Source organism: Nicotiana tabacum, chromosome 9 (assembly GCF_000715075.1).
Source record: "Nicotiana tabacum cultivar K326 chromosome 9, ASM71507v2, whole genome shotgun sequence".
NCBI lineage: Eukaryota > Viridiplantae > Streptophyta > Magnoliopsida > Solanales > Solanaceae > Nicotiana > Nicotiana tabacum.
The window spans coordinates 115,923,078-115,995,166 of NC_134088.1; the positions used below are offsets into that span (position 1 = coordinate 115,923,078).

The 72,089-nt window shown below is 39.4% G+C and overlaps 2 protein-coding genes across 3 annotated transcripts; both read left to right on the forward strand.

The window, feature by feature from the left end:
* Positions 1–33,022: 33,022 nt before the first annotated feature.
* On the forward strand, positions 33,023–34,767 carry LOC107779651 (transcription factor MYB48). Its single transcript, XM_016600108.2, has 3 exons — positions 33,023–33,226; positions 33,370–33,499; positions 33,913–34,767. Exons 1-3 carry the CDS (start codon positions 33,112–33,114, stop codon positions 34,331–34,333), a joined length of 666 nt encoding a protein of 221 aa, XP_016455594.1. The 5' UTR covers positions 33,023–33,111; the 3' UTR covers positions 34,334–34,767.
* Positions 34,768–38,965: 4,198 nt separating this feature from the next.
* On the forward strand, positions 38,966–42,841 carry LOC107779652 (uncharacterized). 2 transcript variants are annotated; one of them, XM_075222093.1, is made up of 9 exons: positions 38,966–39,149; positions 39,254–39,339; positions 39,434–39,481; positions 39,570–39,658; positions 40,084–40,137; positions 41,276–41,343; positions 41,443–41,492; positions 41,620–41,708; positions 42,333–42,476. In XM_075222093.1, exons 1-9 carry the CDS (start codon positions 39,091–39,093, stop codon positions 42,342–42,344), a joined length of 555 nt encoding a protein of 184 aa, XP_075078194.1. In that variant the 5' UTR covers positions 38,966–39,090; the 3' UTR covers positions 42,345–42,476. The 2 variants fall into 2 exon arrangements, with proteins under 2 accessions (XP_075078194.1, XP_075078193.1); XM_075222092.1 differs by lacking the exon at positions 42,333–42,476 and adding an exon at positions 42,622–42,841 and having other exon boundaries at positions 38,968–39,149.
* The last annotated feature ends 29,248 nt before the right edge of the window (positions 42,842–72,089 follow it).

Here is a 72,089-nt window from a genome sequence, read left to right on the forward strand (position 1 = left end):
ACACCTTTCTGGGTCAGTCTGGTCAATGGGCTTGCTATAGATGAAAACCCTTCCACGAACCGACGATAATAACCTACTAAACCCAGGAAACTCCGGATCTCTGTAACTGAAGTAGGTCTAGGCCAATTCTGAACAGCCTCAATCTTCTTAGGATCCACCTTTATGCCTTCTGCTGATACAACATGCCCCCAAAAGGCAACCGAGTCTAACCAAAACTCACATTTTAAAAACTTGGCATATATCTGATTATTCTTCAAAGTGTGAAGCACACTTCGAAGATGGTGCTCATGCTCTTCTCGACTACTGGAGTAAATCAAGATATCATCAATGAATACAACCACAAAAGAATCCAAATAGGGCTTGAACACCCGATTCATCAAATCCATAAATGCTGCTGTGGCATTTGTCAACCCAAATTACATCACTAGGAATTCGTAATGCCCATACCGAGTCCGAAAAACTGTCTTAGGGACATCAGATGCCCTAATATTCAACTGATGGTAACCAAACATCAAATCAATCTTCAAAAATACTTTGGCACCTTGAAGGTGATCAAATAAGTCATCAATTCTTGGCAGCGGATATTTGTTTTTGATAGTGGCCTTGTTCAACTGCCGATAGTCTATACACATCCGCATAGAGCCATCTTTCTTCTTTACAAATAATACTGGTGCACCCTAGGGCGAGACACTGGGTCTAATGAATCCCTGATCAAGCAAGTCTTGTAACTGCTCTTTCAATTCTTTCAACTCTAGCTCAGGCTGGACATGTTCAGCACTCTGGCTCAGGCTGGACTATTTCCGATAGCTCCCGCTACATCTCAGGCCGGGGGAGGTGTACAGACTCCTGCAGCCCGCACTCCTGAGCAGAGGGTCTAGGTTTATCAAGCCCCAGAGTATATTCCTATGCCCCTAGTGGCTACGGTTCAGTATGAGACCAAGTAGCTGCTTCTGAGGTAGAGCAGCTCAGACTTGAGAGGTACAAGAAGTACCACCCACCTACTTTCATCGGACTAGCTTCAGATGATGCTTTGGGTTTTCTTGAGGAGTGTCATCGTATTATCCGCACTATGGGCATTGTGGAGATGAGTGGGGTTTCTTTCACCGCTTTCCAGCTGAGGGGATCAGCATATCAGTGGTGGCGTGCCTATGAGCTGAGTAGTCCAGACGAGGCAGCCTCTTTCACTTGGACTCAGTTTTCAGAGATGTTCTTGAGTGAGTATGTTCCTCAGAGCCTCAGGGATGCTTAGCGCGTAGAGTTTGAGCAGCTGCGTTAGGGTGCTATGACTGTGTCGGAGTATGCAGTCCGTTTCAGTGAGTTAGCTCGCCATGCACCGACTCTGGTTGCTACTATCAGAGAGAGGGTTCATCGTTTCATTGAGGGACTCCACCTCAGTATTCAGACCAGTATGTCCAGGGAGTTGGAGATGGACATCACTTATCAGCAGGCAGTGAGCATTGCCAGGAGAGTGGAGGGCATGTTTGCCCGGGACAGAGAGGAGAGAGAGGCCAAGAGGTCTCGAGAGACTGGTCATAATTCAGGAGCTCGTGCACCAGCAGCATGCTATGGTAGGGGTTTTGTGAGTCGCCCTGTTCATTCAGCTCTTCCAGTAGCTAACGGTGTTCCAGCTCCTCCTAGACCTCAGGAACCCTATTATGCACCGCCAGTATCCAGTATGCCTCCTACTCGAGGTGCTCTTACCGGCCAGTCCAGTAGGCCAAGTCCGAGTCTGTCTTAGCCATCGCGTCCTCCGATTGGTTATTTTGAGTATGGTGACACTCGTCACATGGTTAGAGATTGCCCCAGAGCCAGGAGGAGTGCACCTTCACAGACTTATCAGTCTCCACGTGCTCCACCGGGTCCTCCGGCCATTCTTCCAGCCCCAGCTGCCACCCCACCTCCTCAGCCAGCTCAAGGTGGAGGTCGGGGAGGTCGAGGTCACCTTAGAGGGGGAGGCCAGGCCAGGTACTATGCCCTTCCAGACCGTTCAGAGGCCGTTGCTTCAGATTCAGTCATCACAAGTATTGTCCCTGTCTGTCATAAGGATGCATCAATATTCTTTGACCTAGGCTCTACGTATTCATATGTGTCTTCTTATTTTGCTCCACATTTGGGGATACTCGGGATTCTTTGAGTTCCCTTGTTTATGTATCTACTCCCATGGGAGATTCTCTCGTTGTGGACTGTGTATATCGATCATGTTTGATTTCTCTTAGTGGTTTTGAGACCAGAGCTGATTTGTTATTACTCAGTATGGTAGATTTTGATGTTATCTTGGGCATGGACTGGTTATCACCCCATTATGCTATTCTTGATTGTCACGCTAAGTCTGTGACGCTGGCTATGCCAGGCTTGCCGAGATTAGAGTGGAGAGGTACCTTAGAGTATACTCGCCGCAAGGTCATTTCATTTCTTAAAGCTCAGCGAATGGTTGAGAAGGGGTGTGATGCGTATTTGGCCTATGTGAGAGATGTCAGTATTGATACCCCTACAGTTGAGTCAGTTCCAGTAGTGAGGGACTTTCCAGATGTGTTTCCAGCTGATCTTCCGGGCATGCCGCCCGATAGAGATATTGATTTCGGCATTGATTTGTTACCGGGCACTCAACCCATATCTATTCCTCCTTACCGTATGTCTCCTCCTGAGCTGAAAGAGTTGAAGGAGCAGTTGTAGGAGTTGCTTGATAAGGGTTTCATCAGGCCCAGTGTATCACCTTGGGGTGCTCCGTTCTTATTTGTGAAGAAGAAGGATGGTTCTATGCGTATGTGTATTGATTATCGGCAGTTGAACAAGGTTATAGTGAAGAACAGGTATCCTTTGCCTCGCATCAATGATTTATTTGATCAATTACAAGGTGTCAGTGTGTTTTCCAAGATTGACTTGCGTTCTGGCTATTATCAGTTAAAGATTCAGGAGCCGGACATCCCGAAGACTGCTTTCAGGACCAGATATGGTCACTATGAGTTTCTTGTTATGTCATTTGGGCTGACCAATGCCCCAGCAGCCTTTATGCATTTGATGCACAGTGTGTTCCGGCCTTATCTTGATTCCTTTATCGGAAAGATCATGAACAGAACCTGAGGACCGTGCTTCAGACTTTGAGAGAGAAGAAATTGTATGCAAAATTTTCTAAGTGTGAATTCTGGCTTGATTCAGTGGCATTCTTGGGCCACATAGTGTCTTGTGATGGGATCAAGGTAGATCCGAAGAAGGTGAAGGCAGTGTAGATTTGGCCTAGACCGTCATCAGCTACGAAGATCCGCAGTTTTCTTTGTTTGGCAGGGTATTACCGTCGCTTTGTGGAGGGATTTTCTTCCATTGCAGCACCTATGACCAGGCTGACCCAGAAGGGTGCTCCGTTTAGGTGGACCGAGGAGTATGAGGAGAGCTTTCAGAAGCTCAAGATAGCTTTGACTACAACCCCAATATTAGTATTGCCTATAGGTTCAGGGTCCTATACTGTCTATTGTGATGCCTCGAGGATTGGCCTTGGAGCGGTATTGATGCAGAACGGTAGGGTGATTGCCTACACGTCTAGACAGTTGAAGGTGCATGAGAAGAATTATCCGGTTCATGATCTCGAGTTAGCAGCTACTGTTCACGCCCTGAAGATCTGGCATCATTATTTGTACAGTGTTCTTTGTGAGATCTACACTGATCACCGGAGTTTGCAATACTTGTTCAGGCAGAGGGACCTAAATTTGCGTCAGCAGAGGTGGTTGAAGCTACTTAAAGACTATGATATCACTATATTGTACCACCCGGGGAAGGCCAATGTAGTGGCCGATGCCTTGAGTCGTCGGGTAGAGAGTTTGGGGAGTTTGGCATACCTTTCGACAGCTGAGAGGCCCTTAGCCTTGGATGTTCAGGCCTTATCCACCCAGTTCGTGAGATTGGATATTTCAGAGCCTAGCCGGGTATTAGCTTGTGTGGTTTCTCGGTCTTCTCTTTATGACCGTATCAGGGAGCACCAGTATGATGATCTTCATCTTCTAGTTCTTTAGGACAGGGTTCAGCGAGGTGATGCCAGAGATGTGACTATTGGTGATGACGGTGTGATGAGGATGCAGGGACGGATCTGTGTGTCCAATGTAGATGGGCTTCGGTAGTTGATTCTCAAGGAGCCCACAGCTCGCGGTACTCCATTCATCCTGGTGCCGCAAAGATGTACCAGGATTTGAGACAACACTACTGGTGGAGAAGGATGAAGAAGGATATAGTTGGGTTTGTGGTCAAGTGTCTCAACTATCAGCAGGTCAATTATGAGCACCAGAGGCCGGGTGGATTACTTCAGAGGTTAGAGATCCCAGAGTGGAAGTGGGAGCGGATCACCATGGACTTTGTAGTTGGACTTCCACGGACTTTGAGAAAGTTCGATGCTATTTGGGTGATTGTGGGTCGGCTGACCAAGTCAGCTCATTTTATTCCAGTGTTCACCACTTATTCTTCTGAGAGGTTGGCTGAGATTTATATCAGAGAGATTGTCAGCCTTCATGGTATCCCAGTATCCATCATTTTAGACAGAGGTACACAGTTCACATCACGATTTTGGAGAGCCGTATAGCAGGAGTTAGGTACTAGGGTGGAGCTGAGCACAGCCTTTCACCCTCAGATGAACGGGCAGTCCAAGCGTACGATTCAGATTCTTGAGGATATGCTCCGTGCCTGTGTGATGGAGTTCGGGGGGTCATGGGACCAATAATTACCACTTGCAGAGTTTGCCTATAACAACAGTTACCAGTCCAACATTCAGATGGCACCGTATGAGGCCGGTCCTCAATGTGATGGTTTGAGTTGGGCAAATGCCCGATTGTTAGGTACTTATTTGGTCCAGGATGCCCTGGATAAAGTGAAGGTGATTCAGGAGAGACTTCGCACAACCCAGTATAGGCAGAAGAGTTATGCAGACCGTAAGGTTCGTGATTTGGCATTTATGGTTGGTGAGCAGGTCTTGCTTCGGGTATCGCCTATGAAGGGCGTCGTGAGGTTCGGGAAGAAGGGCAAGCTGAGCCCGAGGTTCATTGGTCCTTTTGAGATATTGAGGCAAGTTAGGGAGGTTACTTATGAGCTTGCCTTGCCTCCCGGCCTAGCAGGAGTTCACCCGGTATTCCACGTGTCTATGATCCGGAAGTATCACGGTGATCCGACTCATGTGTTGGATTTCAGCTCAGTCCAGTTGGACAAGGATCTATCTTATGTTAAGGAGCTAGTAGCCATTTTGGACAGACAGGTCAGAAAGCTCAGGTCAAAGAATATTGCTTCAGTAAAGGTCCAGTGGAGGGGTCAACCGGTCGAGGAGGCGACTTGGGAGACCGAGCAGGATATGCACAGTCAGTACCCTCATCTTTTCACAGTTTCAGGTATGTCTTTATACTCATTTGAGGACGAACGATTGTTTTAAGAGGGGGAGGATGTAACGACCCGGCCAGTCGTTTTGAGAATTTGAGCCCTGATCCCCTAATAACTGTTTTGCCCACGTTTGTTTCCGCTATTGGGACTTGCCGGAGTGATTGGTTATGGAATTCAGAGAGTTTTGGGACATTTAGTCCCTAGTTGTGAGTTTAAGCATTAGAGTTTGGACCGTAGTCAGAACTGTGTGAAGACGTATCCGGAATGGAATTCCATCAACTCCGTTAGCTCTGTTGAGTGATTTTGGGATTAGGAGTGCATCCGAAATGTGTTTTGGAGGTCTGTAGTAGATTTAGGCTTGAATTGGCGAAAGTTAGTTTTTCGGCGATTTCGGCCGATAGTGGAAATTTTTATATCGAGCTCGGAATGGAATTCCGAAAGTGGTTGTAGGTTCGTAGTGTCATTTGTGACCTGTGTGTAAAATTTGAGGTCATTCGTACTAGATTTGATGTGGTTCGGCGTCGTTTGTATAATTTGAAAATTTTTAAATTCTTAGGCTTGAATCCGTGCTTAATTCATGATTTTGTTATTGTTCGATGTGGTTTGAAGGATCGACTAAGTTCGTATGGTATTTTAGGATTGGTTGGTATGTTTGGTTGAGGTCCCTGGGGCCTTGGATGTGTTTCGGATGCTTAACGGAATGAATTTGGACTTAGGAAAAATCTGGTGCCTTTGCTGGTTCTGGTGTTTCGCATCTACGGAAAGGAGACCGCAGGTGCGAGAGCCGCAGGTACGGAGGGAGTGCGCATATGCGGAACTGGTGGGGCTGGTGATGGAGCGCAGGTGCGCAAGTTTGACCGCATCTGCGAGCCCGCAGGTGCGAAGCCTGGCTGCTTTAATGAAATGCGCAGATGCGCCATTTGGACCGCATGTGCGGTATCCGCAGGTGCGAGAAATGCCCGCAGATGCGGCCCCAGCCCTGATTAGTGACCTTAAGCACAGATGTCGATATCGCTGGGCAGAAAAGGGAATTTCGAGGGTTTGAAATTTCATAACACAAAATTCGATTTAGAGCTCGGTGGGAGACGATTTCTCGAGGGTTTTTGAAGGAGAACTATTGGGTAACTAATTCTAACTCTATTTTGATCATAATACATTAATCTATTGTTGTTTTCCTCATCTAATTAAGGAATTTGAGGGTAGAAGTTTGTAAATGGGGGAAAAGGTTCCCCAATTGAAAACCTGAGATTTGGATGGGAATTTGACGTCGGATTTAGATAATTTTTGTTCGAGTGAACTCGTGAGTGAATGGGTGTTCATAATTTATAATTTTTACCTGATTCGGAGATGTGGGCCCGGGGAGACGTTTTGGGCATTTTCCCTAATTTCACACTTTAGCTTCGTATTAATTAGTTAAATTAGTTACTTGTAGTTATATTTACATTATGCAATTAATTTGAATAGATTCGGGCCATCTGGAGTTGAATACTCATGGCAAGAACGTGATATCGAGTTGATTTGAGCGGTTCGAGGTAAGTGGCTTGCCTAACCTTGTGTTGGGGACTCCCCCCTTAGGATGTTTGATATTAATTGATGTGTGGCTCCGTGTACGTGAGGTGAGGAGTACGTACACGGGCTATTATTGCAAAAAATCCTGCTTTTCCTTTCTAAATCATAAACTGTTTTCCCTTATTAAATTGCACTAATACGTTTAATTGTTTAGCTTAGATTAGGGAAGCATGCTTACGTGTTTTAACTGCCTATTTAATATTTTGTGCGCCATGCTTAGTTAAGTCCCTACTTTTCCTTATCTGTGTTCAGTATAAATTGTATAACTCGATGTTATACCTGCCATTTCATCTTGCGTTGCATATTTAAATTGGGACTACAGACGTATTCCGGGAGATCACCCTGTCTTGCATATTTACTTTGGGACTACGGATGTATTCTGGGAGATCCTCCAGCACTGCATATTTACTTTGGGACTACGGACGTATTTCGGGAGATCCCCCTATACTGCATATTCATTCGGAACTACGGGACGGTATCCCGGGAGATTTCCCATTGTGTTTACCTTGTTCTGAGCCAAGGGCTCCCTTAACTGTTAAATTTTCAAGAATTTCTTTAACTGTATTACCGTAAATTTTACTTATATCTTTTATTGTTTAATTTATTGTATTACCTGACCTCGTCACTACTCGCCCGAGGTTAGGCTTGGCACTTACTGGGTACCATTGTGGTGTACTCATGCCCTTTCCTACACATATTTTCGTGTGCAGATCTAGGTGCGAGCTATCAGCCTCGGGGTTAGTGCATGCTGCTAATTCTAGGAGACTTCAAGGTACTTCTACTTGCGTCCGCAGATCTTCTGAGTCCCTTCTACTCCCTCGCCTAAAGACTTTCTTTATTATCTTTAGACTTTTGTATAGAGCTTCATAGATTACAGCAGTTTGTGACTTAGTAATAATTCGGGTCTTGAGAAATTATTTTGTATATGCCGAGTGGTACTTCTCTCGGCTATTCACAATATGCTGTTTATCTTTAAAATGTTGTGTTTTATTTACATTTTTCGTAATATTAGACTTACTTAGTCGTAAAGACTAGGTGCCATCACGACACCTTACGGAGGGTTAATTTGGGTCGTGACATTTGACAAAGGGACATTATCTCATATTGGAGGAGGAAAAGACTTTTTATGGGTATATATACAATTGCTCTTCTTCTAGCTCTTAAAGAGTTAAGAAGAAGGCAAGCCTCGCGTCGTTGTCGTCGTCGCTCACTCGGCTCGGCTTCGGATTCTTCCTCCGCGTTTTGATTTCCCGTTTTATTTTGCGTAAATAGCTATTTACGTAATGGCCATTTTACATGAACAGTCATAACAGACATTCTGAAGAGTTGCACCTCTTCGTTTAAACTCAACATATTGGCTATAAATAGCAGACTATTCCCTCAGATTTTCCTTACAAAAATTCTGATTTCTCCTTCTTCTTTCTGCATTGTTTAACAGAAAAGAAAGCAGTAAGTGTGATGTACTATTGTTCTTTGCGTTCGTTGTCAAAGAAAGCAGTAAGTGTGATTTACTATTGTTCTTTGCGTTCGTTGTCACTGGGGTTTAAAGTACCGCTACACCTACATTGTTTAATTTTTGAATATATTTTCGAATACAGAATATTAACAAGCTTGAGGAACTTAATTATTTTTTTTGTATTCATCTTATATTCTGTTTGTGTGAGACTAAATCCTAGTGATTTCTACTCTCAATTTGGAGACTCAAATCCTTGGTTTTTTTTTACTCCTTGGTTGACATTACGAGATTAATTTCTTTGTGATTTTCTATTCGTTCTGTATTCGGTTTGAAGAAACAAAATCTTCACCGTGGTATTTAATCTGTTTCTATTAAAGTTATTCAGTTTGAAGATTTTAAATACTTCACCGTTAATTAATTTTGTTTCTGTTTGGTTGTTAACAGAAAATTACAGAAACAGTAACCCCTGTGGTTGACTCTACGAGCAATGTTGCTACTTCTAGTCATTCTGTGCCACCACCGGCTCCAGCGGATAAGTCCAAAAAATTTTCCGGGATTGATTTCAAACGTTGGCAACAGAAGATGTTCTTCTATTTGACTACTTTGAGTCTACAGAAGTTCATCAAGGAGGACGTTCCGGTTATGCCGGAATCAACTCCTGGTAATGAACATTTTATTGTGACTGAGGCATGGAAGCACTCAGATTTTGTGTGCAAGAATTACATTCTTAGCGGACTGGAGGATGATCTTTACAACGTCTATAGTAATGTAGAAACTTCTAAAGAACTATGGGATGTGTTGGAAAAGAAGTATAAAATTGAGGATGCCAGTTTGAAGAAGTTTGTTGCAGCCAAGTTTTTGGACTATAAGATGGTAGAGAACAAGCCTGTCATTACCCAAGTTCAAGAGCTGCAAGTTATAATTCATGATCTCCTTACTGAAGGTATAATCTGAATTAATGCTTTTGTTGAAAGTATTAATTTTGTTACTAATTACGAATTTTTCATTAAAGGTTTGATCATCAATGAGGCATTTCAAGTTGCAGCAATGATTGAGAAGTTGCCTCCTTTATGGAGGGATTTTTTATGAACTACTTGAAACACAAGCGCAAGGAGATGAAACTCGAATATCTCATCGTTCGATTGAGGATCGAAGAGGACAATAAAGCTGAAGAAAAGAAGACACATGGGAACTCAACAATTATGGGAGCAAATATTGTTAAAACTGCTCCAACTAATCCGAAGAAGCAGAAGAAGTCTTCTGGACCAAATAACTATCTCTGCAAGAAGAAATCAAGGGAAACTACTACATTGTGGAAAGGTTGGACAAGCTGCAGAATGTCGTGCTCCAAAGAAAGAGAAGAAAAAGGGTCAAGCAAATATGGTTGAAACAAATGATGATATTGATGACTTATGCGCTATGTTGTCTGAATGCAACTTAGTGGAAAATCCTAAGGAGTGGTGGATTGATTCTGGTGCCACCCGCCATGTTTGTGCTGTTAGAGAAGCATTTGCTTCATATGCTCCCGCTGGACCTGGCGAGACCATTTTTATGGGAAATTCTGCAACGGCCAAAATTGAAGGTTATGGAAAGATATTCCTAAAGATGACCTCTGGCAAGGTGGTGACTCTGAACAACGTTTGTCATGTTCCTGAAATACGGAAGAACTTGGTTTCTATTTCACTTCTCGTCAAGAACGGGTTTAAGTGTGTTTTTATTTCAGACAAAGTTGTAATAAATAAGAACGAGATGAACTTATTAAAAGGTTACTTTACCGAGGGCCTTTTTAAGCTGAATGTAATGGTTGTTGGCAATAATAAAATTTATGCTTTTTCTTACTTACTTGAGTCAAATAATTTATGGCATATACTTTTGGGACATGTCAATTATAAAACCTTGCGAAAAATGATTAATTTGGAAGTATTGCCTAAGTTTGAACGCGACAAATCAAAATGTCAAATATGTGTGGAATCTAAGTATGTTAGATATCCTTATAAGTCAGTTGAAAGGAATTCAAATCCTTTAGACTTAATTCACACAGATATTTGCGACATGAAGTCAATATCATCTCGCGGTGGAAAGAAGTATTTCATAACTTTTATTGACAACAATACTCGATATTGCTATGTTTACTTACTTAATAGTAAAGATGAAGCAATATATGCATTCAACCAAAACAAAAATAAAGTCGAAACACAACTTAACAAGAAAATCAAAATGATAAGAAGTGATAGAGGTGGTGAATATGAATCTCCTTTTGAATAAATATGTTTAGAATATGGAATTATTCATCAAACAACAGCCCCTTACACGCCCCAATCCAATGGGATTGGGGAAAGAAAGATTCGATTATTAAAGGAAATGATGAACGCCCTATTAATAAGTTCTGGTTTGCTATAGAACTTGTGGGGGGAAGCCATTCTTACAGCTAACCGGATATTAAATCGAGTACCCCATATCAAAATGCAGTCCATTCCATATGAAAAATAAAAAGGAAGGAAGCCCAACTTGAATTATTTTAAAGTGTGGGGGTGTTTGGCAAAAGTGCAAGTTCCTAAATCCAAAAGGGTAAGATAGGACCAAAAATCGTTGATTGTGTTTTCTTAGGATATGCAACAAATAGTAAAGCATATCGATTTCTGGTTCACAAATAAGAAAATCCCGACATTCATAATAATACGGTTATAGAATCAGATAATGCTGATTTTTTTGAAAATATATATTTGTATAAAAAGGAATGTGAGTCAATGAGTGAATGATCTAAACGACCTCGGGAAGAAACAAAATAAAGTACGTATAATCAAGAGGATCTAAGACGTAGTAAACGTCAAAGAACGTCTACTTCATTTGGACCACATTTAGTGACTTTCTTATTAGAAAATGAGCCTCGAACATTTAAAGAAACTATATCTTCTTCCGAATCATTATTTTGGAAAGAGCCAGTCAATAGTGAAATAGAATCCATACTGAACAACCATACATGGGAATTAGTTGATCTTCCTCCATGCAATAAACCATTAGGTTCTAAATGGATTTTTTAGAGGAAAATGAAAGATGATGGTACTATTAACAAATATAAGGCAAGACTTGTAGTCAAAGGGTATAGACAACGAGAGGGTCTTGACTATTTTGATACATACTATCTAGTTACAAGAATTACGTCCATACGAACGTTAGTAGCATTAGCTGCGGTATATGGTCTTGAAATTCATCAAATGAACGTTAAAATGGCCTTCTTAAATGAAGATTTGGAGGAAGAAATTTACATGGAACAATCTAAAGGGTTTGTGGTTCGAGGTAAGGAAAAGAAGGTATGTGGACTTGTTAAGTCGCTTTACGGATTAAAACAAACACCCAAATAATGGCATGCGAAATTTATCCAAACAATGTTATCAAATGACTTTAAGATAAATGTATGTGATAATTGTGAGTACATTAAAAATGTTACAAATAATATAGTCATTGTTTGCTTATATGTGGATGATATGCTGATAATGAGTAATGATATTGCCAACATAAATGCGACTAAGCGTATGCTAACTAGCAAGTTTGGTATGAAGGACTTGAGAGTTGCCGATTTAATTCTGGGTATTAAGATCCATAAGACTCCTCAAGGTCTGGCATTGTCGCAGTCTCATTACATTAAAACATTACTTGAAAAATTCAAGTACTTAGATTTTAAAGTTGCAAAGACTCCAATTGACGTAAATCTTGCACTTGCAAAGAACAAAGGCCAAAGCATATCTCAATTAGATTATGCTCGTGTGCTGGGATAGTTAATGTATATCATGAATTGTACTCGAGCAAATATATCTTGTGCTATAAGTAAATTGAGTCGATACACGAGTAATCCAGGTCAATCTCATTAGATGGGATTAAAACGAGTTTTGGGATATTTAAAACATACCCAAGACTTTGTTTTGCACTACAGTAATTATCATGTGGTGATTGAGGGATACTGTGATGCAAATTAGATCTCCGGTTCAACTGATTCTAAGTCCACAAGTGGATATGTATTCACTATTGGTGGAGGAGCGGTATCTTGGAAGTCATCCAAACAAATGTGTATTGCTCGCTTTACAATGGAGGCTAAATTTATAGCCTTAGATAAAGCTGGTGAAGAAGCTGAATGGCTCCGAAATTTCTTGGAAGATATTCCATTTTGGCCCAAACCGTTGGCACCAATATGCATATATTGCGATAGTCAAGCAGCAATTAGAAGGGCTGGGAGCGTTATGTATAACGGTAAATCTCATCATATACGACGAAGACATAAAATCGTTAGGCAGCTACTCTCTAGGGGGATTATCACAATTGACTACGTAAAGTCAAGCGACAATGTGTTGGATCCACTTACAAAAGGCCTAACTAGAGAGGTAGTTGAAAGATCATCGAGGGGAATGGGACTATGGCCGAGGACAAGTCATTATGGCAGTAACTTGTAATGACCCAGCCGGTCGTTTTGAGAGATTTAGCCCCGAACCCCTAATTTCTGCTTCCTCTAGTTCATTTGGTGGTTACGTGTGGAGACATGTAATTTTTGACCCTCCTCGAAATTATTTACCTTTTAGTGCTTAGATGTTGGTTTTAGATATAATATTGTTATTTTGACTATTTTTAACTTTTTACTTTATTTTATCTTAAAAATAAAAATTACATGAATATTTTCTTTTGTTTTAGCTAATTAATATTTAGTCTAGCAATTTTTAGTTTATCTTACTTTGGATAAAATTAAAAATCATAAAATAATAGCTAATGTAGTTGTTTCACCCTTTTTATTTCATGTATTCAGTTATGGATTAGTATTTTGGATTATACTAAAAATAAAAAGATCAAAAAGAAAAAAATAGCAATTCAAAGATGACCACAATTCTGAAGAATCCTTTATATCCAATTTAACTAATTCACATGCTTACAATCAGTTCACGTGATCACCCCATTCCCCCATTTTAATTTTTGTCCTTATTTGTAGTACATACTCAAAATTAATTGACAAGAGCACAAACACACGTCATTTTTTATTAGTGGGGGACCACACTCATTTCTTTTTGCCCACGAATTCATCCATTTTAGAGAGGCACATAGATAAAGAACAGAGAGCAGAACAATACAGGGGCTAGAAATTAGGGAAGGATCTGGAATTCTTAGGGGGGGAGATGACACAGAGCATTAGCTTCTGGACGGAGACAACACCCATTTTAGGATTTGGCTCTCTGTTATTGCTCTCATAGAAAATCAGTCCAAAATACCATCTATACAACACCAAACACCACCAGTAGAACCATCGTAGATCTGTCCCCAAAACTGCCATGGTTCCTCTATAACAAGCCATTTTCATGGTTGTTTCGCCATTAATTGTTGAGTAACACTGAGTATCGTTCGGGTGCTCCGGTCGGCACTTTTCTGTTCAAGGTCCGGTCAGAGGCGTGAATTGATTTTCAATTTAGTGCAAGTTTGGTGTCAACTTTTTGCTTTTCGGTGTGGTACTCAGAAGCATTCATAAATCAAATTCTGAAAGAACTTTTGGTTTCAACAAAGATACGAGGCTGTCGAAGGCCAATTCACGAGACAAAGGCATAGCGGAGTAAAGAATTATACGGTTCAAGGTAAGTGACTTGTCTAACCTTATGTGGAGAAAATTCCCCTGGGATTGGTACTGTCATAAAAATTATGATGTGTTAAAAGTCGTGTATGCGAGGTGACGAGTGTGTATACGAGTTAATTGTGAAAAAACTTTGGTCTTATGTTGTGTAGATCTCTGTAACATATTAATTAAATTATTTTATCTGGTAATATTCAGCATCATTGGTCTATTTATATATTTTAAAATTTGTCTTACCTTTTTCCTTCTAATTGCTTTACCTGTTTAGTTGAAACTTTATTTCTTTTATTCTGTACTCATTATTTGAGAATTGAATTTCTTAATTGAATTATTATTAATATGAAGTATTTGACATTGAAATTTGGTATTTGAGGTAAAGTGTTTTATTGTGAAATATTGCTTTGTTGAGTTATTCACTCCCGAATATTTTGTTGAGATTTGTATTCATTGTGATTGAGTCGTGAGCTCCTTATTGTGGAAATTTATGTTGTTGTTGATTTATTTTGTCAAGTTGAGATATTTGGGCACTTGAGGTGCAAATTGTGATATATTGTGATATTGATACGCATGAGGTGGTATAATGTATAAGATCTGGGTGTTGAAACGCATACGTTGAGATAAGGGTGGCTTGATATGCGTGACTAGTAGGGGGAACTACTAGAAGTCATGTGGTGTGATAAGGATGGCTAAAATGCGGGATGCCATTTTGGAAAAAATGATTTCTTTAAAATTAAATGTGAAGGCTCTCGCGGTGATATAAGAAAATGAGATATTATAAATTTATTTATGATTTAGGACTACTAGGCGGTACCTCGTGTCACAACCCAAAATTCCCACCTTCTGACCGTGATGGCGCCTAATATTTCACTTGCTAGGCAAGCCAACGTTAGAATAATATTAACTAATTTTTAAATTTATTAATAACAAAGAACGATTGCGGAAGTAATGTCTGAAATATAGTGAATAATCTATAAAAATAACGGTGTCTAAATACCATCCCGGAATTTGGTGTCACAAATGCACGAGCTTCTAGAATAATACAAATAAGGGCATGAATAAAATAAAGCTGTCTGGAAATAAATACACAACTAAAGTAAAGTAGACAGAGACTTCAGAACTGCGGACGTCGTAAGCCTACTCCGGCACCACGAAACCTTGAATTCATTGCGAAAATTACGGGGCTTTACATTGAAATACTTCAAAAATTTTCGGGGTGTTACACAAATCAACACAGAAGTCAATATCTCTCTCGGGTGGCATCCCCAGCAAATCTGCAGGAAATACTTCTGGAAATTCACGAACAACTGGTACTGAGTCCATAGAAGAAACATCAGCACTGGGATCGCGAATATAAGCCAAATAGGCTAGACACCCTTTCTCTACCATACGTCGAGCTTTCATATAAGAAATAACCCTGCTCGCAGAATGATCAGGAGTTCCTTTCCACTCTAACCGAGGTAACCCCGGCATAGCTAGGGTCACTGTCTTGGCATGACAATCCAATATAGCATGATAAGGGGACAGCCAATCCATACCCAAGATGACATCAAAATCTACCATATCAAGAAGTAGAAGATCCACACTAGTCTCAAGATTACCAATAGTAACCACACACGAACAATAGACATGATCTACTATAACATAGTCTCCCACCGGTGTAGATACACACACAGAAGCACTCAGAGAATCACAAGGCACAACCAAATATGAAGCAAAATAGGAGGACACATAGGAATAAGTAGATCCTCGATCAAATAGAACTGAAGCATCTCTATGGAAAACTGAAATAATACCTGTGATCATAGTATCAGATGACTCGGCCTCAGGCCTAGCTGGAAAAGCATAAAATCAGGGCTGGGACCCACCACTCTGAACTGCGTCCCTGGGATGGCCTCTAACTGGCTGGCCTCCATCTCTAACAGTCTGACCTCCACCTCTAATGGCCTGATCTCCACCTCTAACTGCCTGACCTCTACCTCTAGCTGGCTGAACATGCAGTGAAGCAACCGGTGCCAGTATGATGGCACGAGAATCTTGCCGAGATCTGTTACTCACCAATCTAGGGCAATACCTCTTGATATGACCAATGTTCCCACACTCATAACACCCATCCTGATGTTATGGCTGCTGAAGCTGAAGCTAAATCAAATGGGCTGGATAACCGTTGTAGTTACTCTGGAGTGGCGGTGCACTGATAGAAGATGAATGTGCACTAAATGCTGGCTGTCCATAGTAAGTCATAATAGGACCGTGACTCCCTGAAGCACCGGGAGATGCATGAAGTGCTGAATGAAACGGTCTGGGAGGATGACCCCTACCAAAATTACCCCTGCCTCCAGACGAGGCACCACCGAAACCACTGAACTGACGATGCCTCTTATCAGACCTCTGCCCTCTCTCCTGTGCAAGAACCATCTCGATCCTCCTTGCGACATTAACAGCCGCCTAAAAATAAATCTCACTTTCGGTCTCCTTGGCCATCTGAAGTCTGATAGGGTGAGTGAGTCCCTCAATAAACCTCCTCACTCTCTCTCCCTCCATAGGTAGTAAAAGGAGAGAATGACGGGCCAAATCCACAAAACGGGACTCATACTGAGTAACAGTCATACTACCCTGCTGTAGACGCTCAAATTGCTTGCGGAATTTCTATCTCAATGTGATAGGGAGGAACTTCTCCAGAAATAGTTGAGAGAACTGCTCCGAGGTAAGTGCAGGCGATCCGACTGGTCGGGTCAATGTATAATCTCTCAACCACCTCCTGGCGGAACCCGTCATCTGAAATACAACTAAATCAACCACATTGGTCTCAACTATACCCATGTTCCGCAGCACCTCAATTGTAGTGTTCAAGATAATCCCATGGGTCCTCAGAAGGTGTACCACTGAAGTGAACTGAAAAGAGCTTAGTAAACTTATCCAGTCTCAATAAGGCCTCAAAAGACATGGCGAGCCTATCACCGGTCTGTGCCGCAACAATTGGCAGAACTACCCTAACTGGCGGGGCTGCTGGAGCCTGATTCTAGGGAGCCATCTGCTCCGGAGCGGGAGTAGTGGGAGTTTATGCTCCTCCCCCAGCCTGTGAGATGACTGGTGCCACTGGAAATGTACCATTCTGGGCCACGCCCTCCATAAGACTTACCAAACGGACTAGAGCATCCTGAGGTACTAGAGTGGCTATGAATCCTTCCGGGACCTGAACTGGTCCAACTGGTACATTCTGAACTGGAACTTCCTCCTGAAGATCCACCTGAGGTTCTATAACAGGTGCAGCTGCTCGAGCTCTGGACTTAGCTCTACTTCTGCCTCTGCCTCGGCCTCTAGCACGACTTCGGCCTCGACCTCTACCCCTGGCCATAGTTGCCACCGGGGGATCTGGTCCCTGTCCATCGGTAGAGATATTACGTGTTCTCACCACCTGTGAGAGAATAAGAGTAGAATGATTCAATCATCGATGATAGAATAAATTCGCACGACATAATAAGAAAGAAGTGATATTATTCCTAAACTTTATAGCCTCTCAGATATAAGTACAGACGTCTCCGTACCGATCCTTCAGACTCTACTAAGATTGCTAGTGACTCGTGAAACCTATGTAACCTAGTGCTCTGATACCAACTGTCATGACCTAAAATTCCCACCTTCGAACTGTGATGGCGCCTAACATTTCACTTGCTAGGCAAGCCAACGTTAGAATAATATTAACTAATTTTTAAATAATTTTTAAATTTATTAATAACAAAGAACGATTGCGGAAGTAAATCTGAAATATAGTGAATAATCCATAAAAACAACGGTGTCAAAATACCATCCCGGAATTTGGTATCACAAGTGCACGAGCTTCTGAATAATACAAATAAGGGCCTGAATAAAATAAAGCTGTCAGAAAATAAACACACAACTAAAGTAAAGTAGACGGGGACTTCAGAACTGCGGACGTCGTGCAGTTATACCTCAAGTCTCCTCTGAGTAGATAAAATCCGAGCAAGTCTATGGTACGCTACTGGGACCAACTCCAAAATCTGCACAAGAAGTGCAGAGTGTAGTATCAGTACAACCGATCCCATGTACTGGTAAGTGTTGAGCCTAACCTCGATGAAATAGTGACGAGGCTAAGGCGGGTCACTTACATTACCTGTACGCAATATTAGTAACAACAACAATAATAGAAATAAATCAGGTAACTCATTTATAATAATTGAAGCCAATTCAGCAGTCATAACCAATTATCATTTCCATCAATTCTGTTGCAGCGTGCAATCCGCTCTCACAATATATTCATTTTCAATCCTCTCATATAATTATTTATAATCAAGTATATATATTGACTTTTAAATAAGTCTATTACGGCGTGCAATCCGATACCCCAAATATTGACTTTTAATAAGTGTGTTGCGGCGTACAACCCGATCCTCCAATATGGACTTTTTAATAAGTCTGTTGCGGCGTGCAACCCGATCCCCCAATATATCCATTTCAATCAATTCTGTTGCGGCGTGCAACCCGATCCTCCAATATATCCATTTACCAATTCTTATAGAAGAAATTTCCCCAATAAATGCAATAATTAATATAAAATTATAAGACAACAAGCATACAATAATTATGATTTAATTATGAAAAAAATAATGACAAATAATAAATTATTATAGAAGTCAGGGAGAAAATAGGCAGTTTAATATTTAATATGCTAAATGTCAAATAACAATTAAGACACATAATTCAAATAGCATGTAACAATTAATGTAGGAATTCAAGAATTAATATTTGACAAAGAATAGGAGAGAAACAATTATTATAATAATTAATTCATGATTTAAAACGATTCATGATTTTTCAATTAATTATGCAAATAATTAATTTGACGACGCATAGATACTCGTCACCTCGCCTATACGTCGTTCACATGCATTTCACATAACAAATAGTTTAAGGGTTTTATTCCCTCAAGTCAAGGTTAACCACGACTCTTACCTCGCTTTGCAAATTCCAATAAATTACTTGACCACAACCTTTCCTTTTAAATTTGTCTCCAAAAGCTTCAAATCTATTCATAAACAATTCAATATACTCAATACGAATCATAGGAATTAATTTCATATGAATTTACTAATTTTCCGGATAAAAATCTGAAATTTATTAAAATATTCGACAGTTTGACCCACGTCTCAAATCTCGAAAAAACTTACGAAATTTGAACACCCGTTCCGATACGAGTCCAACCATACAAAATTTATCAAATTCCGATGTCAAATGGACCTTCAAATCTTAAATTTTCGTTTTTGGAAGATTTTATAAAAATCTGATTTTTCTTCCATAAATTCATGGATTCATGATATAAATGAGTATAAAATCATGAAATATAATCAATATAGGATAAGGAATACTTACCCCAATGTTTTCCCGTAAAAATTGCCTTACCCGAGCTCAAAAATTGGAAATGGTTGAAAATGGGTCGAAACCCCATTTCCAGAACTTAAGTTCTGTTTTTCAGATTTTTATTCATTGCGATCGCGGAAATTCATTCGCTATCGCGTAGAACAAAATTTGCCCAGGTTTGTTTAACACTACGCGATCGCGTAAAAGGCCATGCGATCGCAGAGAATAATTTCTCAGCCTTACGCGATCGCGTAGCACAATTTCGGTGCTTCAGCTTCTACCTCATTCCTTCTTCGCGATCGCAACTTTGAGCTCGCGTTCGCAGTGCACTGGGAGCTAGCCTTTCGCGTTCGCATGCCTATCTTCACGAACGCGAAGAGTAAAACTCACGGCTTAAAATTTTCTCTTCGCGATCGCAGGAATGGCTTCGCGATCGCGAAGCACAATGCACCAGATGACAGCAGAAGCTCAAAAACCAGATTTTCTAAGTTCAAAATCACCCCGTAGCCTATCCGAAACTCACCCGATCCCTCGGGGCTCCAACCCAAATATGCACCAAAGTCCTAAAACATCATACGAACTTGCTCGCATGATCAAATTGCCAAAATAACACCTAGAACTATGAATCGGACATCAAATAAAAGGAAATTTTCAAGAAAACTTTGAAACTTATATTTTCACAACCGGACGTCCGAATCACGTCAAATCAACTCCGATTCTCACCAAATTCAGCAGACAAATCATAAATATTATAGTGGACCTATACCGAACTCCGGAACTAAAATACAGACCCGGGATCAATAAATCCAACATCAGTAATTTCTTAAAAATCATTAAGCTTTCAAGCTTTTAATTTTTCATCAAAATTCCATATCTCGGGCTAGGGACCTCGGAATTCGATTCCGGGCATACGCCCAAGTCCCAAATCACGATACGGACCTACTAAAATTGTCAAAATACTGATCTGGGTCAGTTTGCTCAAAATATTGACCAAAGTCAACTCAGTTGAGTTTTAAAGCTCTATTTCATATTTTAATCCATTTTTCACATAAACACTTTCCGAAAAATTGTACGGACTGCGCATGCAAGTCGAGGAATGATAAATGGTGCTTTTTGAGGTCTTAGAATACAGAATTACTTATTAAATTTAAAGATGATATTTTGGGCCATCACACCTCGGGAGTGCTCTTGTTGATATTTCTTTGTGGCTGCATTTGCCTTTGGTTATTTTTTGTGTTTTTCTTAAAGTTGTAAATTTATGTTTTCCTTCCTCAAGGTATTATTTGCCCTTATTCTTTGTAGTTAAATTGTGACATACTACTTACTTGATTCAATCACATTGTCAGTTTTATTATTATATTGTTAAACTTTTTACCTTGTCTTTTATTATTTCCAGTAGGGCCTGACCTAACCTCGTCATTACTCTTCCGAGGTTAGGCTTGGCACTTACCGGGTACCGCTGTGGTGTACTCATACTACGCTTCTGCATATCGTTTTGTGCAGATCCAGGTACTTCTTATCAGACCAGACATCAGTGAACTAGCCGTACGCGGAGACCCGTGGCAGAATGAGACAAATCTTTCAATTCCTCGGGCAGTGCTAGTTGCTTCTATCATGGCCGGGTATCCAATCAATATGGGTGTCGTGATGTCGGCCAGCATGTCTTTGTTCGCCAAGCAAGGTGACACCTCCTACCCATATCCCAACACTATCACTGAGTACCTTATGGATGCGGGGGTAGAGCCGAGGGGTTTTGATACCAAGGTGCGGGCGAAGAAGCCCTTCTCATGGTATTCTTTGACGAGTGGTGGAAACCTAAAGAAAAAGGGTCAGTTGACTACTACCGTAGGCCAGTCTGATGAGCCTTTGATGGTAGTTGCAGAGTCAGCCGACATGCCTTCTACTTTAGCAGTGCCTTCTACCAGTGCAGCTGCCATGCCTCCACCTCCTTCTTCAGTGCCTTCAGCATCAGTTCCCCTACCTCGACTTTAAGGCCGGTGCCTACGCCCACTTATCTACTATCTGCGCTGCGAGTCTCCCAGACACTGGCGAGCCTCAACAACTGGATGCAGACAGCTACTGCATAGCTGTCTGACTTATCCAATGCTGTTGCAGCACAATCATCCACCCCGGCACCCCTGATTCCTCTGACACTGGAGAATACATTGAAGAAGATTTTGGAGAATCAACAGACAATCATGTACACTTTAGTAGCACATGGAGCAGTGATTGAGGAGCTTGGGAAGCAGGAAAAGCAGATGAAGAAATCCCAGGCATCCAAAAAATCATTAGACAGACTAAGGAGAGAGGTCACCAAGATAGTAGCCGCTGGTGACCTCCCAATTGATATGCTGATAGAGATAGATCCAACAGCACCAGCAGCTCCAGCAGCACCATCAGCACCAGTGGCACCAGCTGGCCAGTTTGAGGAGCCAGACCTGGCTGCCGACACTGCTGAGGTGGTGCGCCAGATGTTCACCCACTCAGTTACTCCTAGAGCCGAGGATAATGAGATCCAGTTAAAGGAGACTGAGGGCGGTGACACTGCTATGGACACAACCACATAGGGAGTCCTTTTCACTCTTACTCTTCTTTATTCTTATTTTGTTAAGTATTGGGGACAATGCTGGATTTTTTTCGGGGGGTGGAGTTTATTTGATATTTGGATGATTTGACATTTGGTTTGTAATAACTGATAACATTTTCCTTTTTCTTTTTATCATGTATAAATTCTCCTCTTTCTCTCTCAATTGATGTATATATTTTCTCTTTTCCTCCCTCATTATGTATATTCATTATGCTTGCAGTAGCTTGCTTTTTAGCTTCTTTATTTTATTTTTTTATTCGTCAATGTTTAATTCAGTAGCTTCTTTTTAATTTAGTAGCTTCTTTTTATGTTTGAGTGGACAATAAGCCTTTGGTTTTCTTAATTCCACGATTCTTTCCAAAGGTAGTTTTTGAGTGAATCGGGTGACTCTTCCCAATGATGAATGTCGTGACAACCTTCTTAAGGGATTGAGTCCGTTTTTGGTGTTTAGGTAAGAATAGTAGTAATAAGGAATAAAAAGACCTAATTGAGTCAGGATCAAAGAGTCAAACATGCTTCACTTGGTACCAACACACTTAACTACGTGCTTATGATTAAAAACAAGTTTTTTGGAAAGAAATAACTCAAGTTAGTAACCTTCTGACTCTTGTGTTGACTTAAGCAACTATCGAGTGGTTTAGTCAAACCATAGTGATTTTCAATCTTGAATATGGTCGTTGTGGGTCCTCGACTTTATCCTCTTTAACAATCCAGCTGTGTGAGAGGTGATATATTTTTGTTCCAAGTCCAAGTACCCGTGCGAATGGTCTAGAACTTGCACCGAATGTGTTTCGAGGCGAAATATTAAGTTTTTCTTAGCTTGAGAAGTGATTGTAGGCTCTCCTTGATCCGCTTGATATTTTCCATGGCCCACCAATGTTCTTATCCCTAGTCAACCCATTTGAGCCTAAAACCTTTCTCATTTGATCACCATGTTACAAGCCTTTACCCGTTCTGTCGTGACCCTCTCTTGGCACCCGAGCTTTCCTTAACACTCTTGTGAAATAATTGGCTAAAAAAAAAACTTAAGTTTGGGGGAGAGACGAGGAGTTTGAAAAAGTTACCAATGCATAAAAAGAGAAAAGAAATGAAGAGAAGGAAAGGCAAGGAAAAGAAAGTAGAACAAAAAAAAGTGAATAAGTTGAAGAGTTGAAGGGATTTCAAAGAATAGCAATGATGCAAAGCATGGGGAAAACAAAGAAGGAGAAAATAAATATCATGACTAACAAAGAGTGATGTTAAGTCTCTCTAGTTCTCCTAAGGAAAAGAAAATGCCTCAAAGAGTTGGCAAAACATGAGCCGATTAGAGGAAGTAGAGTGTTTAAGGAAAGATGAACCCGTTCTATTACAACATATCCAACCTTAGTCCAAAAGCCTTCATTGCATCCGAAAAAGTCCTACATGATTTCAAGCCGAGTGAACTTATATTAGTGGTGAACTACATGAGGGGAAAGCATATAGTACTTAGAGCCGTACTTGTGACATTCCTTAGAGAGAGATGATCGAACCTTTCACAAAGTTTTGAATTGAGTGCTACATTCTTTAGTGAGTTATGCTAACGGAGAGTAGAGGGGGATGCGTTTGGGATCCACAATGACTTACATGAAAGAGCGAGCTTCCTTGATGAATAAAGTCAACTCTTGATGCTCAAGTATCACATTAAACTATTTGCGATTAAAAGTTCAACTCATCACCTTATTGATAATTCATAAGTGTTGTGGGTAATTGTTGGTCCCAATTGATGTGTGATTGATGCATCTTTGATTAGCTAGAATAGCTCTTAACTTGTAGAGGTGGGAATTACTTTATTTGCTTGAGGACAAGCAAAAGCTAAGTTTGGGGGAGTTGACAAGTGGGAATTTTGACTACTTATTAGCGCCTTTTAGCTTTCGTTTTAGTCCAAAAGCATTTAATTATGTTCCCAAAAAACTGATGAAATATGCTTAATTGCAGGAACATTGGAAAATGAGCCTCCAAGATGAAATCCTACTAAAAAAGGAGTGATCTGAATTCAAGGACAAAAACAGACATAGAAGCTTAAAGTGCGGACCACAGAATATCATATGCGGCCGCAGATTGTGCAAAAGAACTTATCTGAGACCTGTGAGAAGTGCGGCCGCAGAAGCTAGGCAAGATCAAAAGTTCAGAGAACCTGTCAACGGAAATGCGGACCGCACAATTATTGTGCGGCCGCTGAAGATCAGCTACGCGGCCGCAGTTACATTTGTGCGGTCCACAAAAGAGCCATGTGCGGCCGCATTCAGAAATGTGCGGACCACAAAAAAAGAGAGATGCGACCGCAGTTCAGAATTGTGCGGCCGCAAGATTCCAATCTTGTCAGGTTGAAGCAAAAGTGCGGATTGCACATGGAATTGTGCGGTCACAGAACCTCCGAAAGGGTATTTTTGTCCGAAAATTCCAGCTCTGTATAAATAGAAGAGTTTTCCTTTTTTAGGTCAAGTTTTGACATCAGCAGCTATAGTAGACGTTTCCTTTTACTCTTTTGAGTAGTTTTTGCCATTTTGAGCTTTTGAACATTGATTTCATCATTTTAATTATCAATATGGGTTTAATTATCACTTCTTCTTCTTTCTCTTCCAATTTAAGCATGAGTAGCTAGATTTTTACTAGGGTTGTGACCCAACCCTAGAGTGTAAACTTAATGGGTGTTTGAATTATGGCTTATTTATGGTTGGGTGTTTATTATTTAGCCTTGTTCTTGCTTTTAATTGTAGAATTAATGGTTGTAAACATTAGTTCATTACTATTTGACTTGGTCTCTACTGAGAAAGAGAGACTTAGTCTAGGAACACTTGGCTAACAAGAAATTGGGGTGAATCAAGATATTGATAGTCCCAATTAAAGGGTTGAATCTAGAGATAGTAAAACTCGACTTGAGATTGTTATCAACCCTTTTGTTCAACACCCATTTGGACTTGAGAAAGCTAAATTGGGCAAAGTCACTCTCTGACCGAGAGGTATTGAGTGTGTACTCAAGTGTTGATGGCTATAATATACCCCGACCAATAAAACAAGCTTTAAAATTTACAACTCGTTAGGCAAACACCTAAGTGAAGGTCATAGCCCTAGGTCTTTTTATCATTTAAAAAATAACAAAAATAATTTCTTAGTTTCATTACTTAATCTTGCAATCTTAAATTGGAATAGACATAGAACAAGCATCAATTTGTGGAAGTGTAATTTGAGATAGTTCATACTCATACACTACAATTTATACTCCTACATCCCACATATCGCTCCCTCCGAAATTCGACCCCGACTCCTTGTTGGGTATTACTATTGTAATCGACCGTTTCATAACCTTGAATTGAGGTAACTTGGACGAGACCACTCGCCATCGCTGGAATTGCGAAAAATTAATAGGTGTGACGGCGGGGCGGTGCACTCTCCCCCACTTAAAATGGAGACGACCCCGGTGCCGCACAACTGAAGATAATTGTGGTTATCTGAACTGCCACAAATCTTCGTATTTCTCCCATGATGCCTCCTCTGGCGAAGTTCCTTTCCAGTGAATAAGGAACTGTGCGCTCGAATTGCCCCATCCTTTCCCATTGACCAATTAATAGTCTATGATGGCCTCTACTTGTTTACCCATTGCCGGTGGAGTAATAAAAATTTTATTGCGGTTGGACTGCGCCCGATCCTTGTCTTCCATGTCTTCAAAATATGGTTTCAAATGACTAGCGTAGAAGACGGGATAGATTTTTAGATGACAAGGCAGGTCCAGTCAGTAAGAGGTTATACCCACCTTGGCAACAATCTCGAATGGGCCTTCGTATCGGCGAATCAGGCTATGACTAATATCTCGCAGTGATTTGAACTGTCGTGGAATCAATTTCACCATGAACTTGTCTCCAATCCTATAGTTGACTGGACGCCATTTCTTCATTTTGCAGGCGGCTTTGTTAAGATACGACCTTGCTAGGTTGGCTTGTTCCTCCCAAGTTTTGGCCATGTGATAAGCGCGCGGATTCTTTAATCCAACATTTAGGGGCAATGATTGTGGGGTGTTGGGCTGTTGCCCAGTTGCAAGCTCAAAGGGACTCCTCCCGGTCGCTTCGCTCCGTTGCAAATTGTAAGAGAATTTAGCTATATCAAGTAGCTTAGCCCAATTCCTTTGGTTGGGGCTGACGTAGTGCTGTAAGTAGCATTCTAGGAGAGCGTTAATCCACTCTGTCTGTCCATCCGTTTGAGGATGGAAACTTGTTGAGAAGGGTAATTCGGATCCCAACAAGCTGAATAGCTCCTTCCAAAATGCGCCAGTAAATCGAGGGTCTCGATCGCTAATGATGTGCTTCGGCACACCCCCATGTTTTACGATGTCCCTCAAGAATAGACGCGTTGCCTCTTTAGCCATGCAACTGGCTGTGGTGGTCGAAAAGGTTGCATACTTAGTGAATCTGTCAACAACCACCATGATGGTGCCGAACCTTTCTGAATTTGGTAGACATGTAATGAAGTCCATGGTGATGCTATCCCATGGCTTCTCCACAACTGGCAACGGCTCAAGTAAACCCCCAGGGAGTTTAGATTCCACCTTGTCTTGTTGACAAACTAGACAGGTACCCACGTATACCTCGATGTCGTCCCGTATCCGAGGCCAGTAGTAAGACGACTCGGTCAGGGCCAAAGTACGGTTTTGCCCTAGATGACCTGCCCAGGCAGTGTCATGAACCTCTTTCAGCAGCGTACGCCTGAGATTTGCCCACTTGGGCACGTACACTCTTTTGCCAATGGTGTATAGGAGACCGCCTTCTTCCCAAAATCTTTGAGTCTTGCCTTGACTGGCCAAGGCAAGAAGTTGCTTTGCTACGGGGTCATGCCGCATGCCCTCTTTGATGGTCTCGAAAATGCCACTGATTGCTGAGTTAACAATGGTTGCCAGCACTGTTTTGCGACTTAAAGCATCGATTACCATGTTAGCTTTCCCTGGTTTGTATTCTAGGGTGTAGGCGAACTCGGCCAGGAAATCTTGCCAACGGGCCTGCTTGGCGGATAGCTTCTTCTGGGACTGGAAGTATCTAGTTGCGACGTTGTCCGTCTTGACAACAAAATAAGCCCCCAACAAGTAGTGACGCCATGTCCTTAGGCAGTGGACTACGACCTTCCTTCTCCTGGACAGTGTAACGCCTCTCGGCGTTGTTCAACTTTTGACTCTCAAATGTTATAGGATGGCCCTCTTGCATCAGTACGCCTCCTATAGCAAAGTCAAACACATCGGTCTGAACTTCAAAAACTTTAGAGAAATCAGGCAGGGCCAATACGGGTTTCTTCATGATTGCTGCCTTAAGTTTCTCAAATGCCTCCTTACATATGTCGCTCCATTTCCAGTCGCGCTCCTTCTTCAGCAAGTCGGTGGGTGGTGTTGCAATAGCCGAATAACCGAAGATAAATCTCCGATAATAGTTTGCTAAGCCTAGGACGGACCGAAGTTCCGGTACCTTTGTCGTAGCTTCCCAGTTCTGGATAGCTTCCACTTTGTCTCTATCTATTCGGATTTCCCCAAGGCTGATGGTATGCCCGAGGAAGTGTACTATGGGCTAGGCGAAGCTGCACTTTTCACGCTTCATGCACAGGTCATTCTCCCTTAGTACCTTGAAGACCTTGCGTAGATGTTCCGCATGGTCGTCCATGTTGTTGCTATAAACCACAATGTCATCTAAATAGATGACAATAAACTGATCCAAAAAGGGATGGAACAATTTGTTCATCAACGTACAGAATGTTGTAGGAGTGTTGGTCAACCCAAATGGCATTACCAACCATTCAAAAGCCCCATAGCGTGTAACGCAAGTTGTTTTGGGCTCATCTTCATCGGCGATCCGCACTTGATAGTAGCCTTTCCTCAGGTCCATCTTGGTGAATACACTGGCCTTCCCCAAGCGGTCAAATAAATCACCAATCAGAGGAATGGGGTACTTGTTCGTCACGGTGACCTTGTTAAGGGCCCGATAATCAATACATAAGCGCATGGTACCCTCCTCCTTCTTCTGAAATAAGATAGGAGCTCCGTAAGGTGCCTTGGATGGAGGGATGTGGCCAACCTCTAGCAACTCCTTGAGTTGCTTCCTCAATTCCTCTAATTCCGAGGGCGCCATGCGATACGGCGACATGGCAGGTGGCTTTGCCCTTGGAACAAGCTCGATCTGATGATCAACTTCCCTTTGTGGTGGAAATTGTTTGGGAAGCTCTTCCGGCATCACGTCCTTATTATTTTTAAGGACTTACTCAATACAGGGAGGCAATGCTATTGCCTCAAGGGAGTTCTCGACGATTCCCATCAAGGTTGCAAGAAATGTTGGTTCCCCTTTCTTGAAGTCTTTCACAAGCTCCATCGCGGATAGATGCATTCCATTTTATGGCACCCGAACAAGGGGCACATGAGCCTCCGGGATCGCTTATATGAAGCTGGTTAAGACGCCGCGAGATAAGCGCATTGATCTCATACCAGAAATCCAATCCCAATATGATATCAAAGACGTCCATGGGGGCAACAGTGAAGTCCATCAATCCTTGCTAGCCTTCTAAAGAAATGTGCACGTTAGGAGCAAAGCCATGAACGGTAGTGAGGAGGGCATTGACGGTCTTCAACAGCGCATCGCTGGATACAAAGACAAGTCCAAGATCCCTATCTCATTCCTCTGTCATGAAATTATGTGTCGCTCCTGTGTCCACCATGATACGCACGTCTTTGCCGTTCAACTTGGCATCGGCAAATAATGATTCACGCAGCCTCACACGAGGCGGCTGGGAAGCAATAGCGGCAAGGGTCATGTGGTTGATTAAGTCCATATGATTGAACAAGCCCACAACTTTGTTCTTCCCTTGTCCTGCACCATCAGCTTGTGCTCCACACTCCTCGGGTTGCTTGCCGGTTGGCGCAGCTGTTTGTCCTTATTGCTGGTGGGCTGCAACTATTGCTCCTAATTTTCTCAGTGTAGGGCAAAATCGAGTAGCATGAGAAGAGTCTCTGCAAAGGTAGCTAACATCCCGTTGAGCACCTCCTTTCTTCTTCTCCTCATAATTCTTGCGGAAGTGGGAAGAGTGGTTGCGGTTTTCTCTATTTTCATTGTTCCGATTGGGAACATATTTGCCTTTACCTCGGTGGGTGTCCGTCTTGGGAGCAGCAGCAGCTTGGCTTCGGTTGTTATTTCCCTTAGACGCTCCGGTCCGAAAATCTGACAATGATTCGGCTATTACAATAGCCTCATCGACGGTGTCGACCTGCCGCCTTTGCAACTCTTGTTTGGGCCAATTCTGCAGGCCATCCAAGAAACTGAACAATAGATCCTCACTGGTCAAGTTGGGGATCTGAAGGGTGAGTCTGGTGAACTTCTTCACGTACTCATGTATGGAGGATGTTTGCTTGAGCTCCTTGAATTGTCGGCGAGCCTCGTGCACTACATTTTGAGGGTAAAACTGCCATTTTAGCTTCTCTTTGAACTACTTCCACATATCAATGGAGCATGTTCCATTCTCCATATCTGCCTTTTTCCTCCGCCATCACAGCATGGCGGTGCCAGCCAGGTACATGGCTGTTGTTCGGATCTTGGAAGCATCGCTGGCTATGCTCATATGTTCAAAATAAGCATCTAATTGCCACAAGAATTTTTCCACGTCTTGAGCACTTCTTTTGCCCGAAATTCTTTGGGATTAGGAGCGCCAATACGAGTTTCTCGGACTGTGACGGGACCACGCCCACTGGCTCCTGAGGTCTCCTCTAGACACAGTTTTAAAGCCTCAACTTCTGCCTGCATGGCAGACAAAGCCTCAGTGAGCTTGAGTTCAAGGTTAGTCAGCCCTTCATCTTACTCCTGAATGTTCCCTTTGACTTCACCAAGTCCATGAAGGGCAACTAACTCAAGGGAAGAGAAATTGCTTTCGGCAGTGGTAATACGACGGTGTAAGGCCGTCAGACCAGTTTCTACCATAATCATCCTCTCATCGAGAGTTCTGGTTTCAAAAGATTCGGGTTCCATGTAGGGTAGCATCTCGCTATCAGGCGGTGGAGATGCGTCTCTGGCCCTACTTTTGTCGCGCTTCCTGGCCATACCTCTCTGTACTTCTGGGTTCTCTTCAACGTGGGTTTCTTCTACGTTGTAATGTGAGTTCTTAGCCATGGAAGAACCTAAGCTCTGATACCAATTGTCACCGGGACGATTTTTCAAAGGCAGCGTGGGATAACCCTTTGAGCAAAGTCGCTCTTAAGGCTTCAGTCCTAAAACAATGAACAACACAATCGTTCTAAAGTAATGGCAAACACACAAAACAAGCAAGAAAGTACTGAAAGAAAGAGACCAAGATGTGGGAGGCAAGTGTCCTTTTCTGTTGTATTTATCAATTATGAGTTGCTTACAAAGAATGAGCATAATGACTATATATAGAAATCAAAAAGGCTGTACAAGAGGAGTAGTTGGCAAGGCTGGCAAGCAGCCTGGTGCATTCCAGCCTGGCAAAGCTGGCAAACTGCCTGGTGCATTCCAGTATGGCAAAGCTGGAAAGGCAGCCTAGAGGGATCTTGCTGTCAACCATGGCCTAGAATGTCAAATATGCTCTTCCACTTTCGGCTTCTTGTCCCTTGGTCTGTTGACTTTCGGCCAAAGGTGCCTTTTGATGGCATACAATGATTTTCGTTTGGCCCCAAGTGTTTTCCCACTGATGGTTGTCCAAGATTTGAGCTCGGGTAAGCCTCGCCGTCGCTGAAATTGCGAAAAATTAATAGGTGTGACGGCGAGGCGGTGCAATTGTCCCATATTGGAGGAGAAAAAGACTTTTAATGGGTATATATACAATTGCTATTCTTCTAACTCTTAAAGAGTTAAGAAGAAGGCAAGCCTCGCGCCGTCGTCGTTCGCTCGGCTCGGCTTCGGATTCAGATTCGGTCAAATGATTGATTGATTAATTTTTTGGACCAAATTTATTTGTTAATATTAACATTAACGTAAAATTATTTTAATCCAAATTAGCAGTTCTTTTTCCTTCGAGTTTTGATTTTCCGTTTTATTTTGCGTGAATAGCCATTTACGTAATGGTCGTTTTACGTGAACAGTCATAACAGACATTCTGAAGAGTTGCACCTCTTCATTTAAACTCAACATGTTGGATATAAATAGCAGATTATTCCCTTAGATTTTTCTTATGAAAATTCTGATTTCTCCTTCTTCTTTCTGTATTGTTTTAACAGAAAAGAAAGCAGTAAGTATGATTTACTACTGTTCTTTGCGTTCGTTGTCACAGGAGTTTGAAATACCACTACACCTACATTGTTTCAAGTTTTTGAATATATTTTCGAATACAGAATACTAACAAAGATTTTATCTAAAAAGTCGTTTGTTTCATTTATTGTATATGCATATTGACTTATTAAATAAACAAATTAAAAAATCCATTCATTTGGTTAAAATTCGCCGTCAGATAGGAGAAATATCATAGTAGTAAAGAAAGCGCATAAACCCATTCGTTCGCAAATGACGCCATAGCCAATTAAAAAGTTTTCCGATGAGATGGACCCCTAAGAGATGAGCGAGAACCCCCAATTGCTTAGGGATCGCACTCTGTCCCGCTTGGTGGACAAAAATCTTCTCTCCTATTAGAATTCTTTCTCCCATACACATTTTTTGTTATGTTTCACCTTTGTTCTCATCATATTAAAGGAGTGCGGCTCTATATGAGACTTGTACTACAGAGCAAGCGGAAAAAATGTAACATCGCGCATTAGCACCATATCTTGCGAGCTCAACATCTAATTTATAAGTGGCTCACAGTATAATGCAGTGGCGGACGCACGTGGTGGCAAGCGGGTTCAACTGAACCCGCTTCATCAAAAAATAATACTGTGTATATGTATAAATTAGGATTAAAGCTGCATAAATTTTGTATAAATATTTTATTTGAACCCACTTGACAATTACTATTTTAAGACTAAAGTTATGTACTTCTAAGATTGAACCCACCGGCGCAAAATTCTGGATCTGCCACTGGTATAATGCACTTGGTCTTGTACACGTTAGTAATATTTAGATGTTCAACTTTTTCCCTTATGATGAATGGATAGTTGAAATAAGAGAAAATTCCAAAAGAAGAATGCAAAGTGTGAAATGGACAGCAAGTTTTATGAAAGTTATGTCCACATATCACCACTCTTATCTTCCTCTACCACTTTTGCACCTTCCCTGCTAATGGCTTTCATCATATGCAACATTAATCTGCCAACAATTGAGCCACTTGTTCGGTCATAATCGACTCAAAAATTCTCTTCCACCTCAAATTTTATTGTAATTGTTTTAATAAATTGAATCTATTTAAAAATATTTAGTGTTTTAGAAAAATAATAAATCATGTATTATTTTAATTAATAGAATATTAAGTAAGTGAAACGTTTAAAAGATAGATATAAAATAATCTAAACAAATATTCTTATAATTAATGTTTTTTCCTAAAGCCATTCACCCAGGCTATATTATTAGCCTGAGGTGATGAGAGGTTTTGTATTATCCCCTACCTCATATATCAGTTAGATAACCAGACCAATATGCTTTACATGTTTAAGTAATAAAAGAGTTTTAGATGCGAAAGACAAATAGGGATGTAGGATTCTTAAAATATGACTGCACCGCTAAATAAAAAGAAAAAAGAAAATATTTAGGGAGAATTGATCCCTCTTTCTTTAAGTAAATATTTCGATATTTAACCACATATAGCATTTGTAGAATATGGGGACCAACAAATCGTATTAGATAAATTCTAGAAAATATGTACATAAAATACCTAGTTTGACGAAAAGATCATGAGTTCAGATATCCCATAATTTAGGTCTAAATCCGTCTCTCGAAAAATATATATAATTAATTTAGTGTAAACATCAAGTGCAGATAAATTACATAGACCATGACGGAATTCTAATTCACCATTTTCTAAGAAATTAAAAGCAAAAACCCTCACTCAAGGAAAAACCCCCTTACTCCAAACACACCTTTCTCATATTGTCCCCACCACCACCCAAAGAGCAGCAGCCCTCAATTCAAGCCATAGGAAGCCAATTATTCTCAGTATAAATATGAGTCGTACACACTATACCACGTATCAACCACTATAGGTGACTCACAAAAAAGGAAAACTAGTGATAAAAATATTCTAGCTAAAAGTCCAAAAATGGTGCAAGAGGAAATCAGAAGAGGTCCATGGACAGAACAAGAAGATCTTCAGCTTGTATTTTATGTAAAATTATTTGGAGATCGAAGATGGGATTTTCTAGCCAAAGTTTCAGGTTTGATGAAGGTTAAGGAGGGAGAACAAAAAATAGAATAGGTATATTAGGCTAGTTTTGGATCATATCCTTATGTCCAAAGAGTTAAGTCTCTAACCCTATTCTTCTCCATATTCTTTCTTTGTAATGTTCTTTTGGTTTAGGTTTGAAAAGAACAGGAAAGAGTTGCAGGTTACGTTGGGTTAATTACTTGAATCCTGATCTCAAACGTGGCAAGATGACTCCTCAAGAAGAACGACTTGTTCTTGAACTTCACTCCAAATGGGGAAATAGGTGTGTTATTTATTTAGATTTTTTTTCAATTTCTCATATTAAGAACCATGCTCAACTATTCTCCTTTACTTTAACATTAAAAAAAAGGTTTAAATTTACCTCTCTATTATATACGAAATATCTTAATTTTACTCTCGATTATACTTAGTTATATATGCATGTATCGTTAGCTAACATTCTCGTATTTGCACTTAATTTTAATTCCATATGTCGGAATACTAGGAAAAATAATTTAAATTTACCCCTCAACTTTAGATATATTATATAGTCAATGGCAAATATGAGAGGATTTATAGATTAATAACCCCGAAAAAAATATTTTTTTATATAGTACATGGATAGTTTTGACTCCTTTTTTCCATTTAAATTTCCGTATATATCTGATGTTGATTTTTTTTTTTGTTGGTATTTAGATGGTCAAGAATTGCACGAAAAATACCAGGGCGAACTGATAACGAAATCAAGAATTACTGGAGAACACACATGAGGAAGAAAGCTCAAGAACAAAGGAAAAAGGCTACTTCTATTTCTCCATCTTCATCTTTTTCAAACTGTTCATCTTCTTCTTCCATAACTAATGAAGAAAATGAGAGAAATTTCTACGATACCGGTGGAATCGAGCTCTTGCAAATTGAAGAACAAAAGAAAGCTAATGATCAAGAACAAGCTGGGGAGAGTACGAAAGTTTATTCTATGGATGAAATTTGGAAAGATATTGAATTATTAGAAGAAAATGAAACAATTAATAAACCAATTATGGGGTCAATTTCACCCTTATGGGATTATTGTCCAGACCCCATGTGGAAAGATTTTGACTGGAGTAACTTTCGGTAAGAGAGTGACTTTGAATTAGTCGGGTAAGCAGACTTCAAATATCGAATGGTTAAACTGGAAAAAGAAAAGACGGGGCTAATAGGAGGATAATTTAATTGAAAAAAAGAAACAAATTTCTTATATTAGTTGGTTTAGGTTTTATATACGAGTAAGTTCTAACTTGTATATTACTAGCATTATAGTAGTAATAATAAGTATAAAAATCCCAAGATCAGAAGGTACTAGGTGATCTGTTAAGATAATCAGTAGTAGTGCTTTTGAAGTCTGCTGTTGTAGCCATGTGATGATATGCTTTAATTTAATTACTAGAGTATTAAGTCTGTTTCTATGTGATTATTAGCATCGGCAATCTTTCGTATGAAATTTAAATGTTCTTGAATTCCTTGTAATATTTCTTAGCTTCCTATGTGTAAAAGTTTTAATCTTTTCTTGCAGTTGCATCAATTCCATCCATTAAATTTGCTATTTCAAACTGTGGCGGAGCTAAATATTTTACTAAGTGTTAATATATATAAAAAAGTAAATACAGAAAATAAAATAAAGGGGGTCAATATATAATATATTTACATAAAATAAAATTTTAATTTAGTTAAAATAATATAATTTTTCGGCAAATGGGTGTCAATTGATTGGATGCAAAAATTTAAGAAATAAATAAAGAATTAAAATTTATTATCTAAAATAAATCATAAATACATGTGTGACAGTAAATTATTAAGGGTAAAATTAATATTTTAAAGTTAATTTGTTATTAAAATATGGAAAGATTATTTTTTGGGTCGGATTAGAAAAAAAGAGTGTTATATAAATTGGGAGGAAAGGACTAATATGATAAGAAGCTGATCAAATCAAACTTCCAAGGATTGGGGATCTGATTGGGAATGCAATTAGAGTTGGTGCACATTTTCTAATTCTGTAATCCACTATTAGATTTAGCACAACTTTAATTTTGACGGCAAACAAATGATTGGATGATTAAAAGGTGCATAGAAAATGTTCTCCCAATCATCTAAATGTTATCTTTTGCCAAAGAAAACAAATAAAACTCTGTGCATTAATTAGACTATGTTTTTTTACCAATAGTCCAAAAGAGGAATTGTTCCCACAACAACACGTAGCTACTACCATTATCACACAAATATAGTATTCATTAAAAATGGTACTAATCCAATAATAAAGATACGTAGTAGTAGCGGAGGCGGAACTATGCTATATCAAGAGGAGTCATCGGTATTTGTAAAGTTCGACAAAATTTTCATGTATACATGTATATATTTTTAAAAAATATTGATATATTAGCAGTGACATTATATACAAAGCAGATTTTGATTGAATTCAAAAGTGCACTCGCGATCTTTAAATTCTGGATCCGTCTCATAGTAGTAGTAGTAGAATAAAAATTACTTATTTAGTCGATAGAGAAAGGTTAAAGGTATTCGATATTAACTTTTTAAAGTGATAAGCTTGAGTTGGTTAGTGATTTCTAGATGTTACTCACTAAAAACTAGCTAACGAGAAAGTGGAGGGATTGCAAGTGGACTCTATTTTAATTGGATGGAAATGTCCTGAATAGAAAAATAAGTGGTCCTAACTGTATACTAAATTTGCTATTGAGTACTATGCATTGATACTATATAAATTTTATAATTTTCTTACATTTTTTGTGAATATAATTTAAATTTATTTTTAATTTCTGTGCATTTATACTATATGATTTTTATAATTTTCTTACATTATCTATGAAATATAATCTAAATTTATTTAACAGTGGCCTAACATATTAAATGAAAAGAACTATTTTAGTGACCCTACTGCAAGAGACAATTAAACCTAAGACGTCAAGGTTGTACTAACGAGCTTCGACTTGACATTTGAGCAGAATATTTGATGATAATGTTAATACATAATAACATTATTCCATCTGTTACTTGACATAAAATAAACCGTAGATATTTATTTCTGTTATAAGTTATAGAATTAATAAATAAGAAAATCAGTTACGAGAAAAATAACGTAAGTTATGTTAGTTGTAGCGTGCCTTTCCTCCTTCTCTCATGTTAGTTGTAGCGCGCTTTCCCTCCTTCTCTCACTTTGGAAAGATTTTTCATTATTTTTTTATGATGACTTGGTCGAGAAAGTACGATACATTGGTGTAAAAGATTTCATTTTTTCCGTGAGCTTGGTTTACTTGACCGAAGGGAATTCAAGAAGATTTTAAAAAGAAAGAATCGTTTTTTTGAAGGGGGATCATTGCACATAGTGTGCCTATTCATGTTGTATTTGTTAATGAGCTATCTCACTTCTTCATTTGTCTTCTTATAAAATAGTAATTGGGATGGTTTTATGAATGGAGCATTGTTTTTAGATTATGTCAGGTTGCTAGTAGAGATAACCTTAAACACTTTTGTCTCTCATAATTATATTTGTATTTTGATTCATATAAATATGATACATATAAATAGAGTTATTACCTACAGGCTAGTAAGTTATATAGTGCACTAGTTCTATAAATGGTGAGTTGTATGCATAAGTAAAACATGATTTATTCCCTCTTCACTTACTCTTTTAATTTCCTCTGTTTCCTGACTCAACAATACTATTTCTCGAATTCCTTGTTGAATTCTTGATTTTGGTATCATATTCTGTTTGACTAGGAGTACTATATTCAAAAGTAAAGTTCCAAATAATATGATATAGTGTCACATAGCTATATCTTAATCTACATTTTGGAGATTCCATACTTTCTTGCTACGATATTTCCCACACTTTAGACTGTTATATCTTATTAGATATCCCTATTTAATAATTTATATTGCATCCCGTGGAATAAGACACTCAGGACCAGAAGCGTATTCAAGATTTTAACGCAACAAGAACATCAGTATTTTGCTTAACTAGTACCATGAATGTGTTCACTACTTTTATTACAAAAAGTTATGGTGAAGATTATAGAACTTAAGAAACAAATGTCGGAGTGGCACAATAGCAAAGATGTAGTGTAATATCAAGACAAATGAACTTTCCAAATGGTAAAGAAATGTACACAACAAATAATGAACAAGTGGCAAGGTATGCTGCCCCTTGGGTTAATGTATAGACTATATTACTACTGCAACTAGTAGTAAGTACTAGTTTATCATCATTGTACTGTTTGACTTGATCCATGATTGGCCATCTTATACAATGGAGCTAGTGAAACAAGGCAAAGGAAACTGACAACTTAACAATGGAAGCTAGAACCTTTCTATTTGGTCTGAAACTATGCAAACTAATGAGAACATATATTTAACTTTATATGCAATTGAACTCCTAGTCATAAATAATCCAATTTTGGCAATTGAACTCCAACCAACTATGTGTCACAAGTTATATTAACTTTCTTTCTTGCGCCGTTTGGGAGTCTTGGAGTAATACTAAAGTTGTCTTCGTTTGACTTATAGGTCACGGATTCGAGCCGTGAAAGCAGCCACTAATGCTTGTATTAGAGTAGATTGTCTACGTCACATTTTAAAGTACGACCATTTTTCGAACTCTGCGTAAATACAGAATGCTTTGTGTATCAAACTGTTTTTCTCTTTCGCCGTTCTAAATTGATTGCCGTCCATCTTATACTGCTTTGATTACTCCTTGAGAGTCATGGTGAAGGCCTTTTGGCAACTGAACTGCTAATCATAAATAATCCAATTTAGGCCATTACTCCAACCAAACATGTGTCTCGAAATTATATTGACTTTCTTTCTTGGGCCGTTCTAAATTGAACACCATATTGCTTTTAATGTTTCAAACCTTAAACAAATCAATAAAACAAATAGTGTTAGGTCGAATTAGTTCAACGTGTCTAATTTCTAAGCCAACACTGGAAGCCATTAACTCTAGAATAGGTGAATTCCTATTTCGCCTTCTTAAACGAAGCATGGATTTTATGAAAAGATTGCCTATTCGTATCCTAGTATAGGAAATAAAATCATCATAAAGGGTTGTATGATAGATAGACAAAAATAATTCTGGGATAAAAATTTGATAGCGCCTTATTCCTTATTTGGTTACTAATTTTGGGATAAGTTATCCCAGGATTAAAAATAGTATCAGAATAAGTTATGCATGCCAGAGGTGGAATAATAATTCCAAGATAAGTTATCCCAAAATAAAGTAGTAAAATTGACAATTCCATAATTAATACAATATACAAAACAATTAATAAAAAATAATCCCTATAACTAATCACAACATAACTACTCCCAACATAATTTTGTCTTCAAACCAAAATTAAAAGAGCAACAATTGTTTTTACCATGTGGTCACTTCCTGGCCTTGTATTTAGAAGATGGTCACTTTTTAAAAATTAGAATCATGGTTTGAATATTGGATTTAAATTTTGAACTTTAAATCAGGTGATCACTTTCGAACTTTAGTCCATTGGTCTAAGTTTTAAAAAGTTGCAAACTTCTAATTACAAGGCCGCAAATCTTGCTAATTGTGTAAATCCACCTAATATTGGGCCCATACCAAATTGTACCCCAATAAAAGATCCATTATAGGTTGGGAACAAAGGCCACAAGTGTTACTGGTCCAAACTTCCAAGAACTTTAAGACCATACGTTTGTGATCTCATTTTCTTGTAGTATTAATTGCTGTTTGAACCAAAAGTTGAAGCTTTTATTACCCCCCGAGTAAAAATGGCTGAGAACTAGCCAACTAGGCATAACTGAAAACCTATATAATTAGTAACTTCTACAGAAGTACCCAAGTGATCTCCAATGGCTAAACTGAAGGATCTTTATCTCTTCTCTTACAATTCTCTTCAGTTTCTTGGATGGTAAATTTCTTTGCCCTTCCAACCCCCCCCCCCCCCCCGGTTTAATGATACAATTCAGAATGTTTTTAATATTGTATATGATGATTGGTCGCATGCAAATGTAGGACAGTAGCACTTTTCAGAATTTTAAGCAATTTTATTTTCACTAACTCAGTCACTGGGACTTATGCTTCTGCTGGTGAACTAATTTGTGAGTTCCATTTTTTTTTTTGGGTTAAGAATTTCTCTCCTTTTGATGTTTTTGAGTCACACGTTTGAGTAAAAATGTGGTCTTTGTGTTAAAGGTTTGTTGCAATGTTGTGCATTCTTGGAAGTTGTACATGGAGCTATAGGTAAAGTACTTTAATGGGTTTTTTATTTGACAGTATCGTAAAAGTAGCAAGCTCATATTCTGATTCCTGTCTTTTTTGGGTTATTAAGGAATTGTTCCTAGTGGAGCAGTGCTTCCTTTGATGCAATGGAGTGGAAGAACTCATTTTCTGCTTGCAATTGTTCGTCGAATTGTTGAGGTTTTACTTCTTTCTAATCAAATCACACATACTTTTATGCACTAGTTACTAAAGATAGTAAGATCATATGCACTTTTTAAATAGGAGTTTAAGTTGTATATATAGCCAGTACAAGAAATTTTTACACTGAGGTCACTTTTACCTGTTGTAGTAGACAACATGTCTTATTTTCAACACTTACCTGTAGATATCTTTTGGGTGATCTGATGGTGTAAAAGATTCTTTACACTGACAATGTACATGACTTGAACTCTTTAAATAGTATCATCATGGAACTAATTATTGGTCGCAATAACACGATTTTTGGAAGCTTAATAAAGCAATGGAGTCTTTTGTTGTGCGGATTTCTGGTCTGTGTACAATTTGGAGTAAACACAAAGAACTTGAGTGTGAAGTATTTGTGGTTTTTGTTTACTTTCTTCTAGGTCCAAGAATCACCTTCAGTGTTCATAACATTTTTAGCTTGGAGCTTAAGTGAGGTGAGTTAATTTTCCTCCTCTCTTTGTTTTCATTACATGTTACTCTAACATTTTTTTTGCCTTTTCCCTCTTTTTTATTTGGTCGATTTCTTATATTTAGAATCTTAAACCATCTTGAGTAAGTACTAGTGTAAAACGTACCCTCGCATGCGAAAACTTTAGAACTTACTCCTATTGAAAGCAGTGGCAGAAAAAGGAAAAAAATATTTGTACTGTGGTAAAGAGCAGCTCCCTGTGGACTTTTGAAGAAAGTGAGCACACAGAGTGGACTACCAGGCAACTGTATTTATGCTTGATATAAATATGATGGACCACATCTATTAATTGTTGGAGATATATATGGAGTGGGCCGAAGATTTCAGGCTACATTTAGTATGTGAAATAGCTCGTACGTTTACAACAACAACAAACCCAGTACAGTCCCCACAAGTGGGGTATGGGGAGGGTAGATAGTACGCAGACCTTACCCCTACAATGAATGTAGAGAGGCTGTTTCCAGTAGACCCTCGGCACGAGTTACTAAGAAATAACTCTTAAGTTTACATTCTAAATTCTGACCCAAGAAAATTGGTAATAGAATAGAAAAGAAATAATAAATCTACAGAGAAATCTTGAAGTTTTAGAGGTTATCATTTTGTTATTAGACCAGAGAACTAACAATGCTATAAGATTTTTCATATCTGATAATGAAGGCTCATTGTTTTTCGCTTTAGTCTTCACTCCTATAGGCTATAGCTATCCTAAAACTTATAGAGTACCAGGTTGGTGACTTAGTGGTCGAATGGATTTTGCAATGCATTGTGATAAACAGGACTATTCTCAATATCTTTCGATGCATCTGGTTACCAAAATAGCATGTGATCCGAAGAAACTTTGTGCACTTTATCCCATATTAAGTTGCTGTATTTTAGTGCACAGAAATGTAATTTTAGGAAAAGTAAAAGGTACTTGTAGGTGAAGTTTATTGAAATTGAAATGCTAAAACTTACTTTTAGGCAAAAGCTATCCTAAGGTAGCTTATACGGAAACGTGAAAAATTGACAAAAAACATGAACATAATTTAGGTTACTTGACAATTTCGAGCTTAAAATGTGATTCTAAGCATTAACCAATTATATGGACCTGTTCCTCGACGCAGGTGATCAGATACTCACATTATGCTTTGAGTTGCATTGGAAGTCCACCATACTTTATCACTTACCTCAGGTTTGATTCTCTTTCAGAAAATAATGCATCTAGTTACTCAGGAGAGAGTATATTATTGGGAAATTTACTTGGTTTTAAATTTCTTTTTTTGCCCGTTAGGTACACTGCTTTCATTCTACTGTATCCCGTTGGACTAGGACCTGGTGAAAGTAAGTTAACAAGTTTGTTGAAACTAATGCATCGCATTCATATTGTTGTATACCATTCCATTTATTTGTTGTCACTTTTGTCTACTATGTGCAAAATCTGAAAAGCTTGGACTTCGTTTCTATGCAGTGTGGCTTATGTACCAAGCACTTCCGTTCATAAAAAGGAGAAACCTGTATGCAGATACTCTCCCTTTTAGTTATTGTAACTTTGTTAAGGTACGTTCTGATATCCTGAAATAAGATCACTTTTTGCTGAAACCTATATACAGTGGTCTATTTTGTTCTCTTCAATTCAAAAGGAAAAAGTTTTGTTGTTCTTTGAGCGTTAGGCTTGTCATTACTTCGTATATTAAGGACCTGATAATAACTAAAAGCAAATGAGTTCAGCATCCAATCTATTCGAATTTACTGAGTATATACTTTTCAGCTGCAACTGATTTTTAGTTGCTCTACTGTTCGTATCTCGATATGCCTAGTTTTGCAAACTATAGAAAAAACATCCTTAATGGCGAAAGCTTACTTTGGCTTTCGCCACCATACCAAACTCCTTCAGCTTTACTTTTGCATCAGATTCTCTCCATTTCTTGAGGTGAATCCTTGGCACTTACTCTGTATAAAACTTTTAAAATAAAGAAAAGCAACTTGACTTCAAATCCTATGTACCAATGTCGCGAGTGGATCATTCTTTGTAGCTGATATTGTTGTATCATTCATGTGAATCTTATGCCCGGAGTTGGTTTGAGTAATGCCTATAAAGGGAGTTTTCGTGCTTGTATAGATAGATGGATCACACTTATGCAAAATGCTAAACCCTTGTAAATGTTTTGGGCATCATCTTAGGCACATAAATGATGTGGCGTAACTAGTAAAGTGGATGCCATGTGACCAGGAGGTCACGGGTTCGAGCCGTGTAAACAGCCTCTTGCAGAAATGCAGGGTAAGGTTGCGTACAATAGAACCTTGTGGTCCGGCCCTTCCCCGGACCCTAGGCATAGCGGGAGCTTAGTGCACCAGGCTGCCCTTAGGTACATAAATAGAATAATTCTTATTTATCCCCCAAAAGAAATACATATTACTTCAGTATTTTGTTAGACATAAACAATACTTATCATTTTTCTTTCAACTTCAGGTTCTGCTTCTGTTTTACCCTTTTCTGTGGCTCAACCTTTATCTGCACTTGTTTAAGCAACGGCGTTCAAAGCTTGGTAAACATCAGAAAACAAAGAAGATATGAGAGTCGAAAATTTTTATTTCTATTACTTTTATTTTCAATTGCTTGTAGAGAATAAAGGATGTCAAGTACACCATGAGAAGTTAAATTCCTAGCATTTGACACCTTTCTCCATCAACAGACTTTCTGCTGGTGAATTTCCAAATATAACTTGTATGTCTGAATCTGGAGAACTCTAAGCTTAAAACCTATTGGAGAAACTTACCATTTTTCCAAAATATGTTTGTTCCATGACCTTTCTGTAAGAAGTGCCCACTGCACAACTTACTACATAAACTAAAATTGTAAAGGGGGCCAAATTGGGGTGCAAGTGCACAGATAGCGATATTCAGAAATGTTATTTAGAAATTAATCAGTACTTATTTTGCCCTACAATTTTAAATTAAAATTCTTAACTTTAGGACAATCCAGGATATTTTTGTTCCAAAAATTTGAAGTGAAAAATTAAAATTCAGGACGCACCGACTAATTTCTAAATAGCAGCTTATTAGAATGGCTACGTGGTGTCACTTATACCCAAATTGGTTAACATCCAACAAATTTGATCCAGCCAGAACCAGGTAATTCAAAAACAATAAATACTTATATTATAAAAGTAAGTAAATGAAGCCAATAGATACAATCAGATTGGGGAAAGAATTACTACGAGTTCGGAACATATATTTTTTTTAAAGAAGATGAAGGTGGTGGATGGTGTTGCTGTGATAATTGTGATAGTTATATAGTCCTATTTAATTATTGAACAATCAAAGATGCTCTAACAATGTTAGAACAAAATACTTTAAAATGAAGAATATCATCAAGACTAGTGGTGACAAAATGGATTAAAAAAATAGTTATCCACTAAAAAATAGGTTGTATAATGAGTTTTTAAAAAACGGGTCAAATATGGATAAGAACCATATTATCCACTTAGAAAATGGGTAACCAATGGATAACTATTTTTACATTTCTAAATACTCAAATTGGGTGTTCCTCAAGTTTGAGACTAGGAATACTCCCCAAAGTGAACATATCAAGAAGCCATGGATAATATGAATATCCATATTATCCGCCGGTTAACCCATTTTCTATCCGTATTAAATATGGATCGGGTTGGATAATTTATCCATTTTTTGCATTACCCGTTCCGACCCACATATATCCGACCCGACCCGACCCGCGTGCCACCCCTAATCAAGATATCATCTTCCTCGAGAACTATCATGTCAAATCATCAATAACATAAACTAGATGCGGAAGCGTACCTACATCCATGAAAACTGGATTAGTCCTTCAACCTGTGGTCTACCTATCCTAAATATAACCTTAATGGATAGAGACTGCCCAAACAAGCCCATTAAGGCAGCCTGGCCCAGACCTGAACTTGGATTGGCATGCTCATTCTTAATCGCTCGGGTCAACCCAACCAGGCCCAGTAGACACCCTTACTTTAGAAGGCCCTATATCTAAGATTAGCAAACGAAAAAATGGAAGTTCCTCCGACTTACATCCAATGCACATAGACTTCAGAATCCGGGGGAAAACAAAAAATTGATTGGTCAGGTGAAATTAATTATATTTTCTAACTAAAAATATATATATTTTATCGGCTATTATTTTTTTATCGGCTAAAAATATACATTTATCTATAAGTATATAGGACGGCACACGTGCTACCAATAAATACAACTTACAACGTTAAATGAGTACAAAATTCATGTGCCATCCGAAACGGGCAAGGTGACAAGTGTATTGGACTTGTACTACCATGTGCAAAACTGGACAATATACCTTTCTTACCGGGGTTACGACAACAACAACAATAATTCAATATAATTTCACTAGTGGGGTCTGGGGAGGGTAGTGTGTACGCAGACCTTACCCCTACTCTGGGATAGAGAGGCTGTTTCCAATACCCTCGGCATCCTTCCCTCCAAGAACTCCCCACATTTCTCTTGAGGTGACTCGAACTCACAACCTCTTGGTTGAAAGTGGAGGGTGAAATTAAAAAATAGCCAGATTTACAAGTGGTAATTGAAAAATAGTCACAATTTCAAAAGTAATCAAAATTTAGTCACTTTTCATGTAAAGATAAATCTGAACGACAACACTGTTCAAAAATCTGAAAAATATTCCAGCATAACATACTGGATTTAGAATTTTTTAGGGAATGTTACACAAATAGCCGGGCAGATTCAATGTTTACCTTTTCTAACCGGTATACATACATTATACATTAACTATACTTAATTATACATATATTATACATGAATTGTACATATATTATATATTCACCGACTATTTATAGTTTAAGAAATTAGGTGGGTGGCTATATGGGTTAATTCTTTAATTTTTTACATGTGAACTTTCAGCATAATATACTGGAGTTCCAGCATAATATATTGTTCCAGCATAATATGCTAGAAGTTCATACACAGATGCTCCAATTTCCAGTATATTATGTTGGAACTTTTCGTGTGTAGGAGTTCCAGCATATTATGCTGGAAGTTCATACACATGTGCATCAATCTCCAGTATATTATGCTGGAACTTTCCGTGTTGCAGCAAAATAATGACTAATTTTCAATGACTATGCAAACGCTGACTATTTACCAAACATTTCATCAGCTTGTTTTAAGTTTCAATACTTTTATCCAAACACGTAACTGCTTATTTATAAAACAAGTTCCAACACTTATAAAATACTTTTAAGCACTTAACTTAAAAATTACTTTTTTTAAGCCAATCCAAACGGGCCCTATGCTCTATAGATTTAATTAACCCTCGTTAATCGTCGCACCATTAAGTAGACAGGTAAAGTCGTTACTCGTTAGAATACTAAAAAGATGTTAAAAAATAGTTTGCACTTTCATATGTGGCCTCTGCTTTTCCGGACCATTGCTACGGTGGGCTCAAAAAAGAAACTTGTATAAGCAACTTTAAAATGACTGGTCCACTCCCAGCTTTTCAAATTTTTATCATAGACTACAAAATATGTAGGTTAAAATAAAAATGAAAAAAGACTAGTATATACTATATGGAGTATATAGGTTAGGCACTTAGACATTATCTGTGGCTTCATTTGGAAAGATTATGGTATTTTTGTACTTACATGTTCATGCATGTGTAACTCCACTTGAGCTTTAAATTGTGCATAATTTAATAAATACCGAATTATCGTACCGGAATCGAATATTTTGGTATTTGGTATTCGATATTTTGGTATTCGATATTGTATTTGGTTTAAGTTTAAAAAAAATGGTATTAGCTATGTTATTTAGTATTTTAAAATAAAATACCGATACCGTACCGAAATATATATTATATTACACAATACATATATTATTAGTTATAACATAAATATAAGAAATCTAAAATTTTACTTTTCTTTATTCTCTAAGTTCATCAATTAACCCTAAGCAAGTAACAAGATATTTCTAATGATCAAATTTATTCTTTTATGTACAATTTTCTCTTTCTAGGTTAGTATTTCCTGATTTTAGACAAAATTTTTGTCAACAAACATTTTTAGTTTTGTATTTTAATTCGAGTACTTTAATTAAAAATATTATCGTCTATGACTCTATGCACTAGTTAGTATTCAAACTGAATAAACTGAAGTTACCGAACTGAATAAACCAAAACCGAAAGGAGAAAAACCGAACCATACCAAATTTAATTAGGTACGATATTGTTATAGTATTGTAAGAAATCGAATACCGAAAATATCAAACTAAAATATCTAAATACCGTACTTGAGCTTTTGGATCACATAAATTAGTTTACTAATGTCAACTTTACTAGGAAACCTAGGCAATGAGTGAATAATAATTGCACGAATAGATAATTAATAATTTGATGCGTGTGTATGCCATTTTAATTATTCAGGTAGTGACCTACTAAGCTAGATTCATTGCATGGAAGTGAACCAATAAAAATACCAAGCAGCTTTGTCCTTTAATAAACATTACTCATATAAAATACAAGTAATTTTGTCTGCTTCTTAGCCAATGGTGTAAAACCACACGAAAAAGAATCAAACAGACAGATAAATTCCAAGTGTTAGAGCTCCAACGGCTTGTCATAGTGCCACGTCTCGTAACACTACCATACAACTACAGAAATGAAGTATTTAAAGGTAGGATTAGGAGGATAATACAAAACTGAGGACGTAAAAAGACGTAATCATGGAGAAATCCAACGGCGCCAACTTAATATTATATATGGGGTTGTTCATTGAGTTTACATTGATTGTAGTATTGAAATTTTATGCTATTAAGTCACTCAAAAGATATTTAATTTAGATAACTTTGCATAAATATTGAAATTTTTACCTTTGAAAACAAGTAATTGATAATATTAAAATTCTTACATCGTTGATGGATAAAGTTAAACTCTTGTTAATAATGCCGGTGTTAATTAGATTACTCCAATATGTAATATAACTTAAATCCCTACCGAGTCTAAGTGATGTGTAGCACTTTATATTTTTCTTACAAGGGGTAGAAGATTTCTTAATGGTGTGAGATTTTATAGAAAAATTATACGGGTTTGATCAAAGTGGATAATATCACAACATATTAAAAGTATTTTTAGACCGTTTTAGTTAAATAATTGGTATTAGAGGTGCGTGACCAGTATAGCAATGAGAGAGTGATGGTGTGGGCCTCGGTTTACTTATTTTACGAGATTGGAGATGCGCACACAAGAAGAAGCTAGTTTGTGCTGCGCTTCAGTTGCTTTAAATATTCTAGCGACGTGGGTGGCACATAGTGAATCTCGAAAATTAACTCGTGGATCGTGGTAATAGCCCACGTGGAACTTGGTTAGAGAGGGGAGACCCGTGGATCGTTGTAGTGGGTCACGTGGAACTTAGTTCGAGGGAGAGATTGTTGGGTGTGCGAATAAAGTGTCACATTAGTAGCTGAAAGGATTGAAAATCTACATATAATGTGTAGGGAATCTCTTAATGGTGTGAGACCTTTTTCGGGACCATACAGATTTAACCTAAAACATATAATATCACATCATATTAACAGTATCTTTGGGAAGTTTTAACCGAACATATAACATGTTAATGACCTATAATATCAGGTGCGTACATATAGTAAGTCAAAATATGGTAACGATATGATATTAATAACATCAAAATATGGTACACAATCCGTGTATATATACAATATAATTAACTTAAATTTATACTGATATTACATGAGAGTTATTGAAAATATACGTGAGAGCAGAAACAGCTTGTCGGAGAAAAAGAAAGAAATATGCCGACCTTTTGTTTTGGGAAATACCTCATCCATGTTCATCGCATTTGTCGTACCTTGGTTTTTTTAATTAAAGTGTTTATAATGTTTCCTCATATTCTATTCGAGATAATTACATAAAACTTGGGCCTTTGTCTTTCTCTTCATTTTTTTAAAAACATTGTATGGGCCAAAAATTACGTTTGATATGATTAAACCGTATTAGCATTAAGAAGGCCTTTATGAGCTGTCACATAACACTAGTACGACTTCGATAAAGGCTTGCCCAAGGTCGAAGTGGTCTCTTAAAAGGTGAAGGGCAGAGTCGATGAATTTAATGAAGATCAAGGTCGAGGAGTCAGCGAAGATCAGGGTCGAAGTCGAGCACTCATCGTAGACAGAGTGAATAACGGCTAGTTTTAGGATAAGACATTCACTTGTTAGGAAACACATTTACTTTCTTTATAGATTCTGGTTTTATTGCAAACATACAACATCCCTATAAATAGAAAGAGACGCAATTATAGGGGACAGAAGATATTCACTTGTAAGAAAACACATTTACTTTCTCTATAGAATCTGACTTTATTGTAAACATACAACATATACCTTTTTCTTAAGATTCTTGCCTAACTTTTTCACTCGATCCAAGAACAATATGAACGTTCGAAGGCTCATCAATCACTCATCATTGTCAGAAGAAATATCCATAGATCTCACTCCTTTTCGGGTGTCACACCTCATTTTTACCCCCCAAAAGATATATGTGTTATGGATTGTTGTAGGTTAAAGAGTTTTTCCAATTAAAGTGACAACTTTGAGTAGGGATTATTTTATTTACAGAGTCGCCACTTGGAATTGATTTTTTGGATGTTCCAAGTCACCATTTATTTGAATCCCTAGTCAAAGAAATATTTGACTCTTTTATTATTGGTATGCGAAAATAAAGTTCGGGTAAAAAATTCTGTTGACCGGGGAGAAGGTGTAAGGCATTCCCCGAGTTCCTTGGTTCTAGCACGATCGCTTTATTGACTATATTTGACTTATATTATTTTTGGATAACTTGTGTTTTATTGGTTCTCATGTTTTACATATGTCCGCTTTTATTGCTTGATTAGATTTATAAAAATTATCTTGAAATAAGTCACGCGTACGTGTACTCATTTTTGTTTGGCATCAAGAATCATGTCACGCCTACGTGTACACAATCAATAACACATTTATTATTATTCGAAGTTGATTGGTCAAGTCATGTGAACGCGCACTTGTATTATTTTCCTAAACTAATTTGAAATTATTGTAACACCAAGAGTTTATGGATAGGAAATTATTTGGAAGTCGGAAAATATATTAGTTATTTAAAGTATTGAAAAGTCATCCACACTTAGAAATATTTACAACTTACTACTCTATCTTTAAAATTAGGAGACATTTATCCATTATGGAAGAATGAACTAATTATTAGTATAGTGACAAAATTATTGGGCCTGACAAATTTATACTCAATCCAACTCATGTCTAATTCGTTCTTTCCTATTAAATGTGGTAACTCATTTCTGGTTTACTTACTTGAACTCCAACACATGGCCTATTAATATGGCAAGATCTTCATTCTTAATTCTAAATAGCAAATCTCATTAAGATGAAATCCTATTCAAATAGTATGTTGACAAATCGCTTGAAACATGTAAAAAAGAAACTACAACATGATAATGTGTATGAATAAAACAACATAAAAAATTATCACATGAACCTCTATAAGAACATCACACAAAACAATGAAATAATTAACAAAGGGGGGATAAGCAATGAACCTTTAAGCAAAAAATTTCCTTCAGAGCTTGATTAATGCAAAAACAATTCTGAGCCGAGCAAATACACCAAACCAAGGAAAAATCGGCAGATGAGCAGAAAATCTAGCGACGAACCTTCTAAAATTCAAGCCCGGACCGAAACTCGATTATACCTCGTGAGGTTGCTAGTTTTTGGCGTGAGAGAGGTGACTATCACTGAAGTTTCACAAGGTGTTTTTAGGCTTGAATTTGAGGCATTTTTGGGTCTTAAACAGGGTGATGAATTGCTTGAATATTCGAAGAAATAATGAAACGAGTAGAAATTCACTTAGCGCAGAAGAAGAATTTTTTTTCTCTCAATTCTCTCTTCTGTTTTTTCCTTCCTTCTCCCTCCTTTTCTCCTCACATTTCTCTTTATTCCATATTTATAATTTTTCTATTATTTTATTCCCATCCGAATTTTTTTAAATTTTTTCGGTTTTTTTAATTTATTTTATTTTAAAATAAAGATAGAAAATAAAAATAATAATTTGACCTTTTAAATTATTTTTAACTATTACCCTATATAAAAAAATATAACAAAGTTAAAAAAATATATACTAAATTTTTAAAAATATTTACATAGTAGAAGGTGGTAAAAATTTAAATATAGTCAAAAATTAGGTGCTCACATCAGGTGACTCACGTTCTTATTTACTTAAATGCCATTCATTACTATTTATTGTTATTTAATGTTATCCCCTTCTTTTTGGGTTGTTGAATATGGTTAGTGTTGTCAACATTTACTGCTATTCGGATAACATACATATTATATTATCACAAAATCGGTTAACATATCTTTTGGATATTAATATTGGTTAAGATTGACTATATTTTATTAAATCTAATTGGTTAAGCCCAGATTTAAATTTTGGGTCAAATAATTTGGCGCCCTCTGTGGGAATTTCTTAGCTAATCTTTTAATTTCCATTAGATCTACAACTCAAGTGATTTGCTAACCTAACAAACCACAAAGTTTTTCTCCTTCTCTGCACGTACAGAAATTTACATGGCAGGTATCAACGAGAGTTATGAAACGCTGGGTGATGAAAAGGGGCCTCCCCCACTGCCTCCCCCATGCGCGAGAGGTCGCCTCCCCCCATTGTAGCACAACAAAACCAAATGGAAAATAGGCCTCCACGTCCACAGGAGAAGGGACACCACCGGCCATGAAAAAGCATCTCGAAGCGTGATTGGCCTATACATTAGTAAGCTTGCTCAACAAACAAGCTCCATGCACTACCATAGAGACCGCGAGAGCCCATACGGTATAACAAAGGGACGAATAGGGCGATCAACTAAACCCTCTAACGCTAGGTATAACTCACAATGTTACTAACAGCGCAGATGACATCGTCCTCACCATTGTTCTAAAGAGAATGGAAGAAATGGATAATGAGAACAAAATGCTTAGATGAAAGAAAACCAAGAACGAGTCGACAAGATACCGAGTGCCTCTAAGTTACTGCCAAGGAGGGACACTGACAGGTTCGTAGAGCAGCCATATAGCGAGGAAACAACCCCACATGCCATACCAAAAACCTTCAAAATGCCACCATATCTCTGGATATATGACAGAACATCCAACCCCGAAGATCACATGACTCATTACATCACCGCCGTGAAGGGCAACGACCTCACCAAGGAATAGGTGTCCTCCATTTTGCTGAAGAAATTTGGTAAAACCCTCACAGGAGGGGCATTGACATGGTATTCACAACTACCAGCCCGTTCCATATAAACCTTTGAAGAAATGGCCGACAAGTTCGTAACGGCGCATGTCGGGGCCAAAAAAGCCGAAACAAGAATAAACGACATCTTCTCCATTAAACAATCCCTAGGAGAGGGACTAAGGGACTTCCTCGCCCGATTCATCAGGGTAAGGATGACCTTACCAAATGAATCCGAAGGGATGTCAGTCACAGCCTTTCAGAACAGGTTGAGCAGATAGGGTTCAAGAGCGACTAGTATGCTACTGAGCCAGTTGAGGAAGTACCCTCCAAACACATGGGATGAAATCCATAATACTTATTGCACCCAAGTCTAGGCAGATGACGACAACCTCAACGGGCTAACCCGATGGCTCATATCTGTACAAGCTGAACCCAGGAGAGAACAAAGAGATAGCATGAGGGATCACCCAATCTCACGGTCGAACAGAGAACGACATTAGCCTTACATTAGGGCCCCTGTCCCTCTTTCCTCCCGCTGTGATGAGGGTTTATCAGGGCCGAGAACGGGGACTCACAGGAATGAGAGAAGTATGTCCCCCCTATTATCTACTCACAACTTTTGTGTTTCACCTATAGAAATAGTCTACGCCCTAGAAAAACTCAGAACAAAGGTGAAGTGGCCGCAAAAGATAAGGTCCAACCCAAGTACCAGAAAATCCGATGCCCTCTTCGAATTCAACCAGGAATGCGGGCACAAGACAAAAGATTGATTCACCCTAAGGTAAGAGGTTGTGAACATGTTACAATAAGGACACCTCAAAGAGCTATTGAGCGACAAGGGAAGGAACACCTTTGCCAAGGGTCGAGAATGTCAAGGCCCGTCAAAACCACCTTCACCGGACCACACCATCAATATGATTATTGGCGGCAATGATAATGTCTCTATCAACGGTATCAAGTTCACCGCCACTCACAAGCTCAAAAGGTCGATCACCCACGAATGGGACTCGAAGAAAGTATCATCTTCAACGATTCAGATGCAGACGATTTGACTTTTCCTCACAACGATGCTCTTGTCATTACTTTACAAATTTAAAATACTTATGTTAAGCGTATCATGGTAGATGATGGGAGTGGAGCATGCATTATCCATCCCCGAGTCCCGCCCAGATGAGACTCTAGGACAAGATAGTGCCACGTTGCATCACACTAACCGATTTTAACAATGCAGTTGAACGGACCTCGGGAGAAATTACACTCCCCGTCCTCGCCGGTGGCATAACTCTGGAGACAACGTCCACATCATGGACCAGGACACTATATACAATGCCATAGTAGGACGACCATGGATACATCCCATGAGAGCTGCCCCCTCCATCTTATACCAAGTGATCAAGTTCCCAACACCTTGGGGAATATTTAGCACACACGGGGAACAACGCACATCCTGGGAATGCTACCGCATCACCATGAATGGCTTAACGACCCAACAAAAGAAAGATAAGGAAAAAGAAGAATAACAATCATCAGGCTCGAGGTCGACACAAGAAGAGACCATGGACATCATCACGGACCCCGAAAAGGTCAAAGCCGCGGACTCAACTATAGAGGACCTCGACCCCATTCAATTAGATCCCAGCGACCCCGGCAACAAGGCCTACATCGACTGCAAACTCCGAGAACTAGGTAAATTTTGGATTATTTTTTACATCTAACATATATTTGTTTACCTTCAGCCATGCAGATATGCCGAACATCCCAAGTAGATCGCCACACATAAGTTGAACGTCAACCTATTGTATCCCCCGGTAAGACAGGTCAGACGAAAGTTCAACCCCACCATCAATGATGGCGTCCACGAGGAGGAAGAAAATCTATTAGAAAATGGCTACATAAGGGAGTCGAAATACCTCAAGTGGATAGCCAACGTGGTGATGGTCAAAAAGAAAAAAAATGGGAAATGGAAGGTGTGTGTAAACTTCACAAACTAAAACATACCATGCCCGAAAGATTCATTCCCGTTGCAACATATCGACCAAATCATCGACGCAATGGACGGACACGAGCTCTTAAATTTCTTGGATGCATACTCAGGCTATAACCAGATACTCATGGAAGAAGAAGACCAGGAGAAAATCATGTTCATCACCCATAGAGGAACATATTGTTATAGGTCATGACGTTCGGGTTGAAGAACATAGGAGCCACCTATCAGAGATTGGTCACAAGAATATTCAAAGACCAACTCGACAAGACCATGGAGGTATATATCGACGACATGCCGGTCAAATACATAAGGGAAAAAGACCATATCGACCACTTAAGGGAAGCTTTCAACATACTAAGACGGTACGGGATGAAACTAAACCCAGAGAAATGCGTATTTGGCGTAACCCCGGAAAAGATTTTGGGTTTCTTAGTGTTAAAATGAGGGATCAAAGTCAACTCGGACCAAATCAAGGTTATCGACGGGATACCCGAACAACTGACTACTAAGAAGCAGGTCCAAAGGTTGACATGCCGAATCGCTGCCCTATCAAGATTTATCTCGCAGTCATCCGACATATATCACAGATTTTTCGATGTACTCAAAAAGTATAACGGCCTCTAATGGATGCCCGATTGCGTACAAGCTCTACGAGAACTTAAGGCGTATCTATCGTCACCGCCTCTACACTCGAAGCCTGAACCCGGGGAACACCTCATCGTCTACCTCACCGTCTCCAAAGTAGCAGTAAGTGCGACCCTGGTGCAAGGAAATAAAGGTACGCAATCTATTATTTATTACATTAGTAAAATACTTGTCGATGCCGAGACGAGGTATCCACACCTTGAAAAACTAGCCCTAGCACCGGTCGTAGCTTCAAGGAAGCTTAGGCCCTATTTCTAGTGCCACCCTATCTCGGTTGTTACCACTTTTCCTTTAAGAAGCATTTTACATATACCTGAGTTGTCGAGGAGGCTGGCCAAGTGGGCCATCAAACTAAGCACGCACGACATAACATATCAGCCAAAAACAATGATAAAATCGCAAGTGCTCGCCGACTTCATCGCGGACTTCAGCGCAAAGATAATGCCTGAGGTCGAGAAGGAAGCCGCTCAAGCTTCTCTTCAAACACAATACCTCTAGGTCCTATACACTGACGATGCATCCAATGTTTCTGGATCTGGAATGAGACTCGTACTCGAGGTCCCCACCGGCGAAGTAATTTACCAGTCCATAAGATGCCCGAATATGACGAACAACGAGGTTGAGTGTGAGACCATCATAGCAGGGTTGATACTAGAACTCAAATATGGGGCGAGGCGGTTGAAACTCCGTTGTGATTCACAGCTCGTAGTCAACCGAGTCATAGGGAATTTCCAAATCAAAGAACAAAGGTTGCATAAATATCAAACCGAGCTCTGTAAGTTACTGCCCAATTTTGACAAATGCCAGCTCGGTCAGAACCCGCGAGCCTATAATGTTGAAGCGGACGGCCTCGCCAAATTGGTGCAGCCACCAAAAGCATCACAACCAGGTATAAAAGTGTAGTCTACCTCCTCAACTCGTCGTTAGACCAAATTGAGGTAAGATATGTAAGTTTAACTTGGGACTGGCGCAATTGTATTATCATCTACTTGCAGGACGACACACTCCCAAATGACAAAAGAAAGCTAAAAAGCTGATAATGCAAGCAGCCAGATAGAACCTCCTTCATAACGACTTGTACAAGAGAACATACGACTGACCTCTGGCGAAGTGTTTGCGTCCAAACCAAATCCAACGCATTCTCGAAGACGTCTATGAAAGCTACCTCGGTGCTCATTCTGGTGATCGAGCACTCGTTATGTGTCTCGTACGGGCAGGATACTACTGGCCCACCATGAAAATAGATGCCTCAGAATTTTTAAGGAAATGCAAACAATGTCAAAAATACGCCCCGTGGCCGTTTATCATATGGGGAATGGACATCGTGGGCCTCCTCTCAGTAGGGCGAGGTAATGTGCGATTTCTTTTAGTTTTAATTGACTATTTCTTTAAATGGGTGGAAGTAGGAGCGTTCGCCCAAATACACGAACAAGAGGTAATCACATTCATATGGAAAACATCTTCTGCCGATTCGGCCTACCCAAGGAGATAAACTACGACAACGAACCCCAATTCACAGGAAAGAAAACCGATGAATTCCTCGAGAAATGGCACATCAAGAGGATACTTTCAACCCCTTATCACCCAGCGGGCAACGGGCAGGCAGAATTCTCCAACAAGTCCATATTAAATATAATAAAGAAAAAACTCGAAGAAGCCAAGAGAATATGGCCGGAAATACTCCTAGAAGTATTATGGGAGTATAGAGCCACCCCAAAGACAAGTACAAGAGAGACACCCTATTCTATGGTCTACGGAACTAAAGCAGTTATACCAGTCGAGGTCGGCGAGCCCAGCCTAAGGTACTCCCATGAAAATGACATTAGCAATGACGAGAGTAGAAGGCAGGAGCTCGATGAGATCGACGAACGAAGAGACATGGCGTACATACGAATGGTCGCCCAGAAGCAGCAACCGGAACATTAGTACAAAATAAGGCAAAGGTCCAACTGCTCAAAGTCGGGACTACGTACTTAAAAGCCAAAACCCAAGCAAGCAGAGATCCAGGAGAAGGCAAACTGGGAACAAATTGGAATGGTCTGTACAAAATTATAGCCAAAGTAAACAAGGGTTCATTACAACTAGAGACAATGGAAGGAAAACAGTTACCAAATAGTTGGAATATCAGCCACCTCAAATACTTCAACTTTTAAAAGGAAGAAGTGCCCCCAAGTCGTACTCTTTTCCCTCACTTTAGTTTTGTCCTATTAGGGTTTTCTCAAGGAGGTTTTTAATGAGGCGACGAAAGCGACACTTCGAGTCAAAGTATGTGAAGAATGGACTGATATCTCTTTCATTGCCCGACTCCACAAGACTCTCCAAGTCGAACAATGAAGGGACTAGAAAGAACGGGATTGGGACTGGAACGCCAGCCAATGTCCAAAGTTTTGTAACTTTTTCCAATTATGCAATCAGAGAAACAACGTCAAAGTAATAGAAACTTACGTTTATCAAAATTATCTTAACAGAAGGTTAATTTCGACCAAGTTTGAGAAACACCTACCGGTCCTCGACCACTATTTAACAAAAAGTTAAGTTCGACCAAGTTCAAACAACACCTACCGTCCCTCGGCCGCGATTTAACAAAACCTTAAGTTTGACCAAGTTTGAACAACACCTACCTTCCCTTGGCCGCAATTTAACAAAAGGTTAAATTCGACCAAGGTAGAACAACACCTACCGGCCCTCGGCCGCGATTAATAAAAGGTTAAATTTGACCAAGTTCAAACAACACCTACCATCCCTCAGTCATGATTTAACAAAAGGTTAAGTTCGAACAACACCTATCGGCCCTCGGTCGCGATTCCACAACAGGTCAAGTTCGACTAAGCTCGAACAAACACCTATCACCTTGGCCACAATTTAAGGAAAGGTTAAGCTCGACCCATCTTGAACAAACACATGTCGGCCCTCGGCCCCAGCATAACAAAAGGACAATGTTTGAGTAAGCTCGAATAAATGTCTATCGGCCCTCGATCACGTCTCAGTAAAAGGTTAAGTTCAACCAAACAAAAGGTTAAGTTTGACCAAGTTCAAACAAAGACCTACTGGCCCCCAACCACAATTTAATAAAAGGTTAATATCGACCAAGTTCGAATAATACCTATCGTTCCCCGACCATATCTCAACTAAGGAGACATACTCGATCTATATAGATAAAGGGATTATTTGGCCTATGGATATTCAGCCCAAGGACTACGGTCATCTAGAGGACGACAACAAAAATATAAAGGAGGAAAACATGCAAGTACAGAGACAAATCAAGGCAAATAATAAAGGCACAAATGAAAGAAAAAATCTACTTTGATATTTATAGATAAGAGTTTGTTACAAAGAATCTTGGAGACACCAAACAAAAAGAACAAAAAAGGTTAAAAAAGAACTACTGGCCATCGCCATAACGACCCTCAACATCCTCATCAGCCCAACCTTTAGCAACATCACCCCCTGACCATTGACACCATCACTGTCCCGACCTCCAGCATCTTCTCCATCCTTCCCCTGAGGGTAAATAGAATCATACCAGGCGTCCTCCTCAAGATGATCTATGGAATCATCCTCATCCTCCTTTCCAGGACGAGTATAGCAGGGTCGTAGCCACAAGTAAGTTGAGCCTCGCGAGCCTTGACCCGAGCATCCTCAAAGGCCGCCCCAGAAACATAGCCCGTCGCATGCAATTCACGAAACACATCCAGTCAGGCCTCGACATGAATCCACTCGTCATACAACTCACATGGGGTGTTGGGGAATCCAGAAACATTAGACGAAGAAGGCCATGCAAGAAGTTGGGCCTCATAAGCAGCTGGATGTTTCCTTTTCCCACTCCCCGATCCTTTCCTCAAGTCGGTCCTCCTTAGCCCTCGCCATTGACAGGTCATTCTCCTGCTCAGAACGAAGGGTTCGGTTTTCCAACTAAAGGAACTACACTCTCCTCCAAGCCTCCAACCGATCAGATTCCGCCTTCTCGAGCTCCTCATGCTTCTCGACAATCTCACCCTTAAGAGCCTCCATCTGAAATTGGCACTCGTCTAACTGGCCTTGTAGCCGGGCTACTTGAGCTTAAAGGTCTCTACATTGGGCCTCCACACCTTTGCTGAGTTCCATCTCTTCCTCCTTGGCCCTTAACGACCCTTCAAGAATGCTGAAACGCTCCACGGCCGCCATCACCTCTTCGTCATTTTTCTTTAAATCCTCTCCCAAAGCCAATACGTCGCCTCCTTCGCGAAATCGATCCGGGAGCTCCCGGTACTTTTCACGGCATGTTGTATACTTATCTTTTAGCTTTACGTAAATTTCTTTATGCCTCTTCTCCCGCTGAGCACTCTCAACCTCTATAATAACCATCTACAAAACACTGGTGCATCCACATTCATCTCTTCTAGTTGTAGGGCCTCAGAATCTACCCTAGTACTTTCTCTAAATGTATTATGGTCGTTTCTCGAAGAACGAAGTCGCCCCTCCTCTGAGTCAACGGCCATTGGAATTTCTTACCCAGCATCTAAGACCCTCCTCTTATGAGGGTCCATCGTCCTTGTCAACCAACAAGAAGAGTTGAGGAGCATAAGAAACAATTGGGATGAATGCAGGCTCTTGGACCGTAGTAGCCAAGACAGGGGAAAATGCAATAGGTACGTTGGTCGCAACGGAGATAGAAATCGAAGGCGTAGCAGCCCTCCTCCGAAAAGAAGGCACATGTGCCCGACTCCTACGAGAAAACCCTCTACCTGGGAAAGAAAAAGATGGGAGTTTGTAAAGTGAGCTGACATACGACAAAGAGCACGACGACTACAGAAAGAGAAGAGAAGGTACCTTTTGAGGGACGAGCCGACCTGAACTTCTTTAAAAAGCACGGTCAGTCACGGATCCCTACAGCGTGAGGGAGATTTTGCTCGACCCAATCGGCAACACGCACGACTAGGGGATGAGGCTGGTTGTTGGCTGCAAGAAAGGGAATATCATCTTACTAACTTAATGTAAGCAAAGAAACAAAAAGAAAAACAGGACACTTACGTGTATAGTTCCAAGCCTCAGGGAAGCCGTCGATGTTAGACACAACGTCCTCTATTCTGACATTAAAAAAGTCAAGCCAAAACTGGAGACTGGCTTTGTCATCCATCTTCACCACCAATCACTTGCCTCCACGGTGGCGAAGACTTAGCATCGTTCACCAATTGAAGCTAGGGGCAAACAGGTGTACCAAATATTGCAGCGTCAGTTCGACCTCGACCAACTCGACAAATTTGGTCAATATTCTGATAACTTTGTAGACGTACAATTCAAGTTGAGCAGGGCAAACACCGTAGTGGCGACAAAATTCTTTGGATGCCATCGCCGATAGAAAATTTTTGGGTCCCGCCTCCAGTGATAGGGTGAGATCAGACCTGGCATCGGGGTTGCAGGGGAGTATCTCCTTCACCGACGGGAAAGCTTCATCCTCAGCGATGGTGTAAACACCCTCCTCACGAGTAGGAAACACAACCTCTAAGGGAGAAACATGACTCCCTTCACCAGTATCTAAGGAACATGGAAAAAAGGTTCAGAGAAGAAGGCTGATATCTCAAAACTTTAAGAGAGCGAAATTTCAAATCCAGCCCCCTATTTATAGGAATTTAGGCCCTAAAACCCGAAACATTTTCTCTTAATGGGCACCAAACTCGTAACGGCTCATCACAATTGACACCAGAATCAAAATGGCAGATCCAATCAAAGGTCACGCACAAATCGAAGTAGTGCGTTGGAAACAAGTATCATCATGACGCATGACATCGTGACATCAGTACAACTTTGATAAAGGCCTGCCCAAGGTCGAAGTGGTCTCTTAAAATGTGAAGGGCAGAGCCGATGAATTTATTGAAGATCAAGGTCGAGGAGTCAGCGAAGAGACGAAGATTAGGGTCGAGGTCGAGCACTCATCGTAGACAGAGTAAATAACGACTAGTTTTAGGATAAGACATTAAAAAAGAATATCTAGTGGATATTCTCTGTACCTGTACTCTTAAGGATTTTTAGGTATATGTTCTCTATAAATAGAAAGAGACGCAATTATAGGGGACATAAGATATTCACTTGTAAAAAAAATGACTTTCTCTATAGAATATGGCTTTATTACAAACATACAACATACACCTTTTTCCTAAGATTCTTGCCTAACTTTCCACTCTATCCAAGAACAATCTGAACATTCGAAGGCTCATCAATCACTCATCATTGTCAGAAGGAATATCCACATATCTCACTTCTTTTCGGGTGACTCACACTTTCTTATTTATTTAAATGTCATTCATTGCTATTTATTATTATTTAATGTTATCCCTTCTTTTTGGGTCATTGAATATTGTTAGTGTTGTCAACATTTATTGCCATTCGGATAACATACATATTATCTTATCACAAAATCGATTAACATATCTTTTGGACATTAATGTTGGCTAAAATTGACTCTATTTTATTAAATTAAATTGGTTAAGCCAGATCTAAATTTTGGGTCAAACGAACATAATTAAATAGGAGTAGGGCCTATATGAGATTTAATTTAGAAAAATTTTTAGAAACCACTATTGTTTAGTGGCTATTAACTTCCTATAGCTACCATATACTTAATTACTTCCTATAGCTACCCTTTCAGTTATTATGGTAATATATTCGATGTATTCACGCTACTATATTCATGAGTACAGTAGCAAAACTCCTCTAAAAATAGGGCAGTCTAGCTGTACGACGTTGTATTCATATGTATTCACGCCATGTATTCATGAATACAATAACGACAATCAACATAAGAATAGGTCTCTCCAGCTGTTTAAAATGGAAAGTGGATCAATTAACATGATACAGTCCTAATATAACTCAACAAACACCATTATAACATGCAACATTATCAATCCAATTAATGAGAAGATTTTTCAGACGACAAACACCAAAAAACAGAGCCATCTTCAGAGTTTCACTCCTTTTTTTCTGGTATCGTTCGAGATTTTTTTTCCATTGATATTGTTCGAGGTTCTGCTAGGAAGTGATACAAGTATCTACAAAATAGTTTGAAATTTAATTTTCTAGATGGCAAGTTTAACCGTGCTAGTCATTCTGGCAAGTGGAACATTGAAAATTGTTATGTTGATTATTCGATTGATGGGATACTGATAAAGGAGCATGCGTCGTACAATGATTTGGTTGCTTCAATTTCAAAGCAACTTGGCATAGATTTAAGCTCAAAGTCAATTAAAATTGAATACAAAGCGGAAGGAAATTGCACGCCTATGGAAATACACAACGACATGGGTTACAGGGTGTATGTAGAGTTGAAAAAGGAGAACAAAGATTTCGGGATGTAACCATTGTGTATAACTACAATGGATAAAGAAATTGTAGCTGGAGGAAATTTAATTTAAAGTGACCTAATGCAACTTGACGAAACCTGTCACGACCTAAAATCCACTAAAGGTCGTGATAACGCCTAACGTCGCTGTCAGGCAAGCCAATAGTGATTGACCAATTTAATTACTCATTTTATTACTTTGAAATCATAATTTCCATTACTTAAATAGTATAAAATAGAATATACATGGGTAAAATGTTAATAACTACATGATCTATAATAACCAACAACCGTAGGAACCCCCAAAACCCGGTGTCACAAGTGCATGAGCATCAACTAAGGAATATAATAAAATACAACTTCTGTTTGGAATACAAATTAGACAGAAAAATATAAATAACTTTGATGGAGACTCTATAGGCTGCACAACGTAATATGGAATACAGCTCACGGTAAAGTCCCCGCAATAGCCGCGCCGTTGCGCCCAAAAGACCATTAGACATATATATACCCGCTCAAAAAGTGCAGTAAGTGTAGCATGAGTATGTAAATCAACGCGTACCCAGTAAGTATCTAGCCTAACCCCAGAGAAGTAGTGACGAGAGATCGACATCGACACTTACTAGTGGTCTAATAAGACAGATATAGTAGAAGTAAACATATGTGAGTCAGAGTAAATAAGCGAAATAACAAGTCTAATACGTGGTACAATCCTTCTCTCAGCAATAGCTCAAACTCTCAGCTAGTAGTTACCTCCTCAATCGGAGTATATATGTAATGGACCTTACCAGATAGGTGGTCACAATTAAATAAGGAAAAGCTCACAGATATGCTGGCTTCTTTCCAATTATTACGCATGATTTCATAACAGTATTTTATAGAAATGCCGAGGCGTGCGGCTCGATCCATCATAACATTGCCGAACCATAGATACATTTATTTTTATTGCCGAGGCGAACGACCCGCTGTCATGAGAGTGTGGTACATAATCCTGCCGAGGTGTACGACCCGATCAATCATAGTGTGCGCAATGTCGAGGGTCAAATGACACGAGCCATATATGTATCTATCCTGCCGAGGCGAACGACCCGATCCCATTAGAATAAGAAGCTTGACGGGTCCTTGACCCCACTCATAAATAGACATGTGCGTTATAAAATTTTAGGGGAAACCTATCGATGAGAATGCATAATGCGGGAGGAATTTGTAAGAGGAGTACAATTATATAGCGGCTAATCATGAAGTCCGTCGAATCTCTACAATAGCAAGTCCATTACTCTACACAAGTCTAGTCTCAATTCGCAACGTAAAATAAAAGAATTTAATAGGCATGAGACAACTCAAGTAGTACAGATATAGCATGGTGTGAACCTAAGTCTACCCAGACATAACACGAATCTAGCTATGCAGGACTCTCATCACCTTGTGCGTACGTAGCCTCAGCAATAAGTAACATCTATCAAATAAATCGCCTAGGGGTAGTTTCCCCCTCACAGAGTTAGACAAGAGACTTACCTCGCTCCGAAGTTCCATAACTGGCTCCAAAGCCTCTCTAACACCTCAAACCAATTCCCTTCGAACCAAAACTATTCAAATAAATGTGCAAACCAATCAAAATATATTCTAATACCCATAATTAATCATTTTGAACAGTTCCCAACTCTGCTCGAAAAGTCGATAAAATCAACCCTCGGGCCCACGTGCCCGGATTTTGAAAATTTTCAAAGATAAACTTTACCTATAACACCAAGAACTCAAATATATAATTTATTCTTAATTGCATGTCCAATTTCGTGGTTAGAATCCTAAAATACCAAATTCTAGGTTTTCTACCCAAAATCCCGAATTTCTACTAATTACCATATTTAAATCCTTATATAAACCATGTATTTAACTTGTAATAGGTGGGGTCACTTACCTTGTGTTGCTTGATGAAAATCTCCCCTTGAAGATCTCCAAAATCACCCCAACCAAGTGAAAAATGGAAGAAAATGGGGTAAATCCCGTTTTTATAAAAACACGACCTTCTGTTTCTGCGGAAAAACAGCCGCTCCTACGGCTTCGCTTTTGCAGAAACTTCCTCGCTCCTACGGAAGACCACTATTAGCAGTCCATCGCACCTGCAGAAATTCATCCACTCCTGCTCAACCGCAGGTGCGACACAGCCTAGCGCTCTGCGCAAATCCCTGCACCTGCAGCCCTGACCTCGCTTCTGCGCACACGCAGGTGCGCCGCTCGCCTCTGCTTCTGTGACTTCACGCCCAGCTGCCCAAGCCGCTTCTGCGAGCCTCACCTCGCTTTTGTGACCTAACATCCGCATAAGCGGTCACACCAACTGCTGCCCAGCTTCAGCATCTCATAAGTCCAAAATAAATCCATTAACCGTCCAAAATCCACACGAGGCCCTCGGGAGCTTAACCAAATATACCAACACGTCCCAAAATATAATACGAACTTAGTCGAGCCTTCAAATCACATCAAACAATGCTAAAACCACAAATCGCACCCCAATTCAAGCTTAATGAACTTTAGAACTTTAAACTTCTACATTCTACGCCGAAACTTATCAAATCAAGTACGATTGACCTCAAATTTTGCACACTAGTCATAATCGACATTACAGACCTTCTCCCACTCCCGGAATCAGAATCCGACCCCGATATCAAAAATTCCACTCCCGGTCAAACTTCCCAAAAATCATCCAATTTCCAACTTTCGCCAATTGACGCCGAAATGTCCTATGAACCTCCAAATCAACATCTGGACATGCTCCTAAGACTAAAATCACCATACAAATCTATTGGAACCTTCAAATCCCGGTTCCGAGGTATTTACTCAAAAGTCACACCTTAGTCAATTCTTCCAACTTAAAGCTTGCGAAATTAGAATTTTCTTTCCTAATCAACTCCGAACTTCCCGAAATTCAATTCCGGTCATATGTATAAGCCAATATACCTGATTCTAACATACGACCACTGTACCACAACATGATCATGCACCTATGCTGAAACCACACCATGCACCGCATAAGTTGGTTGCCCAAAATAACATCCTCTGACTACAATAGCTTGAAATTTCACAAATCAGATGCCCGCAATACATCCCATGGCGCATATAATTCCTATTCCAAATCTCGTAATACTACCACGATGAAAACGAAATATTACCACGATGAAAAAGACGTGTAAAAACTTATAACCACCTACTGAATCATTAATTCATGGAGTCTCTCCTCCGGACAAGAACAATTACCTCATTCTGAACTGAATAAAAATATTTTCTCTTTAATATACCCTTCATAACTCCGGTCGCACCGATCCTAGGTCCAATAACCTCGTCTCACCTAGTATAAGATGCTTAGGCAATAAGCCGTCTCAGACACTGCCAAAAATCTCATATGACGCCAACAATGCACGAACAAGCTACAAACTCGAATACGCTACATAAGAAAATTTAACTATGGAAAAGGAACTATCCAGCCTGCGTAACGAGTAAGATGATCGAATAGACGCTATGAACCCTTCTCAGAGAATGAGAAGCAAAATACGCATGAATAGATATAAGGAACCGTACTCAAGATATCACTGTTACAACGTGCAAACCAATCCAAACATGATACCGTTGCGGCGTGCAACCCGATCCAGATGACGTACCCATGGCGGTGTGCCACTCGATCCACACATAACAATAAATAAGGAAATGTCCGTCAAGCCATAATGCTTATACCTAAGAAATAACGAATATCGACCACAAGCACACCAAGTGCCAAATATACAACTCTGGGGAGACGGATAGCGCAATATGCCATGAAACCCAAGTACAACTAAGGTGCGATAAATGACCTGCATCTCGAGAGCCATCCTGCTCATATAACACCACAAGCTACACATGATTTAAACACATGTGCGAATAATCAAGCCGTCCCAATCTGGAACAACTATGATGGTAGGCTATAATCCCGCGTTTAAGTCGATTATCGCACTCTAATTCAATACACTTTATTTGTGTTGAGCTTTAATTAGTAGTGTTTTGCACTTATTGTGTGTTTTATGCCTTTTAGGAGTGATTCCGAGTGATATAGATGTTATGGAACTAATTCGAGTGATTTGGAGCTGTGAAGTCTGAGTAAAAGCCCAAGGGATTAAGCCGTGATCACGTTCGGGGGGCAAAAACCAAGTTTGGACATCAAAAAAATGAGAAAACGAATTCACTCTGAGAAAATTGCACTACTGCCCTGCGGGCCTCATAGCTCTAGTGCAACTTTCCTACAAAGTGAGAAAAACTCAATATCTGGCCAAGTTTACACTACTGTGCCGCATGGGGCGATGCGACAGTGCAAAAAGTGGCTGGAAACGATTTTTTGACACATTCTGAATTTCCTACATGCGCGCTGCATGGTGCGGCACGACAGTACAAAATTATTAGAGTATCTTCCCATTTCTGCTAAAAGGGTATTTTTGTCCGGGGTTTATTGGGGGGGTTTTTGACACAATTTCGACCTAAGGAGGCCAAGTAGGCTAATGAGGAGTTGGAAGAACACAAGTACAAGGATTTCATCATTCCTTCCTTATTCAAGATCCGAGTTTGGATTGAATTTATGTTTTTCTATACTTTAGTTTCATTTATGAAGAACTTCTCCATGTCTATAGAGTATATCCTTATGGGTTTTGATGGATTTGGTGTATTGATGATTGTTTGTGGATTATAACTCTATTTTTATGAATTTGAATCATTTTTGGAAGATTTATTTGTTGCATTTATATTCATTTGTTCTTGTAATCGAAAGAGGCATAACTTGTGATATCTTTGCACTATATTGTTGGTTGAGTCCATAGATTCTTCTAAGTAATCGAAAGAGGCTAGTTGAATTATTGATTAAATCTAATTAGGAGAATAATCGAAGGAGATTTTCCTAAAGACCGATCCACTACGCATTTTTGCATATCTTCATAGAGCTTAAATTGGTTCATATTGTGAGGTTGAGACTTAATCGAGAGAGAAGTTTCTACTAAACATTTATACTAATAATTAAGTGAATTCGAGAGACTCATTTGAACATTATAAGTGAATTATCTAGATTTAAATCCTAGACATTTATCTTGCACTTATTTTGTCAAAACCCTATTTTCTCCCATTGATAACTTCCTTGCTTACTTTTGTTGTGATTGTCATTAGTCAATAACTGTAGATTTTAGATTATTAATTATATAAATCTCAACTGTTGATCCTCCTACATAGCAATCTAGCTACAAACTACGATAATACTGTTTAAATTCAATCCTTGTAGATACGATAATTATACTAAACTATCTTTGACTAGCGAGCATAATTTAAGTGTGTGTTTTGCGCCCGTTAAATTTTGGCGTCGTTGCTGGAGATTGGTATTAGCTTTTAATTTTTCTCTTTTATTTTTAGTTTGTTTGGTTAACTTCTCTTCAAGATTTGTTTTTGTTGAAGAAATCTTGAAGAGCATATTCTTGTTATTAAACTCTAAATGATGTGAAGATGGAGTAAAACCAGCCTAAGAAAATGGTTGAAGAGTTAGTAACTGAATATTATCAGCGGTATGCTACGTGTTCTAAATGCGGTGGAAATCATCTATGGGTTGATTGTCAAGCAGGTAGGTATTCTTCCTATGGTTCATCTTTTGAACACTCTCACTTTATCTCTAGTCCGTACAGGAATGGGGATTCATATGGGTACAATTCTTACTCTGGTTGGGATGAATACCCTTATTATTACTGGAATGAAAGCGAAGTGAGACAACCACCTCAAGAGGAGAATGGCAGTTTAGAAGAGCTTATGTATAAGTTCATAAAGGTGGAAGAGAAATTTATACAAGAGGATAAAGCCACTACCAACCTAGCAGCGCAAGTGAATCAATTAGTAAATAGACTTAGCTCGTTGCATTGTGATGGTGAATAAATGAAAGAGATACCGTGTGAAAATGAGCCTACCGGAGATGATGAACATTTACAGAGAGTTTTTCACTCTGCAAGAGGACACTGTTTCAAATGAAATGATTGAAAATGAAGGTTTGGTTGATTATGAAGCAATACGAGAAGACTTCAAAGCCCCATCCACCTATCCACAATTGCAATTTTTAGTATAAGAGAATGAGGAACAAATGGTCTTGAGCTTACCATAGGAGTACTCACGTGATCTTTCTTCTTTATTTTTTTTTTATTCTAACCTTGATCATGTGGATTTTATTTTTGGAGATTTACAGGAATATGCAGTGATTGATCTTGTGAATGAATGCAGAAACAATTTGAGGATGATCCTACAAGAATAATCCACCACTCAAAATGAGGCCAAGAAAGAAAGAAAAGAGCGGGTCTTGCAAATATCCTTAAAGGACATTGTCCTGATGAGCTCCATAAAAGAATCCCGAGGAGCGAAAGTGAAAAATATATTCAGAATTAGGGGTGGAGTTCACAAGTTCTCGAAAACGGAAAAAGTCCAGCGGAGTTTTCCTTACCTCTTGCTTTTTATTTGTGTGTCATAGGGACATGACACAATTTAAAGTGTGGGGTTGGGATGTATATATGTATAGAATGTATAAATGTCTATGTGTGTTTTTGTAATTCATTTGATTGAAAATTTTAAAATATTTTAATTTTTCCCGACGATGGATGTCATTCAACACGTTTCTTGAGGGATTAAGTCGAAAACAAAAGACAAAAGATTTTTTTTAGGTAGCATCTGAATTCCCCCTTTGTTTTTCTTTGTGCTGCGGTTATTTTCCAAGGGTTTTGTTTGAACCGGGTGTAATTAGTTTTTTTAGGAGTAGGAGATCTTGTGCTGTGATTTTAAATGAAAGCAATATCTCTTGACTTAATTATGCCTTGAGAATAGTAAGTACTTTTGTTGTGACGCTTATGCTCAGTTTTTGACTCTTGTATAAGTACTTTAAATTGTATGATCTTAACTTTGCTTAACTGCTTTGACTAGAGTGTCTAGATGAGTCCGATCCTGAGTGAGTTATGTGCCATGTGTGTGTGAGGTTTCGTGTATTTTATGCATTGCATTGGATGTCTAGAACTTGTCCCGTGTGTTTCCAAAGAGAAATAGTATTTTTATTCAGACTTGGAAGTGATATAGGCGTTTCTTTGTTGAGCCAGTTATATGTTGTTATCCACCTAATTGTTATGTATCCTAGTTGACCCCTTTGAGACTGTAATCTTGTTTCTTTGGAAACTATATTACAAGCCTTATCCAATTATTTGAATTTCCCATCTATTTGAACCTTATTACCTTTCACGAGCACTCTGTTTTGAAAAAAATAAGAGCCACTTGAATTGAAAAAGAAAATTAAAAAAAAAGTAGTCGTAATGTTGAAAAAAACTATATTCATTGACAATGGTAACTCTTGATGTAATTATCCGTAAAGAAGTAAGGAGTTGACGTATATTGATGTGAATGTGGATTTATGGTTTGACATAAGTGTGGGGTTTTGAACGGTTAATTGTATGTATTAAAGTGCTTAGGGATGTGTAGTCAATATATCCAAATGTATCCTACCATCCCACAATGTAATGACTTAACTGGTCATTTTGACTTTTAGAACCCCGTTCTCCTAAATAAGACTCCCCATATGTGCTTTTACTAATTTATGACTAATTTTGAATTATTGAGCATGTATTAATTATTTTGTATAACATTTGGATAGTTTCGGCTTTTTCGGCATCGAATTGAGACTTTGACGCGACGTTGTGATGGGGAAGTGGGCTTTGAGATAAGGTAAGTCTCTTGTCTAACATTGTAAGAGAGAATTTACCCCATGGTGATTTTAATTAATAATTGTTGCTAAGTGTGGGGGCTACGTACGCACAAGGTGACGAGAGTGCATGCGTAGCTACTAATTATGCTATGTCCGGGTAGTTTAGGACTCAAATCATGAATTACTTGTGATAATTGCATCCTTCATTTATTTAAAATACTCGAATTATATTTGTAAAATTTTAGAGGAAATAGTAAAAGACTGAAATTTCACATATTTGAATTTTTGTGCAAATTATTTGACTGTTAATGAGATTATACATCCTTATGTGTTAAACTTATAATATTTTCTCATTTCGGAGGTTCATAAAAAATATCCTCCTTTCTTGTGGAGCGGGCCGAATGCCTCGGCAGTATAGATGCATCTATGGATCGTGTCTCACGTCCCTCGGCAGTGTACACAACACTCTAGTTCGGGACGAACGACCTCAACAGAAATCATGCCTAATAATAATAACTACATGATACTCTGACATTTTATTGCAGCATGTGAAGCTAATTGATAAATTGAAAATTATTGAAATTGAAAGAATTAATTATTTCTGCTGGTTAAAAAAATTATTGTTATTCATGCAAATCATGTTGATTTAAATATTTCTATTTTAATATTATTGACCCTTAGTGAGTGTCAAAGTCGACCTCTCGTCACTACTTCTTCGAGATTAGGCTTGATACTTTCTGGGTACACGTTGTTTACGTACTCATCCTACACTTGCTGCACTTTTTGTGCAGGATCTGAGACATGAACGTTAGGCGGATTTACTGGTGCGCACCCATGCTATCCCGAGGCCTAGTAGTGAGCTGCTTCTCCTGAGCCGTTTCATGGCACCCAGTGTCTCCATTTGTATTTGTCTTCTGTCTATTTTGTGTTCAGACAATATTTTGAACTTCTTTTGTATAATATACTAGATGCTCATACACTTGTGATACCACGTCTTGGCACACACCCTAGTAGAATTGTGGATTTGATTATTTTTCTTGATTTTTATTTAAATCAGAACCATTTATATTTTCTTAAATATAGCAAGTAAGAAGAGTTTAATTACTCGAAAAATGGTTAAGAGAATAAATATTTGTTTAATTCACTAGTTGGCTTACCTAGTTGTGATGTTGGGCGCCATCATGATCTATAGGTGAAATTGGGTCGTGACAACATGGTATCAGAGCACTATGTTCACGTAGGTCTCACAAGTTAAGAGCATGCCTAATAGAGTCTTGCGGATCGGCACGGAGATGTTTGTACTTATCTTCTAGAGGCTATATAGTGTTAGGAAACTATCTTTCTTCATATTCTATCGTGCAGTTGATGTAGTACTAAGTATCTTTCTCTTATTCTATCACAGATGGTGAGAACACGCTCTAATGAGGTTCCGGATCAGGGAATATCTGCTCCCCCAGTTGCTAGAGGCCGAGGGAGGGATCCAGCCCGTGGTAGGGGATGAGGACATCCCAGAGTTATCCCAGTTATACCACCAGTGGATCCAGTAGAGGATCCTATTATCGAGGAGCAAGGCGAGGTGCCCGCAGCAGAGCCAGCTCGGTGGATTTCACCTCCGCACCAAGATTTCAGGAGGTCATGGGCCGTATGCTGCGGTTCAAGGACACTATGACTCAGGTAGGTTTATTTCTGGCAGACCCAGCCACATCTCAGGCGGGAGGGGGAGCACAGATCCCTACCGCACAGGCTCATGGGCAGGCAACTGCTGTATATCAGACCCAGGGTGCACTACCCGTGGGTGGAGCCCAGCTAGTGGCCACAGCTACACCTGAGCCCAGACCAGCTGCAGCCGTCGAGCCGCAGAAGCTATTGTACAGATGGACTAAGGCTACATCCTCATGTCTTTGGGGGTGAATGACATGAGGATCCCCAGGACTTCATTGATCGATGCAGGGACAGACTGCACAACATGAGGATATTGGAGTCTCATGGGGTAGACTTTGCTACTTTTCAGTTGGAGGGCAGGGCCTGCAGGTGGTGAAAGTCTTATCTTCTTGGCAGACCGGCAGATTCTCCTCCCATGACTTGGGACAGGTTCACCCGTATTTTCCTGGATAGGTATATTCCACCCTCCCAGAGGGAAGAGTTTCGATTTCAGTTTGAGCAGCTCCAGCAAGGTCAGATGTCAGTGACCGATTATGAGGCGAGGTTCTCTGAGTTATCTTGCCATGCACTTATGATACTCCCTACTAATGTAAAGAGAGTACGGAGGTTTGTTGCGGGTTTGCATACTGGCATTCAGGCCACTATGGTCCGAGAGGTTGAGATGGGGACTTCTTATGAGTTGGTTGTGGAGATAGCCCGGAGGATTGAGGGTGTGCGTCAGCATAGCCGAGAGCAGGTTATGAGAGATAAGCGGTTTAGATATTCTGGAGAGTTCAGAGGTGCCCCGTATGGGGGTAGAGGTCAGTTAGTGAGTGGACAGTCCAACAGGCCCCCATATCCAGTACCACGACCTCCTCGGGGTGCTCTATTGCGACCTTATTTCAGTGCTATGCCAGAGAGTTCTTACCACCCACCGTCTATTCAGGGTTCTTCCAGTGGGTATTCAGGTCACCAGGGCCAGACTTCAAGTCAGAACCTTATCGCACCGAGAAGTTGTTTTGAGTGCGGGGATTTCAGTCACGTGCAGAGATTCTGCCCCAGACTTTGGGGTAGACCAGTGCAGCAAGGTCAGCAGCCTATGATTACTGCACCAGTTGCTCCACCAGCCCTCCGTCTACCGAGAGGTGAAGGGCAGGTGGGTAGGGTCCGTCCTAGAGGTGGAGGCCAGCCACGTGGAGGCCATCCAGGTGGCACTCCAGCTCATTTCTATGCTTTTTTGGCCATACCAAATGCAGAGGCATCCGATGCCGTGATCATAGGTATTATTTCTGTTTGCTGCAAAGATGCCTCCGTAT

Bases quoted from the DNA above. Each gene is read 5' to 3' on its own strand.
- LOC107779652 (XM_075222092.1), top strand. From the start codon at position 39,091: ATGGCTAAACTGAAGGATCTTTATCTCTTCTCTTACAATTCTCTTCAG. The intron at 39,340-39,433 runs GTGAGTTCCATT...TTTGTGTTAAAG, and splicing joins TTCTGCTGGTGAACTAATTT to GTTTGTTGCAATGTTGTGCA. The intron at 40,138-41,275 runs GTGAGTTAATTT...TCCTCGACGCAG, and splicing joins TAGCTTGGAGCTTAAGTGAG to GTGATCAGATACTCACATTA.
- LOC107779651 (XM_016600108.2), top strand. From the start codon at position 33,112: ATGGTGCAAGAGGAAATCAGAAGAGGTCCATGGACAGAACAAGAAGAT. The intron at 33,227-33,369 runs GTTTGATGAAGG...CTTTTGGTTTAG, and splicing joins TTTTCTAGCCAAAGTTTCAG to GTTTGAAAAGAACAGGAAAG. The intron at 33,500-33,912 runs GTGTGTTATTTA...GTTGGTATTTAG, and splicing joins CACTCCAAATGGGGAAATAG to ATGGTCAAGAATTGCACGAA.